The sequence below is a fragment of the Panthera uncia genome, chromosome D2 (assembly GCF_023721935.1).
Source record: "Panthera uncia isolate 11264 chromosome D2, Puncia_PCG_1.0, whole genome shotgun sequence".
Classification (NCBI taxonomy): domain Eukaryota; kingdom Metazoa; phylum Chordata; class Mammalia; order Carnivora; family Felidae; genus Panthera; species Panthera uncia.
Genome location: NC_064818.1, coordinates 52,650,476 through 52,722,564, shown reverse-complemented (window position 1 = coordinate 52,722,564; position 72,089 = coordinate 52,650,476). Strand labels below are relative to the sequence as shown.

The following is a 72,089-nucleotide window of genomic DNA, read 5'->3' as shown; positions in this document are numbered from 1 at the left end:
AGGTCAATGTACCTCTGGATCTCATGCAACACTGCATTCATGTAGGGCATGCGGCTCCTGTCCTGCATGCAGGGGCTCCGGTGTCTGCCAATTACATGGCCAATCTCTTCCTGGATTTTAGCTGATAAAACACAAATAAGACTGATGAAAAAAGTGAAAAATGCATAGACATTTGCATGCCAACTCAGGTTATCTGAACACTTTGAAGGTATTCCAACATCATCATAAACATCGGCTATGTGCCCAGAAGTACATCTGAGAGAGTTGCCGTAATATTGACACATATGACTCCAGACAAGCTAGGCTTTGAGATCAATCTGTGCACACCTATGATAAGCATAGGTTAATAGTACATTTTAACTCAAGAAATCACTGTCCTCAAAGAAAGGAAAACAGGGATTAAGTATTTTTTTCATATCAAAATAATGTTTTAAAAATCAAATTCTATAACTGATGTGTATGTATGTATGGTTTGTGTGACTGTATGTATGTTGTATGTGTATAGTTATTTGCACCTTACAATGATATCTTCTCTCATCCTCACATTTCCCAAAGGTTTGAGATTTTGAAAGATTTGAAAGATTCTAGCAGTTTCTTCTGAAATTTATGCTTCACGTTTCTAAATATTGACTATTCCTATTTCTCAACTTACTAATTTTTTATTTTTTTCTTTATTCTATTTTTATTTCTTTATTTTTAAGTAGGTTTCATGCCCAGCACAGAGCCCAACGCAGGGCTTGAACTCATGACCATGAGGATCAAGACCTGAGCTGAGATCAAGAGCAGGACGCTTAACTGACTGAGCCACCCAAGTGCCCCCACAACTTACTCATTTTTAGACAATGTCTAATGATGTTCCGGTAAGAGAGATCAGGACTTATTTTTCAACCCCCACCTCATACAAAATGCACACATCCACAGACAGATACATACACACACATGCTTCCCCTTGTTCCATTTTCCCCAATATATTCATATAATTTCTGATTATCTCAATATTCATTGTTTATATTATGACTATAATAAATATTACATAAGTGTGACAACTATGATTATGTTTCATTTTTTGTACATTCTTGGTTTTATTTGTACATTCTTTGCTTATTTCAATTCCTACTTTTTAGATGCTAATTTAGAATTATGGCAACTGCTCAGGTAGATGTTTCAAACTCCTAGTAATAATTTTTCTAATTACTGGTAAACCTCAAATAACTGATCCTTTCTCTTTTCTTCTTGGGTATGTCCTCTCACATCTGCTTTGTCCACCTAGTCCAATTTGAAATGGATATTTTCTAAGCCTGGTGCCCAGTACATTCTCACTTCCATTCTCCTACATGAGACCTCCTGATTCCTGGAGCCCATGACTTCCTCTGACTTGATTTCAGACGTCTGCATAGAGCATACACTCTAGTATATTTTTTTTAATTAAAAATTTTATTTTATTTTATTTTTTTATGTTTATTTACTTTTCAGAGAGAGACAGAGATAGAGTGTGAGCAAAGGAGGGTCATAGAGAGAGGGAGACACAGAATCTGAAGCAGTCTCTGGGCTCTGAGCTATCTGCACAGAGCCTGACGCAGGGCTCAAACCCACAAACTGCAAGATCATGACCTGAGCTGAAGTCAGAGGCTTAACTGACTGAGCCACCCAGGTGCCCCTAATTAAAACAAATTTTTTAAAGCAATCTCTATACCCAAAGTGGGGCTCAAACTTATAACCCTGATATCAAGAGACACATGTTCTACTGACTGAGCCAGTGTATTTCTAAGAAAATAAAATCAGAGGGTAAGTTTTTTGCCAACTTGTAGATCTGAAAATATCCTTTAATACTCAGGATATAGTTGCTCTTGAGAATTCTAATGCCATACAGTACTTTATTTATCTCTGAAAGTTTTTACGAATTTTTCTTTAATCATGGTGTTCTGTAATTCCATGACCCTCTGTCTTAGGGAGGATATTATTATTTCATTCACTTTGCTGGGAATTTGGTGAGAGTTTTCTGTCTAGATGGCAGAAGAGGGAGGTCTTTTCTCTGGAGTTGTTCATTCTCTGAGGTCTATATCTGGCTGCTGAATTTTAGGAAGAGGATAGAGAAAGGAGCTAAGGGCCTCAGAATTCAAGTAAACTATTACCTAGTCTTTCTTTTTCAGCCCTACACTTCACTCTTTCTCTGTCTCTGCCAAGTGTCCCTGAGGGCAAGGTCTCTTAGGTTCAGTTTCTCTAGAGAGTGAGCTCCCTTTTCTGTGGAGGGAAAACAGTTACCTGCTAAGAGAAGTTGTAGCAGGAACCTAGGCAGGGAGAGCCTCCTGTTTTCTACTCCAATCTCCCTCTACCTTTCTTGAGATTTGGTTCTTTCAATACTGAGCCTTATGTAGTTGTAGGGGCTTGTTTTCCCAGACTAAATCTTCCTTCTTTGACATTTAGCTTACAACTTCAATCTCCCTCCTGAGATGGTTATCAGCCCTCCATTCACTCTCTATGCTTTAGAAATTTGTTGAAGATTTGATAACTGTTTTGCTGTGCTTCTCTTCTCCAACTGAAACAGTAGTGCTCATTTATAATTAATTTATCATCATTTCAATGGGATTCTGATTCAGAAAATCATGTGTATAACTGATCTGCTGTGCACAACCAGAATATTCTTGAAGTTTTAAAAACATTTTTTAAGTTGTTCTTAGTTCGCAAAAGATAAAAACTATTGACCCAAAAAGAAATTGTTGTCGCAAACACCATTTTTCTGGACTCAGACTTCTGAAATAATAAAATTCCTTTAGAAGTGTGACATCAGTATAAGAAAAGGCTAATATTCCTGATGAACACAGATCAAATTCTCAAACAAAAACAAAAACAAAAACAAAACAACAAAAAACCCTAACAAACTGACTTCAACAGCACCCTGGAAGGATCATACACCATGATCAAGCTTGATTTATCACTGGGATGTCTGGGTGGTTCAGAATACTCAAAAAGATAAATATGATACACTGTATTAACAGAATGAAGGACAAAAATGATATAATCATCTCAGTAGATGCAGAAAAAGCATTTGACAAAGTTTAACATCCTTTCATGATTAAAAAAATTCTCAACAAATTACATATAAAAGGAATGTACCTCAATATAATAAAGGCCATACATGACAAGCCAAGGACAACATCATACTCAGTGGTGAAATGCTGAAAGTTTTCTCCTTTAAGATTAGGAACAAGACAAGGATGCCTACACTTGCCACTTTTATTCAACATAGTACTGGATTAGCCTGAGCAATTAAACAAGAAAAATAAATAAGAGGCATCCATACTGAACAGAAAGAAGTTAAATGGTGTCTGTTTGCAGATGACATGATCTTATATATAGAAAATCCTACAGACTTCACCAAAAATTGTTGGAATAAACAAATTCAGTAAAGTAGAAAGACATAACTCAATATATAAAAATCAGTTGTGTTTCTATACACTAACAATGATCTATCTGAAAGAGAAATTAGACAATTCCATTTACAATGGCATCAAAAAGAATAAAATGCTCAGTAACAAATTTAGCCAAAGAGGTGAAAGATATGTACACTGAAAACTATAGAACATTGATTAAAAAATTGAAGAGGACACAATTAAATGGAAAGATATCCTGTGGTCATGGATTAGAAGAATTAATATTGTTAAAGTGCCTATATTAACTAAAGTAATCTACTCCAATGTAATCCTTACCAAAATTCCAATGACATTTTTCACAAAAATAGAAAAAGAAATCCTAAAGTTCATACTAAACCACAGAAGACCCTGAATAGACAAAGCAGTCTTGAGAAAAAAGAACAGAGCTGGAGGTACCGTGCTTTCTGATTTCAAGCCCTATTACAAAGCTACAGTAATCAAAACGGTAGAATACGGGGGCACCTGGCTGGCTCAATCAGTAGAGCATGAGACTCTTGACCTCGGGATTGTGAGTTTGGGCCCCACATAGGGCTTAAAGTTTACTCAAAAACAACAACAACAAGAAAGGAAACAATCAATAAAATGAAAAGGTAACCTATGGAATAGAAGAAAACATCTGCAAAGCATGTATCTGATGAGGGATTAATATTCAAAATACATAAGAAACTCATACTGCTCAATAGCAAAAAATTAACAACCTAAAATAAAATGGGCACAATACCTGAATACACATTTTTCCAAAGAAGACATACAAATGGCCTATGGATATATGAAAAGGTACTGAATATCAGGGACGTGTTGATCAAAACCACAGTGAGATATCACCTTACACCTGTTAGTATGGCTATTATCAAAAAGACAGGAGATAAAAAATATTAGTAAGGATGCAGAAAAAAAGAGAACCCTGTAAACTGATGATAGGAATGTAAATTGGTACAGCAATTATAGAAAACAGTAGAGAGGTTGCTGAAAAAATTAAAACCTGAACTAACATTGATCCAACAATTCTACTTCTGGGCATATATCCACAGAAAAGGAAATCAGTATCTCAAAGAGATCTCTGCACTCTCATGTTCATTGCAGCATTATTCACAATAGCCAAGATATGGAAACACCTAAGTGTTCATTGATAGATGAACAAAGAAAAGGGTAACAACAGAATATTATTTAGCCAATAAAGAAGAAAATCTGGCATTTGCAACAACATGGATGAAACTAAAGGATACTACACTAAGTAAATATGCCAGACACAAAAAGACAAATACTGCATGATCTCACATATATGTGGAATCTAAAAAAGTCAAATTCATAGGAGCAGCAAGTAGAATGGTGGCTGCCAGAGGCTGGGGGTGGGGGAAATGGAGAGATATTGGTCGAAGGGTTCAAACTTTTAAAATGAATAAATTTGGGTGTCTAATGTACAACATGATGACTGTGATTAATACTTTATTGTACACTTGAAATTTGCTAAGAGAGTAGATATTAAGAGTTGTCACCATACCCTCCTCCTCCAAAAGGTAACTATGTGAGATGGTAAATATGTTAATTAGCTTGATTGTGGTAATCATTTCACAATGTACATGTATATGAAATCATCACATTATATACTATAAGTATATACAATTTTTACTTGTTAATTATATCTCAAAAAGGTGGAAAAATATAGTTGTTTAAAAAGGAAAAAAATGGGGTGCCTGGGTGTCTCAGTCGGTTAAAGTGTCTAACTCTTGATCTCAGCTCAGGTCTTGATCTCAGGGTTGTGAGTTCAAGCCCCGCATTGGGCTCTGCTCTGGGCATGGAGCTTACTTAAAAATAAACAAAGTTAAAAAAAAATTAAAAGGGAAAAAAAAATCCTTTAAACCACATTGTGTCTAAATAGCATGTATCTTTTATAAATCTAACCTTCTAAAATACTTCCCAGACTGGAAATTTTCTCAGGCCGTCTCACTAAGTTTCTGCTATACTTCAACAAACATAGTTCCCATCTTCCCTACCTTACCATTAGAAAACTGCATATTCAGAATATTTCCCTTCCCTTCCCTTCTTTCTTTTCTTCTTTTTTTTCTTTCTTTTCTTTCTTTCCTTGTTTTCTTTCTTTCTTTCTTTCTTTCTTTCTTTTATTTCTTACAGCACAAGCAGAGGAGAGAGGCTGAGAGAGGGAGAGAGAGAAAGAGAGAGAACCTTAAGCAGGCTCCACACTCAGCATGGAGCCCGATGCAAAGCCCAATCCCATGACCCTGGAACCATGACCTGAGCTGAAACCAAGAGTCAGATGCTCAACTGACTCAGCAACCCCAGGAAAGATTTCTCCAAGAACACACCTACCATTCAAAGTGGCCTCTTTTAAGAAAACTGATATTCAACTTATGCTGGCCGTGCCTGCTATAAATCCTTTCCCATAAAATCTAGACATTTATCCAAAGTTCTTTTTGTTGATAAAATCCATAGCTTTCTGCTTTTGCTATTATTGCTCACACTGTCTTCACTTCTCAGTCATCCTCTGCTAGTGTGTGAATTTGCCTCACTTATCTCCCTTTTTCATATTTGGACAAATTAGAGCTGGTGGCACAGGAATTTCAGTAATGAAGCTTCTCTAAGAGAAACAAGATGGAAGCCCATACGAGTGTCTTCTCAACATCATTTCTGAAATTCACCCTGCCTACCATGCTGGCGGTACCTGTGACTTTCGGGTGCTTCAGCAGGAGTAGGAGAGCATATCTTAGGGTGGTGCTTGTGGTCTCTGTCCCAGCTCCAAACAAATCACTTGCAGTGGCTATCAAGTTTTCAATAGTGAACTCCAACTGCTGACTGTGGTTTTCCTAGGAATTATTCAACGCCATTATTTGATGGTTTGCCAGCACATGTCATTACAATAAATCCCAAATAGCATATTGTTATCAAGGGAAGCAAACTTAGAAACTGGAGAGGGCAGTGTTAAAATAATAACTGTATGGTATGGAAAACTGTATGCATTAGCTGACCCAATCTTCATTTCCTATTCCTTATCCCTTGCTTGCCTACAAATTCCACTTCCCAGCCTCCTTTGCAGCTACATTGGCCAAGCAATCTATTTCTTACCAATGGCCTATGGATGCTACTTTCTCTTTCCTTCTTCTTACTCAAAACACAGATATGTAGGTGGTGGTGGTGGTGTAGACATCATCTTGAAACACGAGTATTTGAGCATGAACATAAAGCCTACACACTAAGTGTGCTAAAGAAAAATAGAAGGCACCTGAGTCCATGATACTTCAGAGCTACTGTACATGTCCTGGACTGCTCTACATGAAATTCGCTGTACATGAGATAAATAAACCCACTACACTTTCTTAAAATATTTTTAATTGGGTTTTCTCTTGTAGGTAGGCAAACACAATCTGAATAGAGAGAAATGAGTAAATTAGAGCAATATCTCAAAAAATGGTATAAACCAAGATTGAGAATTTGCAATTCTCTTCTTCTGTTACAGAATTTACGTGGATTCTATATTGCCTAAAATCTCATTATAAGGTTGAAAATGTGCAAAAGCTAACATGACAGCACATCCTAGAACAGATTATTCTAGATGTGAGGCAGGAGGCAACTTGGAGTAGGAAACAAGTACAGGAATTAATGGGGATATAGAGATAGAAGAAATACTACAGACATGAAGACAGAAAATTTAAGCATTAACTGCTCATAAGGGATGAAGGAGAGTGTAGGGGAAATGCAGATGTTGAGGATAAGAGACTGACTGAATAGAGGTCTCATAAACTGTACATTGGGAGAGCAAAAGCACTTCACAAGGACAACCGAAGTTGGTTTAAGGTAAGGATGACACAAAGTCGATAATAACCATAGGGCCATTTGAAATACTTACTATGGAGGTCACTAAAATACAAATAATAATAATAATAATAATAATAATAATAATAATTTCTTCCTATCCCTTCCTATAGACCAGCATTAATTTAATAAGGTTTTTATAATCCCCAAGTGACCAGTGGCATGCCTAACATGTAATCAACTCCATTAAGACAGGCTTAACCCACTCAATAGCTGTACTTACTAGACCCACCAGTAACATCAACTTCACACAGTTTTCTAACATTGCCAACCCAAAATCACTCTAAAGCGAGGAAAAAGAATAGGGCACTACCATTTTTAGCATTTCCTACTGTTGAAGCGAATTTAAAGAATCAGTGCTTACATACAAATGGATTATCAATTTTAGCCAATTTTATGCCTAAGTTTTCTTGTAATTACGAGTTTTACATTTTTAGCTCTTACATTCAGGTCTTTGACCCACCACACTTCCTCCCAAGGTTAAATACAAAGTTATCATATGGCCCGGCAATTCTATCACCAGGTATATACCCAAGAGAAATTAAAGCATTTGTATATACAAAAACGTGTACACAAATGTCCATAGAAGTTTATTCATAATAACCAGAAAACCAGAAACAACCAAAATGTCCATCAACCAATGAGTGGCTATATAAAATATGGCATAGCCACTCCAGAACAATATTCAACCAAAGGAATGAAGTACTGATATAAGTTACATCAATGAACCTTGAAAACATGCTAAGTGAAAGAAGCTAGAACAAAAGACCACATACTGTAGAAGTCCATTAATATGAAACATCCAGAATAGCAAATCTATAAAGACAGAAAGTAGAGGAGTGATGCCTGAAGGGAGGATTCAGGGGCAATGGAGATTTCTGATGGCGTGTATGGGGCTTCTTTTCAGGGTGATGAAAATGTTTGGTAATTGATTGCTGTGGTGTTGCAGAACTCTGAAAATACACAACTCCTGAATTGTACTTGAAATGTGTGAAGGGTTTGGTATGTAAATTATACTCTATGAAGATGTTAACAACAACAAAAAGGAATAAGATAGAATTTAAATACTATGATGAAGACCAGAGGAACAATGCAATTTTAAAATATAGTATTAAGGAAATACTGTTAATTGAAAGAGAGATGTCAGAGCCTTAATTAGCCCAGGATCAGTGGAGAGGCTTCCCAGCATTAAGAAAATTCCTCAAAATATGTGCAAAAAAAAAAAAAAAAAAAAAAAAAAAATTCACGTAGGTGCATTCTTCTGGGAAGATGTCCATACTTAAAAAAAAAAAAATTTTTTTTTTAACATTTATTTATTTTTTGAGAGACAGAGAGAGACAGAGCATTAGCAGGGGAGGGGCAGAGAGAGAGAGGGAGTCACAGAATCTGAAGCAGGCTCCAGGCTCTGAGCTGTCAGCACAGAGCCTGATTCAGGGCTTGAAATCATGAGCCGTGATATCATGACCTGAGCTGAAGTCGGATGCTTAACCGACTGAGCCACCCAGGTACCCCAAATGTCCATACTTTTTAATCAGATTCTCAAATCAGATGATCACCAGAGAGATAAAAATAATTGCCCTATCAGTAGAGAAAGAAGAGGGTGGAAGTAATTTGCTTCGTCCCTCTTCCAGTTTCTTCAAACCATTCTGTCTTCTTCACTTCATTCCACCCAGAATACATGATTTGAGCAGTCCAATTGACATGCATGGACAATTCTTTGACAGTCACCCTCATGGGCACCTTTGACTCCTTGCCATTTTAGCTTACTAACTGGTTTCTCATTTCTGCCCAGAGTTACAAGGTGATTAGATAAAATAATGATGGCCTCAGATGAAGGAATTTCCTTCTCTAGAATTAGCTCCTTAGGATACATTCTGGATTTGGTCTCTCCCCAGTTCAAAGAGGACTTTGTACCTCCACAAGTGTCCTTATGTCATCTACATTACTGTTGTCACATGATTTCCAACTTGATCCATCACTCATTCAGATTTATTATCTAAATCTTTCACTCCTTGGTTAAACTTCTCAAATGCTGTATCTGTTCTTATTACTAAAATTTCCCCTACAGTTCCTACTTATCCTCTCCTCCAACTAAAACCAGTCTCTATAGATCCCTGAGATGTGACAAGATGAACAATTTGATTTGATTTCAGGATCCTCTGTATTTCCATGGTCCAGACTCTTATCAAGCCAAAGTCCAAAGAAATGAAAAATCTCACGGTTGGTTCTGGAGTCCCATTCTTATCATACAGATCATTCTCCAGGGCTCCCAGGATAATTTCCCCCAATAATTACTTGCATTCCACTCTTGTGGCTCATACACCTACCTGATAAAATCAAAACTTGTCATGCCAACACTCGGGTTTACAGTTACTTGACAGACACCTATGTGCAACTCTGTATCTGTCCAAATTCATGTTTGGCTACACTCAGCGAAGACTTCTCTCTTCTATCCATCCAATCTCTTTGACAATACACACCCCTGAACCTCTCATCATACCACTCTACCAATCTGAAATTCCCTCCCCTATTCCTTATTGCAAATATTTGAGGATCTACATCAACCCTCAAAACAAGTGTACATTCTCTTTCTTCTCAGGTAGAAACCTAACAAACAGTTTCCATGTATTCCAGGTATTTAGCAATTCAATCTTAGATCTTCTATGATGCTCAATCCAGATCCATGCATACATAAGAACCTAAAGTGTTTGGCCAAGCATTTCTTGCCTATTGAAACATCCCCGATAAGTACAGAACTAATCAGTGAACCCCAAAAATGCAGGCAAATAAATGATCTGTCATCAACATTTTACCTGTTTCATTTTGATCAAGAAGTAATCAATGAAATCCCGAGGATTGTTAATGTCCAAGGATTCTTGGTGTTCTTTGATTTTCTCTAAAATATAATTGTATGTATAAGTAAAATTTTTAAATATTTTGCGATGACTTCCTGGGAGGTAATCAATGAGAGCAGGGAAACTATTGTAGATCTTAAGGATAAAAAAAAAAAAAATTAATTATTAAATTAAAAACATTAAAGAAATGAGATGAAGAAAAAAATGGGTCTCTATCTTCTGGGGAAGCATTTAATGTGCATATAAAAGTAACTGTCTAATGCTCATAGGGATACTTACGGGAACAAACTCTGACCAGATGATGGAAGATAATAATAATTTCCTATACACATACATCAACCTCATAGTATTAAGGCATCTTTATGTCAATTCTCTCTTTTTTTAACTTAAATTTTTTAATTTTTTAAATTGTCATAGACTCTGGGTCTAGTGTTCTTTCTTGCTAGATAAGTGGTGCCTCACGTCTGCTGTAAACAACCTTCCGCCTGCTGTAAAAAACCTTTGTTTTGTATTGACCCAAACCCCTAACTCCGCATATCTTCAAACCCCTCTTTCGCTCATGTCCATGAGTTAATGTTCACAATTTCATTGTCCCTTTGTTCACGTCCATTACCATGTTTGTAAGCCTTCTGATCCTAATAAAATGGAGCAAGGACCCTTAATCGGGGCTCTTGTCTTCTCCAGGACATTAGTCATCTCTCGCATTTTAATCCTGTGTCCTGCTTTCTTGCTGGGCAAGAAAGAACTCTAGACCCAGAGTCTACGACATTAAATGAGTTTATTTTTTCAAGTTTATTTATTTATTTTGGGAGAGTGAAAGTGTGGGGAGGGGCAGAGAGAGGGAGAGAGAGAACACCAAGGAGGCTCTGTGCCATCAGCACAGAGCCCGATGTGGGGCTCAATCTCATGAACCATGAGATCACATCGGCACTGAAATTAAGAGTTTGGATGCTCCACCGACTGAGCCACCCAGGCATGCCTATTTTTTAATTTTTAGAAAGAATGAGAGAGAATACAAGCAGGGCAGAGGGGCAAAGGGAAAGAGAGAGAGAGAAACTTTTTTTTTTAAGTTTATTTATTTTGAGAGAAGGTGCAGGTGCAAGTGGGGGGAGGGGCAGAGACAGAGAGAGAGGAGGGAGAGAAGTCCAAGCAGGCCCTGTGTGCTGTCAGCACAGAGCCCAACGTGGGGCTCAATCCCATGTCCCTGGGATCATGACCTGAGCCAAAATCAAGAGTTGGATGCTCAACTGACTGAAGTGACTGAGCCACCCAGGTGCCCCAATTCTCTCATTTTTTAAATATTAATTCCTCCCTACAACCTTGAAATATAGAATGACACGAATTACTATGATTCACATTTTATAGATGAAGACCAAAGTTAAGGGAGTTTGGGCAACTTGATATATAGCACAAAGCTACTCCCTAGTCAGTGTTCCCTGGTAGCATCTGTGGTCCCAAACGTTTTCTCTTCTTAAAGGAGATATTCTCTTCCTTCCTAAATTAGCATACTTCTGTTAAGTAATGTGATGAAGAGGTCACTAAGTGAGTGGGGGACAAACCTTGTGGGCAATGGGAACCTTCCAGCAGGGGCCTGCATGCCCATGGAGTGATGTGGTCATGTTTCCAGGCAGTCACCAAAGTAGCTTATGGAAACTGAGGTTTGAGGTTTAGTGGAAAAATCACAGACCAGGGAACAAATGGGCTTGAATTGCACCAGCTCCATATTTGGACATTTGTCTTCTTGTCTGTGAAATAAAGGCTTCAACTATCTTTCTCAGATGCACACTCCAGGACGCTTGCCCTGGGCAGGAGTTCGGTATTCAAAAATTCACTTCACTGAGTATAACTGGTGAAAATGTCACAGTAGACAGCTCCAAAGGTAGGTCCCTCTCAAAAAAAGGCTGAAAATTTTAGCAAAAACCATGAGAATCAACTTGTCTGAACTCTAGAAAACAAAGCAATCAAGTGAATGCTGAATTAAGAAAAAGGTAACTTGAAAATGGCGGGAAAGCTTTTTGAAGTTTTTAATTTGTCCTTGTCCCACCTCTTTCCTCAGTTTGGCAGGGGTCTTAACAAGAGCAGCTTCTTGCATGGGACTCTGGTTTCTAGTTCAAGAAAGAGTAGAGCTGACCATCCTCACAAAAAAATGTTTTCTCTGTTGCCACTTCTCTGGGGCAATCTGAAGGGCTCTGGTCTTTGTCTCATCTAACTTAGAACTCAGGGTGGAAAAGCAGTAGGTATGTCTCCAAAACTCTGTAAGGCAAATGAATAACCCATAGCCTCCTCGGGCAAAGATTAGTTAAGGCATAGGATACAACATCAAAATCCTAGGAAGAAAAGCTGAGGAGAGAGTAACTTCTGGAAATTAGGGCATTCAAAAGCACCCATGTATACTGAGGAAGTTAGAAATTTAAAGTTTAGGGGGCGCCTGGGTGGCTCAGTCGGTTAAAGCATCTGACTTTGGCTCAGGTCGTGATCTCACGGTTCGTGGGTTCAAGCCCCGCGTTGGGCTCTGTGCTGACAGCTCAGAGCCTGGAGCCTGCTTCGGATTCTGTGTCTCCCTCTCCCTCTGCTCCTCCCCCACTCACACTCTGTCTCTCTCCCTCAAGAATAAATAAACATTAAACAAAAATTAAAAAAAAAAAAGTTTAGAAAGCAGGACATAGGCTAAGAAAAGACCTCAGAAGACCCTAAGCTTTCACCTCTGGATGATCTTGGCTCAGCACAAGCTGAGAAAGAATTGAAAACAGTCTGATGAAAGCATTGAAGGAGTGTCCCAGCACAGAGCCAATCTGGAAAAATTCATTAGTTCCTTCCTCCCTCCCTCCCTCTCTTTCCCTCCCTTCCTCTGTCCCTCCCTTCTTCCCTCCAGTTCTCTCTCTTTCTCCCCCTTCTCCCCCTCCCTTTCTCTCCCCACCCCCTCTTTCTCCCTTCATTTCAGCTCCTCACATTCAAGGAAACTTCCATCAAAACATTAGCTTAATACAAGCTAAAGGAACAGAGATTTCAGAGACCGCACATGACAAGAGACTTAGCAAAAACAGTTCAGAAAAGTCACTAAATAAACATCTACAACCTATAGAAAGCAAAAAACCCAGCACACACGGGGGTGCCTGGGTGGCTCAGTCCGTTAAGCGTCTGACTTTGGTTCAGGTCATGATTTCATGGTTCATGAGTTCGAGCCTCATGATCTCATGGTTCGTGAGTTCAAGCCCCACATCGGCTCAGTGCTAACAGCTTGGAGTCTGGAGCCTGCTTTGGCTTCTGTGTCTCCCTCTCTCTCTGCCCCTCCCCCATTTGTACTCTGTCTCTCTCTCTCTCTCTCTCTCTCTCTCTCAAAAATAAAATAAAACATTAAAAAAAGTAAAAAAAAAACCCACAAAAAAAACAATAGCACAAACCTATAGCAAGCAAAACAAACAAAACAAATCTCAAGAAGGGAGAAGAATCTGATTTCCACAGTTACCACATTATAACATCCAAAATGTCTAGTTTTCATTCACTTCACAGCATGGTTCATACAGAATTTTGGACTTGGACAAAACAGTATAAGTAGCTTCTCAGGAAGAGAGGATCTTGACCTCACCTGGACCCATGAGGAGCTCAAAATCTTGCTGTTTTCATGAAATCTTTCCAGGAAGCCAAGTAAAGTCTGATGTGTATAATCAAAACGATTTTGGAAAATAATGGAGCAGACCATATTACAGGTAGCACAGCCCAGGACGAAAGTGGGGTCACAGGGTAAGGCTAAAGAATAGGAGAGATTTAAAAAAAAAAAAGAATAGGAAAGATTTATTAAATAGCATTAAAATATACATATAAAAGTCTTTGTTGTTGATAACAGATAAAGGTAATTTTAGAACTTCTAAAGCAATATCTACCTAGCAATCCCTTTATCGGTGAAAATTTTAGTATGCTTAAAATCAACTTGTCACTTTTCCCTTAAAAGTGAAGTCCATTCCTGCCTGGGTGGCTCAGTCAGTTGAGCATCGGACTTCAGCTCAGGTCATGATCGATCTCACAGTTCGGTTCGTGGGTTCACGCCCCGAGTCCGGCTCTGTGCTGACAGCTTGCTTGGAGCCTGGAGCCTGCTTCAGATTCTGTGTCTCCTTCTCTCTCTGCCCCTCCCCTGCTTGCACTCTGTCTGTGTCTCTCAAAAATATTATATCTGGAATATTACTATATATAGCCATTAGCAGAAGCCCGTATCGTTGCTATAAATTTTTTACTTGGACTATCATTTAAGTCAATTCTGTCATTTTACAGATAAATGAAAGCAGAGGAAAAGTTTTATATTTTTAGTGGGAAATATTTAAATGAAATTGCTATAATCAAATGATCAATAAACTTTATATGCAAAAGGCCCCAAATTCACATCATCAATGTAATTAAGGTGACCAGAATCAAAAATGAGGAAGAAATGAGACAGAATTAAAAAATAGGAAACATGTTTAATTAACTGCTCCTATTCCAGACTCCTTTTCAGTTGAAACACTCAAGGACAGTAAGCTTTTGGAAAAACTTATTCTAGAAGGTAGGGGATAAATTTAAGAAGGCCTTGAGATTTCTGTGTGTGTGTGTGTGTGTGTGTGTGTGTGTGTGTGTGTGTGTGAGAGAGAGAGAGAGAGAGAGAGAGAGAGAGAGAGAGAGATTCACAGCTAAAATTTGGTTTTTAATCTTTCGCTTCATTTTAGAGAGAGAATTAAAAAGCAGGGTAATTTGAAATCCAGTGAAAATCAGATTCATTGTGACAAGCACTTCCTAAGTCACTGGAGCTGACAGAGGCGGGTAAAATAATTACCATATAAGTTCTAACCCAAATCCAATGATTTTAAAATGCACCTGGAATTTTTATTTAGATCGTGAGGCCAGTAGATCAGGAGAAGATAGCAATTGAAAAGATAGTTTGTTACTCAGAGTTCCCAAGAGGGAAGCACCAAGGTAGATGAGGAGGCAGAAGGAACAGAGGGAAAGCATGGGCCAGAGCGTTCATTGGGGCTTTCATGGGAAGGAGTGAGCAAGGCAGGGTAGGTATGCTGAGTACATTTAGGATCAGATTGCACAGTTGCAGAGGGCTCTGGGTTACAGGGGCGTTCCCCAGTTCTTCAGTAATTGGGCCTGCGTTGATTTAGAGCAGGGAGAGTATTGGCTTGGTGTGTGAGAACTTGGTAAAGGAGGCAGCTGGGGGTATGGGCTGTGGATAGGCTGATTTACAAATCAAAGACATGCTCTAAGACAAGATGTTTGCTATATCTAGTAATTCATTACCCCTGGGAGGGGAGGTTGTTCCCTGGTTCTGCAAGGCCTCTAAGATGTCAAAACATTACAAAATAGAGAAAATTAGAAACATGATTAATAGACTATAAAGGAGAGTAATATAAGGAAAGTCAACTAATAAGGGAGGCAGGGTAAAGAGTTATTAATAGCTGAAACTTAAATAAATCATTTTATAACTTGGTATTTGTATAATTTTCAGGATTATGCTATAGCATATATTTCTTAACATATATTAAATAATACTACAGATTAGCGAGCAACATTAAATAACTCAAACTGGTAATTTAAAAATAATTGTTTACAGTCACCCTGGAAAACAGTATGGAGGTTCCTCAAAAAATAGAACTACTCTATGATCCAGCAATTGCACTATTAGATATTTACCCAAAGGATACAAAACTACTAATTCAAAGGGATACATGTACCCCGATGTTTATAGCAGCATTATGTGCAATAGCCAAATTATGGAAATAGCTTAAGTGCTCACGACTGATGAATGGATAAAGAAGTGGTATATATATAACCAATGGAATATTACTTAGCCATCAAAAAGAATGGCATCTTGCCATTTGCAATGACATGGATAGAGCTGGAGTGTATTATGCTAAGTGAAATAAGTCAGAGAAAGACAAATACCATATCATTTCACTCATACGTGGAACTTCAGAAACAAATGAGCAAGGGGGAAAAAAAAGAAAGAGAAAGGCAAACCAAGAAACAGACTCTTAACTATACAGAACAAACTGATGGTTACCAGCATGGAGGTGGGGGGGGATGGGTTAAACAGATGATGGGGATTAAGGAGGGCATTTGTGATGAGCACTGGGTAATGTATGAAAGTGTTCAATCACTAACTTGTACATTTGAAACTAATTTAAATTTTAAATTAAAAAAATTTTTAAATAGCTGTTTATAGGGAAATCACAACTGATAAGGGCTGCACTAAAGATGCCTGGGGAATTACAACCATAAAAAAAGTATCATTACTGCCAGAAACGTAGACATGGGCCTGGGAAGAAACCTTCGGACAGACCAATGAAGCTGACCAAACACATATAGACCAATGAAGTAAAAGCACATGTCACTTGTTACATGTGCTCCATCAGGGGGTGATGAGGTCACTTCCACTGTGTCCACCTGACAAGTATTCCCTGGTGACATGTTCTGAAACAGGTAATGCACATATACATTATGAGAAAAACATTGTTCTCTAACTCTTTGAAAAAATGACTCCCCAAACGTTCTACCTTCATGACATAATGATTTGGAAATTAACAAATTTGGGACAGAATAGGATTAAATGACCTTTTGTATACACAGCCTATGCACGGTCATGGAAGGACATACATAACAAGCATAGATACACAAAACCTCCCTTGGTTCTCTGCTGCACACCCTTTCTCCTCCACAAAAGGGCTGAAATGTTTCCAAGGATATCAGTAGACAAGAGAACAAACAGCCTGCCAAGGTCAGAGTTATAGAATAACCCACCATTGGTTTTTCTCAACTCTTCCATGAGGTAGTAGGCTTCCTCTTGAACTCGGCTCTCAAGGTCACTCTTCCCCATCCCCAAATTCCGCAGGGTCATGAGGCAGAAGCGCCGCATCTCCTTCCATCTCTTTCCATTGGTGAAAAGGATTCCTACCAGAGGGAAGACAGAAACTGGGACAGAGGTCCTAGGCAAGGAGGAGGAAGCCTTGTAGATGGGCCAAGTTCTGCTGAGTTACCCTTCAAATTCCTGTTTTCCATCCTTCCTACTCCCATAACCAGTGCTGAACCTGCATACCAGCACACCTACCATGTCCTTTATTAATTCTTTCAGCTAATGGGAAACTTCCTCTTGCAGAAAACTCTTCTCCTAGATCAATCAGGGCTTCCTTCACTGCCTTATATCCATGCAGCACAACAGCAGGCTTCATGCCAAAATACAGAGTGAAAACCGGGCCATAGGTTTTTGAGAGCTGAGAAACACAAAGAAAATGTATATATTATTACCCAAAGAAGTCACAGTTTGGCTATATTTTGTGCATTTGTGTGTGTGTGCATGATTAAACCTGATATCATCATCATATTGTTGATGTTTTTATTCTGCCAAACGTAGCTTCACCTATTTCTGGATGTTATGTATAAATAAGATTGTTACAGCTGACACAGAGAGGGCCACTGATGTGACAGGCAATGGCCCAGACTATTATTACTCAGATTATTACAACTAACCATCACATCAACACCTTGAGCGAGGTTTATTTACCCTGTTGTATAGAGAGACTGAAGTTCAAAGAATTTCCTATATATTTCCAGTGTCTAATAACAGAACACCCCAGTTTCAACCCTGCTTGGCAGACCTCTGATGCCTGAGCAATTTACCAGTCCCCAGTGCCTACCTGGGGACCAATACCCAGCTGATGGTTTCAGGATCATCTGTAAAGCTCATCCCCTGGAGATTCTATCTCTGTAGCCTTACGATGGACATTAGAATTCTGTATTTTTTTTTAAAAATCACCACAGACGATGCTAAGGCCCATTCCACTTTGAGATCTGCTGGTATTACTAACATAAAAAGAGAGCAAGCATCACAGAGGCCAGCATCTCATAGAAGGAGAATTGCTTCTTTCTTGCAGCATTCTTGGGGTACAGACAGCAGTTCTGTACAGAATCCAAAGGGATTCTGTTACCATCCAGCTGGCCCCAAGGATTTTTTTCTTTCATTCACTCATGCAAATGAACTACTATTCAAAACTACTTCCTTGACATCAGGCACAATTTGCTTCTTCAGAGTTCAATTTTCATGACTATTCTGAATAAAACACACAGTTTACGTAGTAGATGACTTCTCGAATGAAATCTCCAATCACAAACTACCTCCCTTACCGTTTACCTCCAGCCAGAAGTCATACCAAATGTCTCTGAAACAAAGAAGGGCAGCAACATTCCTCGCTTTTGCCATTTGATTATTTTGATGATACCAAAGAACGACCTAAATATTTCTCTATTCATAGAAAACATTATTACACTATTTTTTAAAAGTGATCTCTACACCCATTGTGGGGCTCAAACTCATGACCCTGAGATCAAGAGTCGCACGCTCTACTGACTGACCCAGCCAGGCACCCCTTATTCCACTATTCTTGACAATACTCCGCAAGGAGTATTTGCTTTATAGATATATCTTGATGTTTTTATTTTAATACACTATAATTTAATATATTTTCGTAAAGATATTTTATTTAAAAGCAGAGGTTAATGTACATACCCTTTGCAAACTGCTGGAGGAGCATAAAGCATACTTACATTGCATAAGGATTTGCCGATGTTCTTCACATCTACCAGTAGGATATTTCCAATAAAAGGGAGAGGATGAGGGCCAGACGGGAGCTTCCCCTTCCCAATGTTCTGTTTCCAGAGAGAAAGGAGAAGCCAACAGGAGAGACAGAGCACCAGAATCACAAGTGGATCCATGGAAGTGTTCTCTTCTTAGACAACTGTGAGCTTGAAGTCTAAAGCTTCTGTACACTCACTGCTAATTCCACCTGTGATGTTTATAAGGTAACCAATCAGCTAGATTTACTTTCATCTCTCTCTTAAAGGGACTTTGGCCCACTGATAAAGATAAAAGTATGGGGTACTTTACTCTTCTTTTGCTTCTAATGCCATGCCCTGCAGATTCTGTTCTAAAAGGTCTGGGTTGGAGCCCAGGGAATGTTTTTCTTTTTCTTTTTTTTTTTTTTTTTAAACACTCTAGATGGTTCTGATTGAGAGCCAGTGAAGTAAATTATTTGATCACAAAAACTGAAAAATATTCTGGATTTTGAGTAATGACCAGTTTGTGAATTTATGATTTGGGGGGGAAATCCTTGCATATAAAAAAGTTTATCCTTTAATGCTTTATCAAACACTATAGTATATTTTGTCCTAGAAAATGAAAGCCTTTTGAAATATTTTAGTGTACTGTACTAACATTACAACTATTTAAACATAAACTAGGTAATGTAACTCTTAAATGTCCAAACATGTAACAAGTAATTAAGTAAGTTTATACAGTAAAACCTTGGTTTGGGAGCATTATTCGTTCTGGAAGTAATCCAAAGCACTTGTATATCAAACTAAATTTCCCCATAAGAAATAATGGAAACTCAGATAATTTGTTCCACAATCCAAAAATATTCACACAAAAATGATTACAGTAGTGTAATATAATACAAAATAATAAAGAAAATACAAAATATAAAGAAAATAAACAAATTAACCTGCACTTACCTTTGAAAACCTTTGTGGCTGGTAGGAGGGAGACGAGAGAGGAGGGTTATTGTGTAGGACAACTTTCACCATCACTAACAGAATCAGTGATATCTATGGGCTCAATGGAATCTTTCTTTTCATGCAACTTTAACAAGAAACCTATCCAATGACACTTGCTTTTGCCTCCTTTTGAGGATTTCACAGAAATGTGACATTGCATTGGTGATCATCCACAACCCCACAGTGAGAGAAAGAGAGAGAGAGAACCATTGTCTCAGTTGTGATCATGTGACATTCGGTGTCACTTACTACTTGTATTGCAAGACATCATTCATCAAGTTAAAATTTATTAAAAATGTTTGCGCATCTTGCAGAACACTCACAGAACAAGTTACTTGCAATCCAAAGGGTTTTTTTTTTTTTTACATTTACCATATTACCATAAATACCATATTTACCATCAAACTCTTGCTCCCCCAAATACTGGAAAAAGGAATTTTAATTTTAATTTTACAAATGGAGAAAGGGAAATTTGAAGACAACAGGAGACCCATTCAGTGTTGCACAGCTCATAAGTGACAAAAAGGGGATTTGAACTGAGATCTTTTGATGCCCACTGTGCCTATATGTGATACATACGATCCACCGGTTGCCTCAACAATGATAGGAAAACAAAATCAAGCCCCAAAGCACTAGTTCCTCTGTATGTAAACCTCATTGACTGTTCACAAAATAATAGACTTCACTAAATAGAAGCCTTTATTTATTTGATTCCAAGGATAAAAGGGCTGTAAGTTCTCAAGAGAAAAAAATAAAAGATAGGGATTCTCCCTTCTTCATAACCGCAGAGGTAAAACTTGCTCAGGTAACTGAAAAAAGAGCCAATCTCAGAACTTAGGGAGCAAGACTTGAGAAGCTATGGTTTCCCCCACCTCGCAGTCACCTCCAGACATAGCTGCTTCTGTTGCTTTTTGTGGCCTGGCATTGTCAGAAATAACGGAATGAAGTATGCATGGCAAGAAATGGAAGACTTTAAAACAAAAGGCATGGATTCAGTGAATGGGAATGGGAACCAGGGGATTCACTACACAGATGCACAGAATTGGGGCACCTGGCTTGCTCAATTGGTAAAGCATGTGACTCTGATCTTAGGGTTGGAAGTTTCAGCCCCACATTGGGTGTAGAGATTACTTAAAAATCAAATCTTAAAAACAAACAAAACAAACAAACAAACAAAACCCCACAGAACCAACACAACATGCAGACCTGAACAGATGACATTCAGTGGTCATGAGGATCTAGATATCACTGGAATAAGAGATGTACGTTATCAGATCACTAATAGTAATGCTTGTACAAAGGGATGTTCTGCAAATATCATATCTGTTCTAAACTGACTAGTGCAGATATTTCCAAGCTCTTTTACTAAAGTTTTACCAAGACCCCACTCACACGATGTTTTATCCCTCATATTTACAGGAATATTGAAAATTTATGGAATTTTCACATCTGTCATCTTTTTAATTTTTTTAATGTTTGAGAGAGAGAGACAGAGAGAGACAGAGTGCAACGGGCAGAGGGGCAGAGAGAGGAGACACAGAATCTGGAGCAGGCTCCAGGCTCTAAGCAGTCAGCACAGAACCCAATGCAGGGCTCGAACCCACAAACTGTGAGATCATGACCTGGGCCTGAAGTCAGACGCTTAACCGACTGAGCCACCCAGAAGCCCCTATCATCTCTCTTTTGATACATTCAGTTACCTTTGCCTAAGATAAAATTATTTCCATTTTAGGGCTGAGGGAGCTGGGCCTCAGGGTTTTAGCTCCTTTGCCAAGGACACACAGACTGCAGGTGGCAGAGCTCAGGCCCCACACGCCCTGAGAGGTGCGTGCTTCCATATAAGAAAAACACTCAGTTCAAGCAAGTTTCCCATGTTTATTGAATGTATATATACTGAGTATGATTCACTATGCCAGCACTTACCCCACCCAGTGACTTTTAAATAAACATTTGAGTCAATTATGGCAGCACAGGTTGGTTAAAACAGGAGTCAGAAAAGATTTGTAACCTTTAGCATTTGAGTCCAGGTCTTAGTGAACCTTCATAATTTATCAAGGGCAGAGGCAAATTTGCTGACTCACATACCTCTAGATTTAAAAGAGCCACACTACCTAATGAACTCCATAGTTTTTTTTTCTTCTTTTCTTTCTTCCTTTTTTTAAATAGGCTCCAACACCCTAGGTGGGACTTGAACCCATGACCCTGAGATCAAGAGTCACACACTCTACCAAATGAGCCAGCCAGGCACCACCTCCCCCTGGCTCTCTTTAAAGCAATCATTTTATTACTTGGGAGATGGGTGTCCCTTCTTTGCTCCTCCTCCCTCTTGCTGAGGCTCCTGCCTCGCCCTTTCTCTTTTTACAAAATGAGTGACAGATGATTCAAGATAGAAGGGATCAGAAATCCCTAGTGTAATACCTACGTTAGTTTTTGGAGTAAGGGATTGGTGACTTGGTGAGGTGAAGTATCACCAGCCCATCAAGTACAAGACCTTTACTTAGAATCCAGCTTAGGGTGCATGGGTCGCTCAGTTGGTTAAGCATCCCACTCTTGATTTCAGCTCAGGTCAGGATCTCATGGTCATGAGTTCAAGCCCCATGTCGGGCTCTACACTGACAATGCAGAACCTCCTTGGGATTCTCTTTCCCTCTCTCTCTGCCTCTCCCCTGCTCACTCTCTCTCAAAATAAACCTAAAAAAAAAAAAAAAAAAGAAAAAAAAAAAAGTCCCAGTTCAGGGACACCACACACTGAAGTGATTTCCCATCACTGCCCAAATAGATGGTCAGGGAGGCATCAGCATAAAGCCCTCCACAGTCAGAGTACTATAGACCTCAGGATAGAAGTGTTAATTAAAATAGTTTCTTCTTGGGATTCCTGGGTGGCTCAGTTGGTTGAACGTCCAACTTTAGTTCAGGTCATGGTCTCACAATTGGTGGGTTCAAGCCCCATGTTGTGCACTGTGCTGACAGCGCAGAGCCTGGAGCCTGCTTCAAGTTCTGTGTCTCTCTCTCTCTCTGCCCCTCACCTGCTCACACTCTGTCTCTGTCTCTCAAAAATAAAACAAAACATTAAAAACAAAACTTTAAAAAAAAGTTTTTCTTTTTAAGGGTGCCTGGGTGGCTCAGTCAGTTAAGCCTCTGACTTTGGCTCAGGTCATAATCTCACAGTCCCTGAGTTCGAGCCCCACATCACAGTGCAGAACCGGTTTTGGATCCTCTGTTTTCCCTCTCTCTCTCTGCCCGTCCCCTACTCACGCTCATGCACTCTCTCTAAAATAAACATTAAATTAAAAAAAGGAAAAAATTACTTCTTTTTAAACAAACCTTTCATTGAAGCAGAATATAAAGTTCTAAAAGTTCAGCTCAGTGAATTATCATCTGAACATACACAGTGAAACCAACACAGGCCAAGAAAATTAATTTTGCCAGGACCCCAGAAGCCCCTTTATGCCTCCTCCTATTCAGTACCTTCCCCTTCTCTAAATGTGTCCAGTATCACATCAAAGGTTAGTTTTTGCCTTTATATAAGGCAAAATGTTAGTTTGTGAGCTTCATATGAATGAAATCATACATTATTTTTTAGTATCGAGTTTCTTCACTTGATGTTGTAGATAGCACTTGGTAGGCTTTATTACAGTGTCTTATTTTATAACTATTCCAGTTTTTTTTTCCATTGCATTGCTATGGACACATGGGTTGATTCTAGTCTGAGGCTATTATGAATAGTGCTGTTACTAACATTCCTATAGGTGGCTTTTTTGTATCCCAATGTATTGGATTTCTGTTCAGTATAATCTACAAGTATAATTGCTGGCAATGCAGGTGTTCTTTTTTAGTAAATGCTGCCAAAGAATTATTCAAATGGTTGAAAAATGTTACGATAAGATTGCCAGTAGCTCTACTTTCTTGGCAATACTAAATATATTCAGCTTATTTTCATTTTAGCCATTCTGACAGGTATGTTAATAACTCATTGTAGTTTTAATTCACATTTCCATGAAGCTCCATGTTGCTGAGCACTTTCTCAGATGTCCATTGGCAATGCCAATTCTTCTTTTGTGAAGGGTTTGTTTAGCTTAGATATGAGCCCATTGCTGGTTTCATATGTATATTTTTATATACTTACTCTTAATAACCCTAAGGGTATAGAAAAGTTTGAACTATGTACAAAGAATTTTATTTATTTTGAACATTTGAGTAAAATTGTTGACCTAAAATTCCAAAACTGAAATATTTTGGTATGTGTTTCCTAAAAGCAATGCAATTCTCCCATAACCATAATACAAATTTCAAAATCAGGAAACTAAATGATGCATTAGAACCACTCAATCCCTATTTCTACTAATGTTTCATCAAAAAGTCCCCATAATGTTCTTTATGTTCCGTTCAGAAACCATAATTACATGTTGCAAATAGTTGTCAAGTCTCCTTAATCTATTTCAGTCTGGAATAGTTCCTCAGCCTTTTCTTGACTTCCATGACCCTGCCACTCTTGAAGAATATATTTGTAAAATGTCCCTCAGTGTGGGCTTGTCTGGGATTTCCTCATGATTAGATTCAGGTTATGCATCTTTTTTAAAAAATATTTTAAGTAATCTCTACACCCAACATGGGGCTCAAACTTACTACCTCAAGACCGAGAGTTGCACACCCCACCGACAGAGCCAGCCGGGTGTCTGCAGGTTATGCATCTTTGATATGAATACCACAGAATGTTTTTTCTTCTTATTGCATCCTATTAGGTGACAAACAATTTCCATCTGCCCATTATGGGTGTTCACTTTGATTACTTAGGAGTGTTTTGGCAGTCTCTTCCATTAAAATTATTTTAATAGCATTTGTAACTAAGAAATATTTTGAGGGTAGACCCTTTGAAACTATAGAACTAGTCATCAAGTTTTCAATGGTATTTATATATCATTATGGAATCATGCATCCGACTGAGCCACCCAGGCACCCCAAGGAGTGATGTAATTTTAGTGTTAATAGCAGATGACTGTGTAACACTAAAAATTCACCACTTTGGACAACAAAAGATCCTCAACCTTTAAAAGAATTAAATAGTGTAATATAGATTATTTCCTATAATCCCATTTCAGAATAACTAAAAAAAAGGATGAAGTAAACAGAGCAATTGCTTGCAAATTTTGCAATTCCCTTTTTTTTTTTTAATTTATTGGGGTGTCTGGGTTAAGCATCTAACTTCGGCTCAGATCATGGTCTCATGGTTCATGGGTTCGAGCCCCATGTCAGGCTCTGTGCTGACAGCTCAGAGCCTGGAGCCTGCTCCAGATTCATGTCTCCCTCTCTCTCTTGCTGCCAAGCCCCTGCTCATGCTCTGTCTCTCTCAAAAATAAACATTAAAAAAAAAAAAAAAGTTTATTTCACCAAAAACCATAAAATACCTAGGAATAAACCTAACCAAAGAGGTGAAAAATCTATACTGAAAAGTATAGAAAGCTTATGAAAGAAATTGAAGGAGACACAAAAAATGCAAAACATATTCCATGATCATGGATTGAAAGAATAATGTTAAAATGTCGATACTACCCAAAGCAATCTACATAGTCAATGCAACCCCTATCAAAATAAAACCAGCATTCTTCACAGAACTAGAACAAACAATTCTAAAATTTGTATAGAACCAGAAAAGACCCTGAAAAGCCAAAGCAATCCTGAAAAAGAAAACCAAAGCTGGAGACATCACAATCTGGACTTCAAGCTGTATCACAAAGCTGTAATCATTAAGACAGTATGGTACTGGCACAAAAACAGACACTCAAACCAATGAAATAGAATAGAGAACCCAGAAATGGACCCACAAACGTATGACCAACTAATCTTTGACAAAACAGGGAAGAATATCCAATGGAATAAAGACAGTCTCTTCAGCAAATGGTGCTGGGAAAACTGGACTGTGACATGCAGAAAAATGAACCTGGACCACTTTCTTCCCCATACACAAAAATAAACTCAAAATGGATGAAAGACCTAAACATAAGACAGGAAGCCATCAAAAACCTAGAGGAGAAAGCATGCAAAAACCTCTTTGACCTCAGCCGCAGCAACTTCTTACTCAACAAGTCTCTGGATGCAAGGGAAACAAAAGCAAAAATGAACTATTGGGATCTCATCAAGATAAAAAGACTTCTGCACTGCAAAGGAAGCAACCAGCAAAACTTAAAAGACAACATATGGAATAGGAGAAGATATTTCATTTGACATATGAAATAAAGGGTTAGTGTCCAGGGTAGCCTGGGTGGCTCAGTCAGTTAAGCATCCAACATCGGCCCCGGTCATGATTTCACCTTTCCCGAGTTTGAGCCCTGTGTCAGGCTCTGTGCTGACAGCTCAGAGTCTGGAGCCTGTTTCAGATTCTGTGTCTCCTTCTCTCACTGCTCCTACCCCCACTCGCACTCTGTCTCTCTCTCTCAAAGCTAAACATTAAAAAAACAGTGGGTTAGTATCCAAAATCTATAAAGAACTCATCAAACTCAACACCCAAAAAAACCCCAAATAATCCAGTGAAGAAATGGGCAAAAGACACGAATAGACATTTCTCCACAGAAGACATCCAGATGGCTAACAGACACATGAAAAAATGTTCAACATCACTCATCATCAGGGAAATACAAATTAAAACCACAATGATACCACCTCACACCAGTCAGAATGGCTAACATTAACAATTTAGGCAAAAACAATGTTGGCGAGGATGTGGAGAAAGGATTAGGAATGCAAACTGGTGCAGCCACTCTGGAAAACAGTATGGAGTTTCCTCAAAAAACTTAATATAGAACTACCCTACAACCCAGCAATAGCACTACTAGGTATTTATCCAAAGGATACAGGTGTGCTGTTTCCAAGGGGCACATGCACCCCAATGTTTACAGCAGCACTATCAACAATAGTCAAAGTATGGAAAGAGCCCAAATGTCCATTGACTGATGAATGAATAAAGATGTGGTGTGTGTGTGTGTGTGTGTGTGTGTGTGTGTGTGTGTGTGTATTACTCAGCAATCAAAAGGAATAAAATTTTGCCATTTGCGACTATGTAGATGGAACTTGAGGGTACTATGCTAAGCAAAATTAGTCAGAGAAAAACAAATATGCAAAAATAATATAAAAACAAGGAGGGGGACAAAACATAAGAGACTCTTAAATACAGAGAACAAACTGAGGGTTGCTGGAGGGGTTGTTGGGGTGATGGACTAAATGGGTAAGGAGCATTGAGGACACTTGTTGGGTTGTTATACATAGGGGATGAATCACTGGATTCTACTCCTGAAATCGTTATTTCACTATATGCTAATTTGGATGTAAATTAAAAAATAAAAAGATTATTTTGAGAGAGCAAGAGCAGGGGTGGGACAGAGAAAGAGGGAGAATCTCAAGTAGGCTCCACACCATCAACAACAGAGCCCAATGTGGAGCTCAAACCCACAAACTGCAATATGGTGACCTGATCCAAAATCAACAGTCTGAGGCTTAACTGATTGAGCTACCTAGGCGCCCAACAAATTTTGTAATTCCTAAATAAATATTTGGATCAAAAGCACCAAAAACAATATTGCACAATAATTTTAAAACACTAACAATGGATGTATTCACTGTGCTAGAACAGAGATAACATTCAATGAAGACACTTTGTGCCACTTAATACTTGAGAGCATTTATGACGTAAAAAGGAACAATAATGCAGCTTGAAACAAATTAAAAAGGCAAAAAAGTTAAAAGAAATTTTGACAAAATATTTAAGGCTCTAAAAATCAGAATTTTTCATACAAAAATGTATGCACTTTTCCTTTTCTGGATGCCCAGTGAATTATGTGGACTCTGCAGAAAGTTCCCCCAAGTAGAGTTTAAAATCCTGGTGGAGGTGTGCCTGGGCTCAGTCATTAAGCAGCTGACTTCATTTCAGCTTAGGTCATGATCTCAGTGGGTTCGACCCTCATATCAGGCTCTGTGCTGACAGTGCTTGGGATTCTCTCTTTCTCCTTCTGCTTGTGCACGCTCACTCTCTCTCAAAATAAGTTAACTTAAAACACCCTGGTGGAAAAGCACATACTCCTGGGAGGTTTGCCTGTGTAGCGGGAGCCAAACTCATGGTCTGGAACAGCTCTCCAGTCTTGGGAAACTGGGAGCTCTGTGTACAGATGTAGAAACAAGTGCAGAGGAGTGACCCCATGTCCCCTGAACCTCTGAACTTACCTTCCTGTGGTGCCCAGATGCGTCAGGCCTCCTGATAACAGTAGCCTGGGAGGAAGGTGCTGGCATTTCAACTCAGCTGGCAGAGATCACATGAATGTTTGCCTGTCCTTTCCTAAGTGGGTGTAACTTGTGACATTCTCCCCAGCAGAGTATGAGAGTTCTAGTTTTTTTAAAGGTTATTTATTTAGAGAAAAAAGCTCGAGTGGGGGAGGGGCAGGAGGGAGAGAAACCATGAAGCAGATCATAACTGGAGTTGAAGTCAGATGCTTAACTGATTGAGCCACCTAGATGCCCCCAGAGTCCTAATTTCTCTACATCTTCACGGATTGTTTTCAGTCTTTAATGTTTTTTTTGTGGTGACTAGTATCTCATCGTGCTTTTCATTAGTGTTTCTTTGGTATATGATTAAATTACTTTTTCACACACTCCATGTGCTTTACATTGTTAACTGTCCTTTCAAGCCTTATGTCCATTTTAATTTCTTTGCATTATTACGGAGATTTATTTTGTTTATTCATGAAATATGAAAGTTTTGAGTGAGATTATTAATGCAGAAGATATGGCTACCTTGCAATGGGACCAAGATTCGAAGAGAATAAAGAGGGCATCCTTATGGAGGGTTAGCCAAACATGGCAGATTAAGGAGAACATCCTTACCCCAGGGAGGGTTTGGTGGCCCCTCCCTGACTTGCACGGTCTCTCAAAATAAACTCAAATTACATCACTCCTCTCTTCTTTCAGTTTTAACTGCCTATTAGGATTGGCTGGCAAAGGATGGATTTAAAACTTTAGGTTGGAATTTCAACACATTGAAAATTTTATGGTCTTATTTTTGTTAAAACATGTGCCTGTCTACTGATCTTTGTTCCTCTGTGAATGACCTATCTAGTTTTAAATGATTCTCTTTGAGGTTATTTTATCTACAATGCATCCAGGTGTAGTTTTCCTTATCCTTTCTGTCTAGCGCCTGGTAAACTAAACTAATTCAATAGGAGGGCCTTCATATTTCTTTAATTCCAGGAAAGTCAATAATAGTTTTTAATCTGGTGTGTCCATCTGGTTCTTCTTTGTAACTTTATTCCTGCTTCATGTTTCCAACATGCTCTTTTATGCAGTGAACAAGACAAAGTACCCAACGATGAGAGGCTGACAGATGGGAAAGAGCAAGATTCTTTGGCAGGAGGAAGGGATAGATGAGGGACATTCATTCTAAAGTGAACTGTGAGCTGAGACTTGAATGCCAAGGAGCCAACCGTGCAAATATCTGAGTGAGGAACATGACCAAACATCAAATCCAAATAATAATGCATCGATGAATTATGAACTGAATTGTAAATTTCTGGTTATCTCTGCCATTGCTGGTGCCTCTGTTAAGAGTCCACTCAGATCTTAAACTTCCCATTCTCTTTCATGGAAGGATTAAATTTGTGTTGTGCCAAGTTATCTAATATTCTAGTATCACTTCTCTCTTGCACCCTACTACTACTGGTACAAAAAGGGTTCAACGGAAGATGGAGAAACAAATAGGAATAGGAACAACCTTGAAACTGAGAGAAACAGGGTGAAGGAAAGCCGCCTGCACCCAGTGCTCCCACGTGAGTCTGTGCCTGGTTCTGCAGCACAAAGTAGTCAGGTCAAAGAGCTCATTTTGATAAAACAGTAAGATAGGATTCATCTTGTATCTTTCAAGTAACCAGAGAAATAAACTTAAGTGGGGCACCTAGGTGGCTGAGGTGGTTAAGTATCCAACTCTTGATTTTGGCTCAGGCCATGATCTCATGGTTCAAGAGATTGACCCCACATCAGACTCTGTGCTGACAGCACATAGCCTGCTTGGGATTCTGTCCCTCTCTTGCTCTTAAAATAAATAAGTGTTTGGGGTGGCAAAACACACAATCCTTATTCAAAATCCAGTAATAAATGGTACACAGAAGAGGAAGACAGGCAATATAAATGTAACAGATCTGTTCTCACCAGAGGTTCTCTTATTTTTTTCATCTGTCCTGCAGGAAATGCTTTTTATTAACTTAATGTTCCAAAACTTCATTAATGCATGTACCTGGCATAGATAGAACTAGTCCATGATGACAAATATTACAAGAGTGGTTACCCTGGGGTAGGGTTTAATTAGGAGGAAGAGAGAGCCTTCTGAGATGCTAGGAACACTAGATGGTAATACGGATTAACAGTCACACAGTGGGAACCTGTGTATACAACTAAACACTTAAGATTTCCGTACTCTCCTAAAAAAGTAACACCTTCATAAGAAGTAAAAGATATTTGTCATATTTCTCTAATGATTATGCTATTTTCTTATTTCATTAAATAGCTTTTTAAAGCTCAGAGGAATGAAACCTTCATTTGACCACCTTAATTGGGTGGATGCTGTTAGAGTACTAAGCATGAAGGCAGGCATACTTTATTTTATAAATGTTATTTTTTTTAACATTAATTTTTATTTTTAAGAGACAGAGAAAGAGCATGAATGGGGGAGGGGCAGAAAGAGAGGGAGACAGAATCGGAAGCAGGCTCTAGGCTCTGAGCTGTCAGCACAGAGCCCGACATGGGGCTCAAACTCACGGACAGCAAAATCATGATGCAAGCCAAAGGGAGATGCTTAACCGACTGAACCACTCATGTGCCCCTGTGTATTCATTTCAATCAAATCTAAAAATCTACACAAGCTCATTCTAGGTCACATGAATGACCAAACAACTTTACCATCAAGTATAGCCGCCTATATCCTGGAGTTAAATGCTCAAGTTAACACCTTGAGACACCATTTATTGTCTGGTTGCCATTTGCTTGGCATTGTTGTCAAACTCCTGTCCTATTCATGCACAATTGGACTACATTATGTGGTAGTTTAAGCTTAGTTTGCCAAAAGTATAGAAGATTTTGAAAAAATATAAAAATATTTTTATAAATTATTTTAATTTCTAATCAAAACCTATTTAGAACTAGCATTATTAGCTACATTAGGGATGTAAATGTGTATAATGGAAACACAAGCTTCACTAGATTTTGACAAGAAATGACATCTTCTCCGAATGTAACAGTAATGGTAGTTAAATCAAGTCAGGACCATAAATGACTCCAAAGAACTGAACAACAAAAGAGATTTTTAAAAATTTTTACTCCTGGAGTGTCTGGGTGGCTCAGTTGGTTAAGCATCTGACTTTAGCTCAGGTCATGATCTCATGGTTTGTGGGTTTGAGCCCTGCATCAGGCTCTGTGCTGACAGCTCAGAGCTTGGAGCCTACTTTAGATTCTGTGTCTCCCCACCCCTCTCCATCCCTCCCCGCTCGCACCTTGTCTCTCTCTCTCTCAAAAATAAACAAACATTAAAAAAGTCTTTTTAAATTTTTCTCCTAAGTATGATTCCTTGGGCTTAATTTAGTAACCATAATTGATAGTGAAGTAATAAAAAACATGTTATTTGCAGAGATGTACTGGCTAATACAGCAAACAGGATCATAAAAACTTAACTAGCATTAATTTAAAAAGAAGCTCAAAACCAAAATAATTTGAGTACAGACCTTAAAACTAATAGAAGTACCTAATGTTTTGGTTATAAACGTTATTACTTTTCATAAATGTTATTACTTTTCAGTCTTCCCATAAAGTATTACTTCAAACTGCTAAGATTTAAAAAAAATAACATAATTACTAAGATATTAGTGAAAGACACTATCAAACATGTTTGCTTAGATTAGAAATGTTCAAGTATCACTTTCACTACACCTCTGAACACATAAGGAACTGCCTAAGGATATGGAAGACTCAACAACAAAAAAGCTAATATTTTTCATGACAATGATCAACCAAAGGAAGACAAGCCCTGTTTGAGAATATTCTTTGAGACAAAGAGTATGTGAGACAAAGCAGAGAGTATGTTTCAGCATCACAGAGTGAGAACATCTGTTCCCTTCTGCCCCTTCCTTACTAAAAGCTAGAACTAAGATAACATAATAAGATGAAAGAGGTATTAAACTCCCAGAAGAGATGGAAACACAAGATTATGGAAGCTGGAAAATAAATGCATGGTTTCTAACAGTCTCAACAGGTGGAGTACAAGCTCAGAAGCTCAGATTTGGGATAGTTTGAGTTATCAGGCAACCAATTAAACATGTCAAGTAGTCAGTTGGATATGAGTTCAGGGGAAAGAATTCTGGCTAGAGATATAAAAGAAATCTGAGCTATCTACTTAAAGCAGTAAGATAAGACCATCAAGGGAGCCCTAAGCTCTGCTTGGGACGTTCTAATGTCTAGGGGTCAAAGACATAAAAAAGAAATAGCAAAGGGGACAAGGAAGAACTAGAGAAGTAGGAAGGAAAACCAGGCCAATGTGTTCGCTAGAAATTAGCAAACTAAGGACATTGTTTAGGAGGTTGCACTGTAGCTTAAAGACCAAGCACACTGAGGTGACAGACCTCAGTAAGAACTGTTCCAATGGACAGAAGGGGATGAAAATCTGACTGGAACAGATCTAGGAAAAAAAATGCAAGAGGAGAAACAAAAATAGTTGTCTGTGTTGTATGAATTTTGTTTAGATTTGATTAAAATGAATACGCACATAAAAGCTAAAATTCCTGAGCTATGTCCACACATTTCATTATGAGAAACACAGCCCTATATCATCAATTGTAAATACAGACTTTTCAAGGAGCTTTTTATAAAAGAGAAATGAGGCATTTCTGTTGGCCCCAGACAGGAGGATACGTCCATAGTAACAGGAAAGGAGGACTCGTGAGCACAGATGCTGGTAGATTCACAGGTGCAGCGGCAGCAACTTTTGCAAGTTCTTTTCTGATTATTTCTATTTTCTAAGGGCCAACAGGGAAAAGATAAGAGGGAGGGGTTACATCTTACAGATGTAAGAACAGAAGCAAACCCATGAAACAGTCACTGGAAAATGTAAGCCTGTAACCTGTGCCTATATCCAAGTTAAATGCTCAAGTAACACCTTGAGACACCATTTATTGTCTGGTTGCCATTTGCGCGGCACTGTTGTCAAATTCCTGTCCTATTCCTGCACAATTTAGAACAGACTAGGGAAACTTAGTAGGACTACTAAACAACCAAGTTACAGGTATGATTAGCCAGCATGACTGATTCGTAAACATTCCCACTTAAAAAACACACCTGCTCTGTAGTCTGTTCATTTGAATATTCTCTCAGAACAATTTTTCTTCTAAGTCCTAGTTTGATTACCCTAAGGCAGAGATAATCTAATCTATATTGAATACAATAACATTTTCGCGAGAGACAACCTACACAGAAATGTATGGTTCAGGGAGCATTCAGGACCTCTCTTCCTTACAATCTGACATACAAGCCCTAAATTGTTCCCATTTTGGCCTTGATATTCCTCTACTATATACTATGAATTTCATAGGAATTTCATTCCTACATCTTGTTTTCTTCTCTCCGGTACGATTTACTCCTCCTACTATATATACATTTTCAAGGTCTTTGCTCTCGTTATATTCTTGTTTTGCACAATATATTACCACTTCCAACTTCTGGCTTTTTTGGTCAAGACCCTACAGTTTCTCTGAGAGCCATCTCTGCATTAACCAATGTCCAGTTGTAATCTTCATATGACGTATGTGCATAGTACTACTAATGAATAAAAATCAAGCCAACATAATAATACTGAGTCACAATGCCAGTCCAGACTTCTGCTATTACTTCACCTGAACCATTATTTTCCTGGGGGGGGGGGGGGGGATCTGAGATCATCATATAACAAACATTTATTTGGTAATTTATTTTATAGAAATAGACTCTAAAACCAAACAATTTCTTATTTAAACACCAGAAAGCATAATCCCAATCATTCCCCCATCAAAAGCCTACTCCATAAATGAAGTACCCCAAACCCATGAACTGTACTCCTAAAAGGGGGGAAAGACTTTAAACTTCCACAGGAAGACTGTATAAATCTGGCAGTGGTTAAGTACACATCAGCCTGTACCCAAGAATATTACTGAGCCCAAATAATTAACGGAAAAATCTAAACTTACTATGAGTACTTCTTTGTTCTTAATAAGGCTCAGAAAATTACCATCTATTAATTATGCAATGGTACAAGTTTCATTATGTAAACTGATACAACCAAAAAAGTAAAGCGGATAATCTGGATTTTAAAACCAATACAGGTAAATCACTAGATGTAAACAAGAACTTTAAGGGCAGTCTTTAGTTCCAATTTAAAACAAACATTCAGGACTGGAATCCTCAGAATTTTCTAGTATCTTGAAAATCCCCATCTTCTCTTTAATTGGTCCTGAGGCATTCATTTGATCTAAGAGAAAAATACATAAATGTTTTTTATTTTTTTAAACAAGTATTTATTTTTTAAAAGTATGAGAACCTAAAAAAGAATATTAGAAGAAATGTCCAATATGTTATGAAAAGAGTCATCTGTCCAAAACTTAAAAAACCACAAAAATGTGAGCCACTTTATTCCTCAATCATTAATAGTCAATGTAACAAAAGCAAGAAAGTAAAATGTACTCTTAATATAATGAGAACTGGCCTCCAAGGAACAAATATCAGTTTGCTAATCAAAATCACTTCTGTTGAATTTAAGATATATTAAGTATAGGGAAACAGTGTGAATTACATTTTCAGAGATGTCTTAAAAAATACCAAAAGCCCAGGGGCGCCTGGGTGGCTCAGTCGGTTAAGCGTCCGACTTCGCTCAGGTCATGATCTCACGGTCTGTGAGTTCGAGCCCCGCGTCGGGCTCTGTGCTGACAGCTCAGAGCCTGGAGCCTGCTTCAGATTCTGTGTCTCCCTCTCTGTCTGACCCTCCCCCGTTCATGCTCTCTCTCTGTCTCAAAAATAAATAAACATTAAAAAAAATTAAAAAAAAAACCCAAAAAACCAAAAGCCTAATATTTGTTAGTTTAAAGGCTGGAAAGCATGATACCATGAAAATTTATCTTAATACACACCCCAGCTGATAACATGTGGTCTTTTACATTTTTGTCAATGATAGCTATGGAATGAAATCTCTACTGGTGTTGAGTGGCATTACTCTGATTTCTTAGGAAGCTAAAGCATCTTTAATATGTTCCCTGGCCACTTTCCTGCCTACTCACGTTGTCCTTTTCTCTTGTTGACTTTTAGTTATCTATATGTGATAAACACTTCCTTATCTGTTAGGTGTTGCAAATATATTTCTGTGGTTTGTCTCTAATCTGTTTATAGTATCATCTGCTTTAAAAAATTTTCTTACTGTTTATTTTTCAGAGAGACAGAAAGAGAGAGATGGAGACCCAGAATCCAAAGTAGGATCCAGGCTCGGGGTTGTCAGAACAGAGCCCAATGCGGGGCCCAAATCCACTAGCCATGAGATTGTGACCTAAGCTGAAGTCGGAAGCTTAATTGATTGAACCACCCAGGCACCCCAGTATCATCTGTTTTTATACAAGTCTTTAATGTAATTAAATCTATCAATCTATAAATAAACAAACATAAAAAAAATATTTTCCTGTCCTAAAGTCATACATGTATTTTCCCGTATTTTTAAAGTTTTGCTTTTAATATTTAGGTTCTGACCTGTTAATTTATTTACAATTTGTTCTTGAGTGTGGTATGGTGTCCTAGCTGTTGATTAGAAATGTCCCGGGGCATGCTTAACAGACTGAGCCACCCAGATGCCCCAAAACTATAAAACTCTCAAAAGAAAACACCATGACCTTGGCTAGGCAAAGATTACTTACACATGACACCAAAACAGTAAGTGGTAACAAAAAAAGATAAACTGGACTTTATGAAAATTAAAAAGTTTTGCCCTTCAAAACACACTAATTAACAAAGCGCAAGATAAGGGATGCCTGGCCAGCTCAGTTGGTAGAACACGCAACTAACTCTTGATTTCAGGTCATGAGTCCGAGCCCTATTTTGGGTGTAGAGTTTAGTTGGGGGGGGGGGGGGGAAAGAGCATCCAAGATAAGCCATAAACCGGGAGAAAAATATTTGCAAAACAAATATCTGATAAAGGACTTGTATCTAGAATATATAAAGAATTCTTCCAACTCAATAAGACAACACAATTTTAAGAAGAGCTATTTGAAATGAAGCTGAAGATATCACGAGACTATATGCAGTGATGTGCTTGTAAATGTTCAACAATTGGCTTCCCGGATACCCTGCCCCATCAAAAGGCCCTGGATTTGTAGTTTTTCCTTATTTCCACGGTATTAACATATTCCTGCCTTCACCAATACTACACTACCAACATAACAGTGCTGAAGGTAGGGGTGGGAAAAGATGTGCAGTAGTATAGCTTTATACAGTATTTCCCCTACACAGTTACAATACACATAATTGGGCATAGATTACCAGTAGGTTATGAAATAATTAGGGAATGATGAGTTTTAAATATATTTGTTTACAAAATAATTTATGGTCACCAATGTAGACATCAACTCATTATTCTAAAAACTGAAAAACAGAAGAAGCAATTTATCCTGCTTCACCTGTATAAACTATATCTCAGAATAACCAGAGTTGGTAGGGAAAAGTTCTTAATAGACTCATTCTGGCTAATAAAGGAAAAACAAGAAAATCACCATTTTGCAGTCCTTAAGGTAATAATTGTTGAAAACAATCATCAGTGGATACTAAAATCATCAGGCTTAATAAAAGACAGAAAACTTGATAAGATCAGCCTGAATGACCTGACCAATCTTAGCTCACTAAAAATAAGAAACCCAGAAAAGCACTTCCTGGTAGGATTTAAAATATGACAATAGCTATTTGGTCTCAGCTGGTGACATACCATCTAGACTAAGGAAGACCTGGAAACTTCAGGACCATGTGAACTGCGTCAGCAAACACCAGAAGCACCCAGGAGGCCAGGGTGATGCTGGTGGCATGACCACAGGATCCACTTCAACAAGTATCACTGAAGTTACTTTGGGAAAGTTGGAATGAGGCATTACCACTTACAGAGGAACCAGAGCCTCTGCCCACCTATCAACCCTGATAAATGCTCCCCAAAACAAGACTGGAGCTGATTCTACCATTGATGAAATGAAATTGGGCTGCAAACATCCGGGAAAGAGAAAGTTCCCAAAACAATCTGTCATCATGAAGGCTAAACTCTTCAGCGGAAGAGTGGAGAAGGTTAAGGGTGTCTATGTGGGGGAGCCTGGTAGCTTAAAACCAGGTGGAGGGAGCTCATTAAATGCTAACAGGTGCTTTTCTCAAAGAGAGAAAGAACAAAGTATTACAAAGTATTCATAAGAAACAGAACCTAGATCTAATTAAGCCTATAGAGCTATTTACATAGCTATTTATCACTTTTCTGAAAATAAGTAGATTGAGGAACAAATCAACGAACACAAAAGGGGTTAAAAAAATCAGCCAATTTCAAAATATAGGTCATTTTATAGGACAACCCACTTTTCCTCTATGACATGCAACAATGAAAGTGAGAAGGATGTTACAGAAGAGTCATAACAATGAAATTTAGATCCTGATTCAAACTGTAAAAAAGGATTTGAGACAACTGGGGAAATCTGAATATGGCCTGGGTAGTAGAGGATATCAAGGTTTTAGTGCCAATTCTCTTAAATGTAATGACATAGTGGCTACATTTAAAGACCTGCTCTTCCCAGTAAAAGATGCCTGAGTAAAATGCCTGGGTAAAATGTCATGATTTTAAGATTCTGACAAAAGAGAATCAAAATGAAAAAAGACTAGTTAAATGTTGTGGACTATTGTGGCTGAATCAATTACATATAGGGGTACGTTAAGTATTACTATTCTCTCTTCTTACATGTCTGTTTCAGTTTCCAGTAAAAGAAAAATAAAAGGTTACTTGCCAATGAGATCACTTCGATCTAGCAACAACTCCAAATCTTTATCGCTAATGACCTTCTCTCTTGATCCTTTTACTTCTCTATAAGAAAACAAAATATTCAAGTCCATATGATAAATCAAAACTATGAATTACATTTTTTTAAATTAAAATATCTTACCTTTCATAATCTCTAGATTTTAATAATTCCATTAATTCCTTAGGGTCTAAGAAGTTCTTAGATTGATTTAATCCAGACTGACCACCTTTGAAATGATCTAGAAAAAAATTTTTCAAGAAAATCAAAACATTGAAAATTGCCTTTAAAACCAAAATATACTACATTATAAACCAATCAGAATGGTGTATGTTAAAAAGTATAGGCAAAGTCAAGTGGTGATAAGGAGAAAAGTAATCACAGCTCTCATACTTTGCTAGTAGAAATGTAAAATGGTATGTCTGCTTGGAGAAAAAATTCAGCAGGTTCCTGTAAGTAAACATGCACCCATCCAAAGACCAAGAACAAACAAATGCATGTGTCCACAAACACTTGTACAAGAACAGCTTATTCAGAAAAACCAAGATCTGAAAAACAACTTAAATGTCAACCAACAAAAGAATGGACAAACTATTAACTTCTAATATAACATAAGTGAATCTCAAAATGTTCTGCTGAACAAAAGTAGTAGCTACATACATACAAATGAATCCACATAAAGGAAAAACTAATCTGTGTCACAAAAATCAGAACAATGGCTGCTTTCTGGTGAGGAACAAGAGAGCATGGAAAATGACTGGTGTAGGGGAAAATGGTTTTGGATGATGGAACTGTTTACCTTGACCTAGAGGATAGTTACACTGTGTGTATTCATTTATCAAAATTCATCAACCTGTACATTTAAGATCTGGTTATTTTACTGTATCCATATTATACCTCAATAAAACACTGACAGTATTTTAAAAATTCTTTTCAAATTGTTCTTTGAAATTAATTTCTCAAAATACTGAAAACAGACTTGGGAAAATAAAACTAGACAAATTTTACTGAATTTAAACTATATTCAATAAAGAAAATATATTTCATCATTCAAATTCCTAAAGCAGCACAGGTGAAAAAATTTTAATTTGCACAAAATCTTCTTAGAAAAGTTCTTTTTTCCTCCAATTTAATTCCAACTACAATCTGAATGTTCCATGAAGTCAAATTAAAGATTTCTAAAACCTAACCTCAATGTCAGATACACTGGAGGAAGTATTTGCAAGTAGAGAGCAAGAAGAAAAGTAGCATAAAATAAACTAATAGTGATTTTTGACATTATGTTCCCATTACTCTAGGCTTCACAACTTAACAGATGTTTTCAACTTTTGTGATGTAGCCATGAAGACAATTTTTCCAAACAGATTTTCATACTGACTGAATAAAAGCAGAAACTTCTCCAAGGAATCTTAGGGAACAGAATATAAAATGCCAATGCCTCACCTACTTCACTTCCCCTACTTCTCACAATCTAAAACACTGTATTTTAAAGATTATATTTGAAACAATGAAAAGGACATTCTAGAGCCACATATTTTTTGAAATAGCAAGTTCAATCAAGTAAATAGTTTTTATAGCACTACTTCAATGTATCCTTAATATTCTAAAAAAAATTTTCTTTAATGTTTATTTATTTTTGAGAGAGAGAGAGAGAATCAGAGACAGAGACAGAGCATGAGCAGGGGAGGGGCACAGAATCTGAAGCAGGCTCCAGGCTCTGAGCTGTCAGCACAGAGTTGAACACAGGGCTCAAACTCATGAACCATGAGATCATGACCTGAGCTGAAGTCAGATGCTCAACTAACTGAGCCACCCAGGCACCCCGATATTCTAATACTTAATATACTGAACTTCCAAGAGGCTTAAAACTTCCTTAAAGCCTTTCGACAGGCAAATCTCTTATCAAGAATAAGCATTAACATCATGTCAGAGATTAGGATATGGCGTTTTAAAAGTGTCCTGGATAGGGGTTTCCTTGCCCCTCTGCTCCTCATCTAGACACTAATGTTTTTCCTTTGTGTTTATGGTTACACCAATCCAGTTTAGGTCTTTACAGCTACAAATTCCCCACTGCTTACTAAAATCCTAATCAAGCTGTACTTATTTATACATTTTTTTATTTTACAGAAAGAGCATGCGCACAGGTGGGTGGGGGAGAGGGGCAGTAGGAGAGACAGCCTAAACAGGTTCCACTCTCAGCACAGAGCCTGACATGGGGCTTACTCCCATGGCCCTGGGATTATGACCTGAGCCGAAATCAAGAGTTGGAGGCTCCAATGACTGAGCCACGTAATCGCCCCCGTACTAATTTCTTTTATAAAGAAATCAGTGGGGCACCTGGCTGGCTCAGTCAGTGGAGCATGCAACTCTTGATCTTGGGGTTGTGAGTTAAAGTCCCACACTGGGTGTGAGATTACTTAAAAATAAAATCTTTCAGGGGCGCCTGAGACGCTCAGTCAGTTAAGCGTCCAACTCCTGGTTTTGGCTCATGTTATGATCTCACAGTTTATGGGACTGAGCCTCACACTGGGCTTTACGCTGACAGTGCTACTTGGGATTCTCTCTCTCTCTGCCCTTCACCTGCTCATGCTCTTTCTCGCCCTCAAAATAAATAAATACACTTAAAAAAAATCTTCAAAAATATAATAAGGAAAATATCAGTAACAAAATTCCACAACACACAACAGGCAACTGAAACAAAAAAGTACTACAAAGTATTATTTACTTTTGTGGATGATCAACTTTTCCAGTTTTCTTTTAGCAGCTGCTCTTTCCACAATTTTCTGATCAATAGTATTTGCTGTGACAAGACGATATACAACAACGGGCTTTGTCTGACCAATTCTATGACATCTATCCTGGGCCTGAAGATCAGATTGGGGATTCTTAGAGTAAAAAGAAAAATAACATTTAACAGTTGAATATTAAAGTTACTTAAACTCATACTATGTGGGTAAAGTCACATGCATGCATGATCCAATCAGAATCTTTTAAATAGTGTCTTAAACTCATTGTAGATCTCTAGAATGACTTCAATGATAAAACATGTTCAAGTCTTTACACATAGGGTACTTGATAATGATTTTTGTTTTAAAATGGGATACCTTTTCAAAATAAAATTGCAAAGCATACAATGAAAGATAAAAAAAAATTCAGAATGGAAATATAATCAGCATATTGCTATACTTTTGACTTACCCAATCACTATCATAAATGATAACTGTATCTGCTGCAGTCAAATTAATGCCCAGGCCACCAGCTCGTGTACTGACTAAGAAGATAAACACCTCTGGATCTGTGTTGAAGCTGTGCATCTAAAAGCAAAAAAGGGTACAGACCCAAGGAATTAAGAAATTATTACTGCCTGGAACATGGATATGGTGTTGCATGTGGAACAACCATCTTATAACCATGTGTTTATAGCAAAGGCAGGGGGGGAAGGCAATGCCAAGGGATATAATAAGCCAGCATTCTCTAAACTAGGTATGAATTCTTCATTACCTACAGGATTTTTAATGTGGAGTAAAAAAATAACGAAAACCCCAGAAGTCATTACAGTTGAAAAAGACAGGGCACCTGGGTGGCTCAGTTCGTTAAGTGTCTGACTTTGGCTTGGGTCATGATCTCACAGCTTGTGGGTTCGAGCCCCATGTCAGGCTGTGCGCTGACAGCTCAGAGCCTGGATGGAGTCTGCTACGGATTCTGTGTCTCCCTCTCTCTCTGCCCCTCCCCTGCTCATGCTCCGTCTCTCTTGCAAAAATAAACATTAAAAAAAATTTTTTTTAAAAAGCTGAAAAAGACTAATTTGCTCGAAAGAGGTAAAATTATCAAAGACTTCCTTCCCACAAAATAAATAATTGTAAGCATATCCACTGCCCAAATTAAGATAATAAACCAGGGACTTTAAGAAGCACTCTTATCAATTTGATCTTCAGAGGGGCTTGACACTGAGTTCAGTCAGGCCAGTCACACAGGTAGGTCATACCTATGTAACTAACCTTCAGTGGAAACCATGGACACCAAGGCTCAGATGAGCTTCCCTGGCTTACTTCACATGTGAGGTTACAAATTGTTCCTGAGAGAGCACCTGGGTGTCTCCAGTCGGTTAAGAGTCTGACTTCGGTTCAGGTCATAATCTTGCGGTTCGTGAGTTTGAGCCCTGCGTCAGGCTCTGTGCTGACAATTCTGAGCCTGGAGGCTGCTTCAGATTCTGTCTCCCTTTCTCTCTGCCCCACCCTCACTCATGTTCTCTCTCAAAAATAAACATTAAAAAAATTAAAAAACAAAACACCCAGGTGCCCCTGTTATCTCAATATTCTTACAGTGGTGGTGAAGTAGGATATTATGAAGTAAAGGTGGACCAAAAGACACATATAATTTAAGAATCATTAAGACTTAGCGGTGCCTGATTGGCTAAGTCAGTTAAGCATCCGACTTCGGCTCAGGTTGTAATCTCAGGGTTCGTGGGTCAAGCCTGACATCGGACTCTGTGTTGGCAGCCCAGAGCCTGGAGTCTGCTTCAGATTCTGTGTCTCCCTCTCTCTGTGTCCCTCCCACGCTTGTGCTCTGTCTCTCTCAAAAGCAAACATTAAAAAAAAAAAAATCATTAAGACTTATTATAACTAAAAAATGCTTAGGTTTTTGATCCTGTTACAAGGTTTTCAGTCTATCAACTTGTGGGTCTACTCTGAACATTACTTTAGAAATCAAGATATGAATTACAAAAAGGAATTTGATACGTATGACATAGTCTTACATTTTTTTCTCTCTCTGAATAAGACATGGATCCATCAAGCCTGCTGAAGTTGAAATTTCTAAAGTGGCAGTAATCCATCAAAATATCTAACATTCTTGTCATTTGTGAAAATAGCAGCACCTGAAATTTAAATATATCTTAGTATCTATTCTGATTAATAGGAAGTAATTAAATAACCAAAAATCCAATCAAAAGCACAACCTTGTGACCTCTGGATTTTAGTTCTGGCAGCATTCGATCCAAAATTAAGAATTTCCCAGAATTTGTTACCAACTCTTCATCAATCTTAAAAGCAGACAAAGAGGGACAACAGAAAAAATAGAATAATTATCAATAACTTTTGTCAAATAAAATCCAGATGAACAGTTCATTTTAATGACAAATAAGTCCCTATAAAACTAAAATTTTTAAAAATTGACCTTATTTATTTGATCTTTTTAAATAAGAAGATAGTTCTTTCTCAGGGAAAGACACACTCCAGAATTTAAAACCAATGATTTCACAAAAACAAAAATCAGTCTAAGTCCAACCTTGATCTATCCTTCCCACCCCTCTCCCAAAGGCTTTGTAATAAGAGAACTGTTAAGTTTAAACCTACTACACATGTTGAAGTTTTTCCTTTATAAATGTACTTTCAATAAAATATGAATATTACTGCTAGAATTCTCAATATAAATTAAACATAAGAGCTTATAAGCAACCTAAATATTGAAGAAAATTTTCACCTGGTGACTATTAATTTCCTCATCAGAGATTATCTTCTTCCTTACTTGAATGAAAAACTGTAAAGAAGTGGTTTGCAAATGGGGACAATTTTGCCCTCCATCCCAGGGTATATTTGGCAATATCTAGAGACATTTTAGGTTATCACAACTGGGGAAAACATATTTGGTATCCAGTGACCAGAGACTAGGGATAATGTTAAATGGCATATAGTTCACAGGCCAGCACCTTGTAAAAAAGATCTGGCCCCAAATGTCAATATTGTCAGGGATAAGAAACTCTACTGTGTAAGCTAGTGTGCAATAGGGTTATTGAGGATTACTAAAAACAGATTTATTTTAATACTATGCCATTTTTCCATCAAGTGCCCAAGAAAGTAATTTCATTCACCTAATCTGAATGCCCGTAACTTAGTAAACTTTTTGGTTCTGTGACTATCTGTTGAGATGTAGGTAATGAGCAGCCAGAATGATTTTGACAAGCTAAATACTAACTAAAAGGAATACTGAAAAGGTGACAACTATCTCTAATAGATAGCAAGTAAAACACAAAGTGGAAATAAATGGTATTAATAGCAAAACAAAACAAAACAAAACAAAACAAAACTACATCAATAAAACAAAAACTATTTTCACTATCACTCTAAATTTAGGGTGATTCTTAGTGTTCAGATAAAATATGTAAATAGAAATATTTCGCTTACATGTAGAAAGTGACTATCATTCTAACACTCAAAAAGTTCTTTCAATTTTGGGGGAGATGATCTTCACTTAACTGGAAGGATTACAATCTTTATATTTTAAGGATTACAATACTTAAGTAATAATCAAAAAAACCAAATGACACTTTCCTTCAATACAAAAAAGTTACAGAAATCAAAACAGTAAATTAAATGGTACTGACCTTAAACTCTTGTGTGACCGGGTCTATTGGGTATTCAATCAAATACGGATGATTACAGCATTTACGAAGGAGCATCATTATATTCTGCAGCTTCAGATTAACTTCAGACTCTAGAGGGATATTCGTTTCCACAACAGCTCTACCAAAAACACATAATCCACGAATGTGAGAAATACAAAAAGTATCACAGTTTAAAGGATACTTAAATTTATTTTAAACTCACACCTTTCTCGGTCTACTTCTGGCTGTATTTGACTGATCAATTTTTCCAATTCATTAGGGAAATCATCTATTTTGCTGTAATTTATTGACTTTCTGGAACGCCGTCTTGGTCGTCCAGTGGGACTTAGCTCAACTGTTTCTTTCTAAAAGTGAACAATTAAAAAGGAATATGTTTAAAAAGCTATACCCTTGAATTCTAAATATATACAAAGTGTGATAGAATACTTTCATGTACAAATGTTTTAAGACATATAGAAATAATAATTTTGTCTTTCATCATCAACTTTAGTGATTTCCAAAGGCATAAAATCAAGGATCCATAAACTTTCGCCAAGTGCAAATGTGGTCATATGAAGCCTAATTATTTTAACGTTTATGACAATATCTGAGAATTAGAGTAAATGCCTTCATATCTCCATGGAAAAAATTAAGGATGGGTAGAGCTGTTTTGAACTTATATGAAGGAATTTAATAACTTAGGGGCTCCACATATCTGCAATAGAGAGTATTTCTTTGGATTAGTATTAACAACACTGCAATGAAATTCCTCACAATAAGGAACAATATTAAATTCTGAATAGCTAAAAAGCCAGATCTTCCCTTTAATTATATAATAAAAATTGGGGAACAGTCTAATGGTTGTACAAAACAGAAATGTACAGACCCATAAATATTTTGAAAAGAAATGCATAGGTCCATAGCATATAGTAAAAAAATCTGGACATTTAAACAAAATCTAAGGATCTTTAACCTCCTATAAAGGGACTATGTGCTGTGTCTAGTTGGGAAATTCTTTTGGGAAATTCTTTTAGTATATTGTGTGCTTGATCAAATGTATTTCCAAGTCCATCACTCCACAGCATGACTAGGGTTAATCTGGGACAGGAATAAAAAATTTTAACAAACATTCCAGATAACGATAAAGCAACTGATACGTGAATCATCACCTGAACTTCAGTAGGATCACAGAATTACTAGGAGGTAACTTTTGCTACTGACCTTATGCCTTATACTCCAGTTAGAAATTCACCCTCTACAAGTCCTAAAAACAGGTGATAAGCTCCAAGGCTGAAATTAACCATAAAAATTTCAATGCCAACTGTCATTTACAGTTTAGTTCAAATCCACACTCTACCTCACTGCATCCAAACATGTTTGCAATTGTACGGTTCACAATGGCTGTGTAAAAGATCTCTTGTTTCTTTGAAAGCGGTGCATAAACAACTACTTCTCGCTTAGGAGGAACTTCAAGAGCAACATCAGATTTTAGTCTTCTCAGTAAAAAAGGTGTTAGAATCTAAAATTTAAACATGAATAAACACGTGAATATTAAGCATTTCCAAGTTTTCAAGGAATACTCTCTCCACAAACCTCTTTACCCTTCTTTCTCTTTTCTTCCTATATATATACTATCAAATCTTGAAAGGGGAGATAAAATATCTCCTTGAAATTTCCCCAAACCAGAACACATCCCAAACTCATGGTATTTATCCACAACATTCCAAAATTTAACTTTTTCAAAAACTCTTAATATTATCTTGAATATTTTAATAAGTAGAAAGAAGATGACATTTGTGCCTTTCAGAATTAAAGTGATAACCCACAACATTTACAGTGAGATTTTGGACTAGCATAAAACCAACACACCAACCAACCCAGAGATGTAGACGTAAGAGTTTCCTTCTGTAAGTTCTAAAATTTCAGGCTTGAAATTATTCTCATTCATCTTCCTACTGTGTGATGTCATGTGATTTTCACATTTATAAAACAACACAGAAGTAACAGGTAATTATACCATTATTAAATTGTTGAGAAGTCTTCAGAAGAATACATAAACTTGTTTAAATAATTTTGTATCCTTTATAGCCTTATCTTGAAATACACATTGATAACTCATTTACATAAAGTTCATTTTAGGGCTCTGTAGTTGAATATTCCATAGGTACAGAGTCAAATACAAGAAAGGCTTTAAAAGAGAGAATATTACTACCAGTTTAAGAAAAAAGTATCTGTAAATAAGCTGCTCAGAAACACATATACCAATTGCCAAGAAAAAAAAAAATACAAATGATTTGGTAGGGAAAGTATGATTTGGGATTTTATTGTTACTTTCAATTTTTGTACTGTTTCACATTTTTATCATGAATATGTATAAACTTTAAAATAAAAAAATTACCATGGATTTTGAATAAAATTGTCAATGCACAATTGAGAAGCTTTTTTGGGCTCTCATATGGAAATGACCAGGAGGCCTTTGACAGATTAATGTGTCTAAAGGAAACACAGGTAGGATTGGTGGAAACCACAGAAAACAGCAAAAATGGATCATGCAAAGTAAGTGAATTATGCAAATATTATTGGCGAACATTCATAAAAATCACCCACTTTCATTTTTTGGCTGACAAATATATCAGCAACCATAGGGGTAAAAGGAATATACATGAGTAGGGCAAACTTTTCACTTGAGTTCTGCTGTAAAGCCATGTGACATCTGGGGGTGAGGTAAGAGAAAAGGAGTTAAGTTAAATTTGAGGGGTCTTCATTTTTCCAAATCTCCTACAAAGGGTTGAACAAGTAATCTGTGGGGTTCCTTTTTTATTCCTAGTAGTCCATAGTAAGCATAATAAGACTAAGTCACACCTGGTGCAGCATATGCAATACATTCTGTTCTCGTTCTTTAGCAATAATATCTTCAGCAGTTTCTGAAAGACTAGTGATATCAAACCAAGATTCAAAGCTGTAAGAGAAAAAAGTGATTACAAGTTAACCTATTACATAAATCAATTGTATTAACATAATTATCACAAAGAACTTGCCAAAAAGCTATCATTTTATTCCAACTACTTAGAAGAAAGGAATTAATTTTAACTAAGAGCACATATTTGAGAAGACTAGAAAAATAAAGAAAGTAGTTAAATAACTGGCTTACCTACCTTTTCAAGTCATCGAATACATCTGGCAACAAAAAGTTCAGTAATGACCAAAGTTCTGATAAATTGTTTTGCAAGGGAGTACCAGTCAAAAGAAGTTTGTTATCTGCATTAAATCGTTTTAACTCCCTGATCAGACGGCATTTCATGTTTTTAATCCTGTGTCCTTCATCTACTATTAAGTATTTCCAATAGCAGTGCTAGAAAAGGAATTTAGGGAAAAACTTTATAATTATGATCTCACAATTTTTCCTACAAACAATTCTAAAAATAAAACCTCCTTATTAGGGATGGATGTTCAATCTTAACCAATGGCATTTCTGTATCTACTGAGGTGACCATGTTTTCCTTCGAGCTACTGAAAGGGTAAGTAAATTTCCTAAAACGGGTATATACTTGTGTTCCTACAATAGACCTCACTTGGCTATGAACTAATAATTAAAGTCCACCTGCTATTATATATTTAAAATTTCTCTATTCACATTCTTTAGGCAAAGCAATCTGTGGTTTCCCTGTGTAATACTTTGTCAGGTTTTGATTAGTATTAAACTAGATTCCTAAAAAAGAACTAAAAGCTTTTATTAGTTCCATATGCTCTGAAACATTAAATATCATTATAATTTTCATTCTTGAGGCATACATCTGAAACTGACACTTAATGTTATGGTGTTCTCGATTTTTTACATAATTATTGGTTTATTTAGGTTTCTCTTTCTTCTGGAGTCAGTTTTAGTAATTTGTATCTTCACAGAAAGCAATCCATCTACTTTCTTTTTTTTTTTTACATTTATTTATTTTTGAGAGAGAGAGACAGAGCACAAGCAGGGGAGGGGCAGAGAGAGAGGGAGACACAGAATCCACAGCAGGCTCCAGGCTCCGAGCTGTCAACACAGAGCCCGACGCGGGGCTCAAACCCACAGACCGCGAGATCATGACCTGAGCCAAAGTCAGACGCTTAACCGACTGAGCCACCCAGGCGCCCCTCATCTACTTTCATTAAGTTGTCATAAAAATTGTTTTAATTTCTCATTTTAAAAAACCTTGTAGGGGCATCTGGGTGGCTCAGTCAGGTTAAGCATTGGACTCTTTGATTTCAGCTCAGGTCATGATCTCAGGGTAGTGAGATTGGGCCCCTCATCAAGACTCTGCACTGGGCATGGAGCCTGCTTCTTAATATTCTCTCTCTCTCTCTCTCTCCCCCTCCCCTCCCCCCCCCCCCCCCCCCGCCCCTCTCCTTGGCTCCCTCTGTCAAATAACAAAAATTGACCATGAAAAAGAAAAAAAAAAAAAAGCCAAAACAACCCCCCAATTTTTTATTTCAAGCATTATAATCTCAAAGGAGAAAAAAAAAAACCCTTGTAAAAAAAAGCAAAACCAACAAAAACAAAAAATCTTACTCTCATTTTTATTATCTTTCTCTTTTATGTTGATTGGCAAACTTAAAGCTCATCTATTTTATTGCTTAAAAATACAGAAACATGAAATATTTCTGGGAAATATAAATACCAACTTGTCAAGTTTAAGTACCCTTGGATAACAGGATTGGCAGATTGGGGGAAGAGGATGAAATGGGGCATTTTTGCATTTCACTTCAATACATTTAAAGCAGAATAAAAATTTTTTTCAAATAATATTACAACTTTAAGAAAAACAAATTGGGACTTCTTTTGCTGGTAACATGACAAACCAGATAACCCGAATAATCTCTGTCAGACATCTGTCTTAAAAAACCCAAACATAAATAAATGAATATGCACAACAATCAGAAAACCCAATGCAACAAAAATGAGGGTTCTGAAAAATGAATTGCGTGAACAGATACTTCTGTTACCACTCAGCAATAGGAGCCCTGCACCCCCAAAGCGAAGATCCTTAAAATAATTTTAAGTTCAGCGAAAGAAAATTACAAAATTCTAGCCACTAGTGAATGGACTTGACAAGAAAGCTTATCTGTTTCAATATGGGTGGGATAGGGAGATCAAAATAATTAGAAAGGTCTTCACGTTATATTATTTAGTAGGAAACTGAACTTTCAAGAAACAATGTATAGTACAACCCTATATATAAATTATACTTATATGCTAAGAAAAATATTTATATAGCAGTAGCATTCTCAGAATTAAAATTGTTTTTGGGGTGCCCACATGGCTCAATTGGCTAAGCATCCAATTCTTGATTTTGGTTCAGGTAATGATCTCACAATTCGTGGGTTCAAGCCCTACGTCAGGCTCTGTGCAGACAGTGCAAAGTCTGCTTAGGATTCTCTCTCTCTCTGTTCCTCCCTGCTTGTGCTCTCAAAATAAATAAATAAGCTTAAAAAAAATAATAATTAAAATTGCTTTTAAGTCTGCATGCTTTTTTCTACAAGCAGTATTATTTTACTGTGAAGAAGTAACATAACTGCAATTCATATTCCAAATTTCCACTAGCACACAAGTCAATTTTTTTTTTAATGTTTATTTTTGAGAGAGAGGGAGACACAGAATCCGAAGCAGGCTCCAGATTCTAAGCTGTCAGCCCAGAGCCCAATGCGGGGCTTGAACCCACAAATCATGAGATCATGACCTAAGCCGAAGTCAAAAGCTCAACCGGCTGAGCCACCCAGGCGTCCCACTTAAAATCTGATCTATCAAACAGAGAAAGGAAAAACATAGTAAAGAACTATGTGAAATAGGTGAAAGAGTGATAAAGTATTTCATACCAAACATTGAACTGATGATAGAGGCAATGAGCAAAAGTTAATATTCCAACTGTATTAAAACTTGGGCACTAATTGGTAATGTTATGCCATATATCCAGAAGACAGTCTAAAATTAACTTGTCTTCATATATTGTATTCTTATTTAATTAAAATTAAATGGATAAGTAAGTACTATATACTTAAACCACATGTCAGACATGTCTGTAATACATTCACAGATTAGGTATGTCTACTTGATTCTAACGCACTAAGATGATATTATGGCTAAAGGCAAGGTACTATAGGCCTTAGTTTTCTTGTTAGAAGACTACAACCTTCAGCTCAATCTTTCTGTTAATATAAACCTCTAGTTTCTAAAACTAGAAACTGTAAAACACAATCTGACTTCCATTAGGGAAAAAAAAATTAAATGCTACTGGATGATAAGAAAGTGCGATCAACTAAGAAAAATATGGTTTATAAGTTACAAAGAATTCAATGTAAACAAATCATACCTGTAATGCATTTCGGTCTCTCATGGCTATTTCAAATGAAGTAATTACCACAGGATGAATCTGCAGGGTCCCTTTCCGCTTGTGAATATTCTTTACTAATTTTCGACGTTCCTGCTGGGTTCCATGATATAACATAGTAGGAATCTAGAAGATTTTACATTGGAACAAAATATAAGTATCAACAATTTGGAAAACAAAACATTAAAAATTTAGGAGAGAAAAAAAAGACAATTTAATTTAATCTTAGCTCTATTTCTCTATACCAAATGAGTCAATCACTTCTAATAAATTATTTTATTACTATAAGGGAATAAGGAAAAGCCATAAAAACAAATCAAGTTTAAAGCAAGGATATAGCTAAGATGACACATATATGGAAGGTAATCACAGTAAGAGAAATAAATTCTACCTAGGTCAGACTTAGGTGAATCAAATTTCCCAGTACACTCAAAATCATCCAAGCCACCCCCTGTTGGGTTCCACGTTGGTAGCACAGAGCCTGCTTGGGATTCTCTCCCTCCTTCTCTCTCTGCCCTTCCCCTGCTCGCGCTCTCTTGCTTGTTCTCTCTCTAAATAAACATTTAGAATTATTTTTGGCAAATATCCAAAATTATTAATACCTACTCTTTTCCATATACACTAAAAGTAGATTTTGCAGACATTTGAAAAATAACTTAAATAAGGGTGTGTGGCTGGCTCAGCCCGAGGAGTGTGCGACTCTTGATCTCAGGGTCATGAGTTGAAGCCCCAAGTTGGGTGTATAGATTAAATAAACTTAAAAACAAAACAAACAAACAAAAAAACCCACACAAAACCTCAAATAAGATGTAGTGTTTCTGTAGTGCAGAAATCAACATAAATAATTATAGTAACAGTTCTACAATTTAATTCAGGCAACAAAACAATAAAAATATTTGCAATGAAATGTATTCAACAAAAGGAAACATATCTTACGTCTGGTGTAAATCTTTGGAATTCAGCCATCCAGTTAGGAAGTGTAGATAAAGGTCCACAGACAAGAAAAGGTCCAGGTACTCCTCTCTGAATCATCAGTGCAATTGTAGCAATACACTGAACTGTCTTTCCCAATCCCATTTCATCTGCTAAAATGCCATTTATTCCATTTTCCCAAAGCATCTGGACAAAATAACACACACTGTATTTAAGTTGATATAAACACCTATTGAATTAGCAATAGTTTATTCTTTTTTACCCAAAAATAATTCTGATGAGACTGACACGTTCACGGTTAATAACACTTGTGAGAAGTCAGTTATCAAAGCCATAAAAGTGTTGGCAGTCTTGAATAAGACACCAAAAATTTAGTCTTGATGGATGGATAAATAAATTAGAAAATAAGTATTTACACACAAATGTTCATTGCATATTTAATAATGAAACTTGGAAGGAACAACTCAAGTTGTGTTACAGCACATTAACAGGTTATTATATAGAAATGAACCAGTATCTTGTATTAAAACTGAGAATTCATTACCCTAAGCCATTCCATGCCTTCCACTTGGTACCACCGCATCACTCCTCCCGTGAAGTGTTTTGGTTGTTGAAAGGGTACGGGCTGTCCGTTACATTTCCGAACTGGGTCAAAAAAGAATTTAGTATTCTGCCTAACCGTTTCAGACAATCTATTTTTAATCATACTATTTGAATCTTTGTTTTTCTGAAGGTCTTCTACACAGAGATTAGAAGAGGAGCTTTCATTCTGTAAAGAAAAAACTTTAATTAGGAGTTTGGTATATAATGCTACTACCCTCTATCAGAAAACCGAATAAACTTGGAGGGCCTAGGTGGCTCGGTCAGTTGAGTATCTGCCTCTTGATTTTGGCTCAGGTCATGATCTTGTGGTTTGTATTGAGTTTGAGACCCCTGTTGGGTTCCATGTTGGTACCACAGAGCCTGCTCGGGATTCTCTCCCTCCCTCTCTCTCTGCCCTTCCCCCGCTCCCGCTCTCTCGCTTGTTCTCTCTCTCTAAATAAACATTAAAAAAACTAATCAAAATTTACCCAGTCCCATAATCATTAAGTATGGAGAATTAAAACCGTTTGTTAATAAAACCCTAGAGATGCTACTTCCATTCTCCCATAAATGCAAAGCCACTGGAGAAAAAACAACTTCTGAAAATAACTCTTACAGATTATAGGCACACACTACTGAAATGACCTTCACAAATTATACCTCCCAAACCTCTAAAATGAGCTACTCAAAAATTTATTAAACTATTTTCTTCATAATTTCTTTCACTTTCTAAAGCAAAGATAATGGATAATGTCTGTAAAAAATAGGAAAGAAAAAAAAATTTCTTATCAAGGAAACATTTACTTCCATCCAAATACTTACTTTCACTGCAGAAAAAGGGGCAAAGTAAAGTTTAAGAACTCACTACATCACACTTAAGAGTATCAATTCATATGTAATGACACTCATTACCAACTTATGACTAATGACAGACTTTACTGGTTACCAATGTCCACCACAACTCTATTTTAAGAATAGGAAAACAAGGGGCACCTCAGTGGCTCAGCTGGTTAAGTGGCTGGCTCTTGATTTCAGCTCAGGTCATGATCACAGTGTTTACGTGGGATTGAGCCCCACATAGGGCTCTGTGCTGACAATGCAGAGCCTGCTTGGGATTCTCTCTCTCCTCTGATCCTCCCCCTTCTCTCTCTCTCTCAATAAAAATATTTAATAAAAAAGAATGTGAAAAGGATGACTGAGTCAATTCAAATGAAAAAAGTCTTATAAATGAGAACTCATAAATAATGCCACAACTGGATATTCAGCTAGAAAATTACAAACTGAGTTTCACTATTCCATATGTAAAACTGGTTTGCGATAAACATCACAATCAAATATCAAAACATCAAAACCAGAACCATCAAGCTTTTAGAAGAAAACAGAATTATCTTGTGACAGGCAAAAATTTCTTATATAAGACAAATAAATCACTAACCACCAAAAGGGAAAAAGTGATAAACTGAGCTACTCCAAAACTTAAAAGTTCTGTTTACTAAAAGATATCATTAAGAAAATGAGTAAACAAGCCATAGACTGAAAGACACAGTGTATAAATCTGACAAAGAATTTATACCTTATTATATAAACAACTCATGTATCAAGAAAAAAAGCAAATAACCCAACAAATGGGCAAAAGCTATGGGCAGAAACTTTGTAAAACATACAGCCATTAAGAACATGGAAATCCCATCAAGTAATTAAGAAAATGCAAAATAAAACCAGAATATTCATTTCACATTCAAGAAAATAGCTAAAATTAAAAGACTAATATGAATTGCTGGCAATAGCATGAACAGATACTTTTATACATTGCTGGTGAGAGTAAAATGCTGCTCATTCCAGGAAAGGATCTGTATTTCCTTATAAAGTTTAACACACATTTACGATATGACCCAGCAATTCCATTCCAGGTATTTACCCTAGAATATGAAAACATGTCCAAACAAAGACTTGTACATAAATTATCATGGCAGCCTTACTCATAAGTCACAAACTGGAAATAGTTCAAATGCCCACCAAGAGAACGGATAAAGAAATTTTAATATTCATTCAATGGAATGCTACTCAGCAATAAAAAAAAACTTCAACTAGTAATAAACTCAACAATACAAGTGAATATCAACTAGCTGAGTAAAAGCAGGAAATATAAGGCTATGTATTTAGATTTTATTTGTATGGAAACTAACCCATGATAAAGGTTAAAAAAAAAAAATCAGGCAGATTTAAAAAAAATGTTCATTTATTTATTTTGAGAAAGAGAGAACACCAGCGAGGGAGGGACAGAGAGGAGAGACAGAATCCCAAGCAGGCTCTGAGCTATTAGCATGGAGCCCGATGTGGGGCTCAATCCCACGACATGGAGATCATGACCTGAGCTGAAATGTAGAGTTGGAAGCTTACCAACTGAGCCACACAGGCACTCCAAAATTCAGGCAGATTTTTGACAGAAGTCAAAAAGCAGTTGCCTCTAAGTCTGGGGGTGGGGAAATGACTGGCAAGGGATACAAGGATCCTTCTTTCACGTGGAAAGATTCTAGAGCTTGATTTGGATGGTGGTTACCCAGATGTAAGTATTTGTCAAAATTCATCAGATTGAACATGACAGTAATATCCTTATTTATCATATATTATAAAATGAGGCCAAAACTCCATAGTACATCATACAAGATTTGATTGAACCCTTATCTTTAAAAATGCAACTAAGGGGTGTGTGGTTGGCTCAGTTAAGTGTCCGACTTTGGCTGAGTTGATCTCATGGTTCGAAGTTCGGGTCCTGCATAGGGCTGTCTGCTCTCAGCACAGAGCCTGCTTGGCATTCTCAGCAACCCTCGCTCCCCGCCCTGCCACACCCCTCCTCCACTCACATTTTCTTTTTCCCAAAAAAATAATACATTCCTGAAACCATTATTACATTAGGTTAACTAACTTGGATTTAAGTAAAATTAAAACATAAAAAAGTACAACTAGTATAAAAAATATGCTAAATCTTATTTACATTTAACATTAAGTTGTAATTGTATCATTAACTAATCCTTATGCTGAACAAAGCTTAAAAAAATGCACTTAAAAGATGTAAATTTGGGGCGCCTGGGTGGCGCAGTCGGTTAAGCGTCTGACTTCAGCCAGGTCACGATCTCGCGGTCCGTGAGTTCGAGCCCCGCGTCAGGCTCTGGGCTGATGGCTCGGAGCCTGGAGCCTGTTTCCGATTCTGTGTCTCCCTCTCTCTCTGCCCCTCCCCCGTTCATGCTCTGTCTCTCTCTGTCCCAAAAAAAAAAAAATTTAAAAAAAAAAAAAGATGTAAATTTGGTCAAAATTATGGTGGCCAAACAGAATAGCTCTCACTTATAATCATGTCATCAATTTTCCCAAGAACCTATTAATCTTTGATAGGTAAGTTAATTTTTATATCCCTCGGTGAACATTTTTTCATGTTAGAATTGTTTTTGCTTCCCTAAGAAATCTTGTAATGGAAGGTACCTGGATAGTGAATACTCAGGTAACAAGGAACCTCTCTACATAAAACAGGGGGTGGGGTAAGAATCAAACCTTCCCCAAAAGAACCAAAGACAATCTTTAAGGTCAGAAACAAGATTAAGACATCTCTCACAGCTTCTACAAGCGTGAAATATATACACATGGAATGCACATATCCATATGGTTATAGGCACTTGCATCATTATTGAACTCCCAAGGACCCATAAACTATTACTTACATGGCTCCTAAATTTAGTATATCTCATAAATCTCTTACCTCATTCTCCTTTTTATTTTTTTTAGCCACAGACAAAATTTCCTAGAACATTAGAAAACAAAAATAAAGTAACAATGCATGTGGTTCATTCATTTATTTATTCAACATTTATTCTGTTCTGACTTCATGCCAGGAAATGGGGATAAGGCTCTCAAGCTAATTAAAGTACAGAGGACTCAAACTGGTGGACCTCAGGCAAAATTAAGCCTATAGTGTCTCATAAAACTCTTTGCCTTAGTTAGCAACTCTTAAAAATTGGGGTATTTCCTCTTAAATTTTCAAGGTTTTTTGGTTTGTGTTTTAAATACAAGTTTATCTGAAGAGACTTTGGTCCAAATGCATACATGTCAATAATCCTCTAGTATAGGGGTTGGCAAACTCCAGCCTGTGGACAAACTCCAGCTGGCAACCTGATTTTGTAAATAAAGTTTAATTAGAACAAAGTCAAGCTCATTTGTTTAATTTGTGTAGGACTGCCCTCCAGGCTATAATGGCAAAGTTCGGCATTGAGTATTTACCCACTAAACTATTCAAAGCCAAAAACATTATCTATACCCTTACAGAAAAGGTTTTCTAAACTCTGCTCTAGAATCTGTATTGTGGTATTCTTGGTATTTAAAGATTCACTTCCAAATGTTTTATAGTTCCACCTCTTGCCCACTTTAGGCCTCTGTGGATAGACACCTGAGTCTGCAATCCTGAGCAAGAGGTAAGGCAAATAAGTTAAAATTACAGAATAGGGGCACCTGAATGGTTCTATTGGTCAAACATCTAACTCTTCATTTTGGCTGAGGTCACCATCTCATGGTTGTGGGATCAAGCCCTGAGTTGGGCTCTGTGCGGCATGGAGCCTGCTTGAGTTATTTTCACTCTTTTCCCTCTCCCTTTCCCCCTTGCTGCCCCTCCCCACTCTCCTTTTAAAAAAATTTCTAAAATAAAATAAAATATAAAAAAACAATTAAAGTGTTCTGATTTTTAAGTATTTACTAGATGCTAAGGGTATGAAGACAAGCAATACCTGAGTGCCACTTGGTGACTTAGGTGAGTATTACATCAAATTATCTGAAAAAGTTGTCATCAGGGCATAATCACTGAAGATAAAAGTTAGGGTTTCATTTCAAGAAGAGAATACCATGTGCAGAGGACAAAGGGGATGAAATAGCAGATACATTCAAGAAACTCTGAACGTATCTTAAATTTAAGATGCATAGGAGAATGATAGGACATATCAGTTAAGTGGCTGACACATACATACATATATACATGTCGATTTATGTGTGTCATGTGTATATGTAAAGTATTATGCAAGTATAGGAATTCATACCCTAAGGCTGAAGGGATATAGTGAACAGGCAGGAGAGTGGTCTTTTAAAATGACCAGCTAAGCTGAATCTTTTTGAACAATCTGTGAATGAATCAAAACATAAATATAATACCAGCTATGAACTATTGTTAAAAACTAAACCCCATAACTAACCTCCTGACTCTGCTTACCTCTAGCTTCATCTTTTACCACCTTTTCCTTTACAAACAAACTGGAAACAAATATGTATTTTCAAGTTCTTAAAATTTGCCAGGATCTCTCCTGCCTCTGGATGTTGGTCAAAGGTTATTCTCTCTTCCTAGAACACTTCTCTACTATCTTCCCTGTATTTTACTTTTCCCTATTAACTACCCTCAACCTCTGGATGATTTAACTTTTATCCTTCAAGTCTCAACTCAGATGTCACCTTCTAGAAGATTCTAAGAAGCTAACGCCTGAGTTTAGAGTCCTTCTATAGGCTCAACAGCACTCAATTATAATTGATTACTTTCTATATATTTCTCACTGGACATAGGCTAAGGCAAAGACAGTCTACTTTCCTTTACTAAGTGATCTTATCCATGTAGGACAACATCTGCCAACAGCCAATATGCCACCAACATTTGCTACATTAAAGTAACAGTTGTGACTGGCTAAACTATGATACATCTAAATAATAGTGTTTTTCAAACTGCAGGCCATGTTCCATAATCAATAAAATGGGTCCTGACCATTATTTTTAAAATGAAAGAAAAAAAAAAAAAAAGGAAAATACCAGAGTGCATCCCTAAAGTAAAGACAAATACTATGTGAAATTTTATATTTTAGGAAGATCCCAAGAGTTTGAATTTTAGGTTAAAGAAAAATGTAGTAGATAATACTGTTACAATTGTTTTTAATGTTAAGAATGTAACACATTAAAATATGCCTAAGGAATATTAAGGTTTGTCATAAATGAACATGTTTTTTAATTTCTATTTTATGAGGTCACAAGTAGGAAGGTAAAAAAGGATCTAGTTTTAAAAATGAGTATATGATGGGGAAGCTGGCTGGCTCAGTCAATGGAACATGCGACTCTTGATTTCAGGGTTGTGAACTCAAGCCCTACACTGGGTGTAGAGAGAATTTAAAAATAAAATCTTAAAAAAAAAAAAAAAAAAAAAAGTCAGTATATTTTAGTTCCCCTAAATTCCTTAACAAGGAACAAGAACAAAGTTCTGAAGATAAGGTCTTGAAGTTATAAGAAATTATAGTAACTTCTGATTAGGCCAAGCTCATGCTCCTTTAACAAACAGCAAGATGGTACCATCTTCTTGCCTGAAACAGTCCCTCAACAGTCTGAAAAACTTCCCGTAAGAGTCTGAAAAGCCAAATAAGTAACAGCAATCCATATAGCTTTAATGTGGTTCAAAATCCACAATGGGTTTTACTGAACACTGAATCTTATGTGCCCTCCCCACTTTTTTACCTCTTTTGACATGACCTCTGAAATATTGTATGATTCATCTTCTCTTCCTCTCTTCTTTCTCATAACTATTAAAAAAAATCATTTTATTTTTGATAGCAATGAAAGCAAAAATAAAAACACATGCTTCAAAAGCAGAAAAAGGAAGTTCACCTGGATTCTCTTCACTTGCATCAGTGGAATTTTTACCCTATAAAACAAGAATTTAAAATATTATTTTTCTAGGGACTTCTATGGTATTAAATATTAAAAGGCACTGATTAAGTAAATGTTTCTTGCAGTTGAACCACATCCACAACTCTTTACTATTACACTTACCACCATGTAACCTTTTTCTACATTTCCCTATTAAAAGTTGTTTGTAACCATATTCTTTTTCCTGCCAACTCTACTTTCCTTAATTTTTTTTCCATTTGAGAAATTTCTAAATTAAACATAGAAGACATTTTTATTTTGATATTACTACACACATCTTCTGTAACTGTAGGTCTATGCTAAAGATATTCAGTGGGTATGGTATGGAAGAACTACTCATTTTCAGTAAGATTTTTAAGCTAAATACAACTGAAAGCAGAAATAGAAGAGAATACTAGTTGAAAAAATATTAATGAGGGGAAACAGAGGAAAGGAAGAGATACTCAAAAATAAAGTTTCAAAATGAAAGTTGGAAAAGACAACCAAATGTAGGGAGAAAATATGTGTAAGAAATCAAAATTAACAAGGTAAATTTTATTTACTTATTTAATGTTAACTTCACACCACACATGGGGCTCAAACTCACAGCCCAAGATCAAGCTCTATCAACTAAGCCAATCAGGCACCCCAAGAAGGTAAATTTTAAAATAAAGTAAAAAGAAGATTAAAAAAAGAAAGTACCAAAAGGGATCTGTGAGATGGAAGAGGCAGAACTTAATGGTTGACACCTTTAGAAAACCCTGGTATAAAAAGTTAGCTAGGCAAAAGTGAACAATGGATTAAAACAACAGGTTGAAGAGTAGGGAGTAAATGATTAAGCAAATAAAATTATCTTAGGGGCGCCTGGGTGGCTCAACAGGTTAAGCATCTGACTCTTATCAGCTCAGGTCATAATCTCACAGTTTGGGGTTCAAACCCCACAATGGGCTCTGCGCTGACAGTCTGGAGCCTGCTTGGGATTCTGTCTCCCTCTCTCTCCGCCCTTCCGTGCTCACTATCTCTCTAAAAAAAAAATAACAAAATTAAGTAAATAAATAAATAAATACATAAATATTAAAAATTATCTTGTATCAATTTTCAAAAATTGCTTTTGTTGCAAAATTATCTATGATATACTTTAACATCACCAATGGTGATGAATAAAATGGACTTAAAGGTACCCTTATTGGCATTTTGATATTACCTGACCAAGCCAGATTAGTAAAGAAGTGTGGGGTATGAAACAAACTCCAACATTACTATTTATTGAATATGTAACTATCAGCAGGTTAGTGAATTCTCATTCTGTTCTATACAATAACTACAAATACTAGATTAGTGAACAACGAATCACTACTTCTGGAAGAAATACAAGCTCAGGCTCCTGCAAGCCTCTGGTCACAATTTCATCAACTGATCAACACATAACCCTGTTTTATGTGTGTTGCTATTTAAGGACATCTTATTTAACATAGATGTTGATTAACAGTGAACTCAGAGCCAACAGCACTATAATTCATGCCTGAAGGAAGTTTGTCGAATACACTTATTTTCTCCATAAGGCACATCATAGTCTTCTTGCATTAGAAACACTAGACGGCACTTCAGCACAATATGGCTGAGGGCCATTTTAACAGCAAAATCAACAAAACCCATCAAAATGAAAAAATCATGACATTAAATAAACCATGAAAAGGGCATTTGTTTATAGTAAGCTTAAGTAAGGCAGAGCACCACTGTGTTTAACTTCAGTTAGAAATTTGCGTGTTGGGAGACAAATTTTTTGCTATTCTGCACAGGAACAGGTCTACAAATGACCATGACCATGAAATCCCAAGTACTGATTTTGGAGTTAACAAATTTGAGCAAGTAGGCTAACTGGCAAATATGGAATCTGTGCATAATGAGGATGGACTGTACTTTATGCATTCAGCTTCTTTGTATGTAAAATGGGGAGAAGTACAGTACCTCTATCTAACAGAGCCTTTTGAGAATTAAAATAAACTTAGGGGCACCTGGATGGCTCAGTCAACGGAGCATGCAACTCCACAATGAGCATAGAGCTTACTTAAAAAAATAAATGCAAAGTTTAGAAATACATGACACATAGTAAGAACTCAATAAATGTTGCCTTCATTATTTCTCTTTTCACGAGTACAGCTGTTCTTCATACAATTCCCATCAGTACAGCATTAAACAGCCTCATATTAAAACATATTCCCCTCAAAAGACCACATCTAAAATTCAGGCCATCCCTGGGCCACCTGGGTGGCCCTGTCGGTTAGCATCTGACTTTGGCTCAGATCAAGATCTCGCGGTTTGTGAGTTCAGGCCCCACATTGGGTTCTGTGCTGACAGCGTGGAGCCTGGAGCCTGCTTCACATTCTGTGTCTCCTTCTCTCTCTGCCCCTCCCCCACTCACGCTCTGTCTCTCCCTCTCTTTCAAAAATAAACAAACATTAAAAAAAAATAAAAAAGTAAGATAAAATAAAATTCAGGCTATCCCTAAACAAATGCTCTCTTATCTGAAATGTTTATCTCTCCAATTTTGGCTCCATTGCTGTAGTCACACACAAGATACAAATTTAGATTATCATTATGGATGCAAGTTGACATGAGGAGGCTGGAGACATTAAGGAGAAAAGATTAGTAATCATTATAAGCACCAAAAGAGCTGGCCACTTATAAAAGTGAAATTTTGGCGTTATAAAAAACAGAATGAGAAACAAAAGGGTTATATTTAGCTGTCTTTCCATATCTAAATATACTGAGAAACATATTTTACATGTTTCTATGCAGCTCGTAACAAAGATAGGTTTTCAGAAGGTTAAAATAAAGTAGATGATCAATAAAGTCAGACTATAAAAGAGGGGTGCCTGGGTGGTTCAGAAGGTTGAGTGTCTAACTTTTGATTTTGGCTCAGGTCATGATCTCATGGTTCATGGGTTCGAGTCCCCATGCTTCGGATTCTCTCTCTCTGCCCCTACCTGACTTGTGTGCTCTCCCTTACTCAAAATAAATAAGTAAACTGAAAAGAAAAAAAAAAAAAAAAAAAGATTACAAAAGTATTTCTTCAATATTTAAGAATGCATACAGGAGTTTCCATCTTACTATATATTACCTTAGTAACTTTTAAAGATTCCTTTTTTCTTTCCAATTTCTCTTTCTTCTTCTGTTCCTGCAAGATAATGTTTTTAGTGTCACAAGCAGAAAGTGCAAAATCTAGAACACACACCTCAAAAAACATGTTCACAATGAAGAAACTATATAAAGATTTAAAAACAAGGGAGAATTTGCACTTCAAACCTTTACACAGCAATAGGGAACAGATTTCCTCTCCTGCCTGAAGGAACAGAAAGGCCAGGAAAGAGCCACCAGAAAGAAGCTGGTAGAACAATCTCTGTGCTCACAAGGAAACAGGAACAGTTCACACCCCTGTCAGGCAAAGTAAAAGGGCCTGCCAACATAGAAGGCATCAAGCAGAGTGCTCAGAAGAGGGGCCAAGTTATTTCTAGACTAAAAGCTATTCCATATACACCCTAACAAAGCTTTAAAACACAGACAAAAAAGGATTCAAACCATTCCCAAGAAGTGGATAGAAGATATTTTTCCTATAACTCATTAAGCATGAAACAACTCATTAAGTATGATTGTTTTATTCTCCTATACCTGTGTTTCATTTTACCATACAAAGGTTTAAAAAGCAATTCAACAAAGGAAAAAGAAGATTTAGCAAATACAGCAAAATCTTGACTGATAATTATGAGATGGGAATGATGGGAACAGGAAATTACTGTAGTCTTGATATTTGCAAATTTATAAATCTTCATACATTCTAGTGGGCAAAAATAATATATCTTACTAAGTGCAATGGGAAGACAAGAACAAGGTCAAGGGTACCAGGAGTGTGCTGATGGAAAAGGTGTCAGATAGCAATTTCATTTAAGATTGTTAGGGTAGGCTTCATTGGGAAAACATTTAAGCCAAGGCTTGAAGGTGATGATGAACTTAGCTATGCAGGTATCTATGAGAAGATGGTTCCAAGCACAAAACAGCCAGTGCAAAGCCCCCAAGGCAGGAAACACACCTGAAATGAGGTCTGAAAGGTAATGGGGTTGAGTGAGGCAACCAGACTTATGGTCTTGTGGGCCATTATTAAAACTTTGGTTTAAAGAAAAAAATTTTTTGGTTTTGTCATGATCAATGTAAACTAGAAAGCAGTGAAACATCATGAGGGTAGGGACACCAGGACAGGAGTAAGAAAGCACTAAACAAAAATAGTTTGCTCAATAAAATATCTTCAGGCGCAGGGTGGCTCAGTCGATTAAGCATCCAACTTCTGCTCAGGTCATGATCTCACAGTTTGTGGGTTTGAGCCCTACATTGGGCCCTGTGCTGGTAATTCAGACCTTGAAACCTGCTTCAGATTCTGTGTCTCCCTCTCTCTGCCCCTCCCCTGCTCACACTCTGTCTCTCTCAAAAATAAAGATTACAAAAAAAATAATCTTTCAAAAACAAAGACAAATGAAGAAATTTTCAGAAATATAAAAGCTAAAATAATAAATTACCAACAGAAAGTGCAAATGAATTTACAATGATGGGAAGTGGATCAGTGGTTATTTGGTGATGAAGACAGGAAGTGAAGGATGGGAAAAAATTCGAAAAGGGGCAGGAATTCAGCCATAAAAAAATAGAATTTTGCTATTTACAACAACATGGATGAACCTTGTGGGCACTATGCTAAGTGAAAGGATTCAGAGAACGACTAATACCACATAATCTAACATGTGGAATCTTTTTTTTTTTTTAATTTTTTTTTTTTCAACGTTTTTTATTTATTTTTGGGACAGAGAGAGACAGAGTATGAACGGGGGAGGGTCAGAGAGAGAGGGAGACACAGAATCTGAAACAGGCTCCAGGCTCTGAGCTGTCAGCCCAGAGCCTGACGCGGGGCTCGAACTCATGGACCGCGAGATCGTGACCTGGCTGAAGTCGGACGCTTAACCGACTGCGCCACCCAGGCGCCCCTAACGTGTGGAATCTTAAAAACAAAAACAAAAACAAAAACAAAAACCCTCCAAACTCATAGATACAAAGAACAGACTGATAGGTGGTGGTGGGAGGACCTTTTGACAGGTCAAAAGGTACAAGCATACAGTTATAAAATAAGTCAGCGGTATGTACTATATACAGCATGGTGACTATAGTTAGTAATATTCTACTGCATATTTAAAAGTTGCTAAGAGGGGCACTTGGGTGGCTCAGTTGGTTAAGCGTCCAACTTTGGCTCAGGTCATGATCTCATGGTTCAAGAGTTCAAGCCCTGTGTCAGTCTCTGTGCTGACAGCTCAGAGCCTGGAACCTGCTTCAGATTCTGTGTCTCCCTCTCTCTCAAAAATGAATAAACACTAAATATATATATATATATATATATATATATATATATATATTTATTTATTTATTTATTTAATTTTTTTTCCTCATAAGAAAAAAATTTTTTTAACTGTGTATGGTGACAGATGTTAACTAGATGTACTGTGGTGATCATTTCACAACATATACAAATATTGAATCATAACCTGAAACTAATGTTATATGTCAATTATACCTCAATAGAAAAAGGGGAGGGGTTTCTGAGTTGATGGTTATGTCATCACCTTATGGTCACTTTATGGGTGTATTCATGTTAAAACTTATAAAATTATACACTATAAAGGTGCAGTTTTGTGCGTATCAGTTATATCTCAATAAAGCAATTTTTCAAAAAAATGGACTGGGAAACAAAGTTCACAATTTCCATCATCCAAAAAATATGACTAGACAGGATAAAAATCAGTCAATAGGTAACAGAAAAAATAAATGGTGGTATATTCATATAATGGAATGCTCAGGAATAAAGAAACGGCCTGTATGAATAAACAAAATCTCAATATGCTGAGCTAAAGAAGACACAAAAAAAGTGCTTACCACATGGTTCTATTTATATAATATTCTAGAAAAAGCAATACTAACCTATAGTGACAGAAAACAGAAATCACATGGCCAGGCATGGGGATCGCTGAGACAAGAGAACTTCTTGGGGTGATGGAAATGTTCTTTATCTTGACTGTATTGGTGGTTACACAGGTGTATACAGTGGTCAAAACTCATCAAACAGTAAACTTAAAATGTGTGCAGTTTACTATACGTAATTTCTTTCTCAATAAAGCAGGTTTTTTTTTTTAATTTAAGGTACCAGTTATAATCAATCACGTACACATACCTCTAGTTGTTGCTGTTCCATTTTAGTCAATAAAAATTTGGAGTAGATATTGCTTTTTTCAAGCAAATGTTGAAGTCTACGGTACCGAATGTCCACGGACTCTCTATCCCAAGACATGCGAGCCTATCCAAAAAGAAAATTTCCATAATTATTAAGTTTTCTGACATATGTGATGTTTTTCATAAGATGAAAAAAAAAAAAAAAAAAAAAGTATAAATAAATGCTCTTCGGGTTTAATAGTTTTTCTGTTATTAATGGGGGGAAAAGATTTTTATAATTTTTACTTTAGTAAAAATGGTTTATTTTCCAAACCAAAAACTAGAACAAAGCTGAAAAAATTTGATTCCTGGGTTCAACATGCCATTTGGTATGATGCAGCTTGGATACCAAAATATTGAAATTTTAGACACTGGACATGTTTACTGGCATCTGCTGAATTGAGGGCCCATTTTTTAAACATATAAAATTAACACTAGAAAGTAAATATTTAATTCATAACACTAGAAAGTAAATATTTAATTCAAGTAGATTTAAGTTTTTAAACAATCAAATGACTTAAGGAAAGAACATTTTTAGATACCAGGTTTATTTGAAAGAACATTAGAATTAAAAACTCATTTCATTGTCTAGGAACTAGAACATCTATTCTTAGAATTTTAAAATTGTATGGCCGGGGTGGCTCAGTCAGTTAAGCATTGGACTCTTGATTTCAGCTCAGGTCATGATCTCATAGTGGTGAGCTGAGCCCTGCACTTGCAGAACATGCTAAGGATTCTCTCTCTCTCTCTCTCTCTCTCTCTCTCAAAACAAATAAATAAACTTTATATTTAAATAAACTTTAAAAACAAAAAAACAAACAAACAAATATATTACTGGGGTGGGTAGGTGTCTGGCTCAGTCAGTATATAGCATGTGACTCCTGATCTCAGGGTCGTGAGTTTGAGCCCCACACTGGGCCTAGAGATTACCTTAAAAAAAAAAAAAAGAACAACAACAAAAAGAAAAGAAAATCCTAAAATAAAAATTTTTTAAAAACTGCATTGTCAAAATATTTCAACATGCTAAATCTACTTATGATTTATCACAAGTTTCTCCTCCTTCCTCTTCAGTGTTTTGTTCCCCAGAGCTTTGCCATTCTTTTAGACTTTACTCTCCCCTACGCTTAGCTTTATCTTTTACTTCTGTATATCTTCAACTCACAAACCTGCTTTTCATACTACTTTTACACACCATTTATTTATTAAGTGATTTCTAAGTCTACAATAGTCTAGTGGCTGAGAAGGAATCCTCTCACACTGATCACTGATCATCCTTTATCACACTGATAAAGTTAAATATTTGAAAAAGAATACGAGAGGACACAAGATGGAAAACATAAAAGCAACAAATAAATACTACAGTTCGGTGGTCCACAAATTTTTTTCTGTAAACAGCCAAAGGGTAAATATTTAAATATTTAAGCATATGGCTTATAAATACTCAATTCTGCCTTTTGCACAAGAACAGACAATATGTAAACAAATGGGAAGGGTGATGTTCCAATAAAACTTTATTTACCTAAACAGGCACAATCCAGTTCATAATTTGTCAACCCAGTATGATCTCAATTAAAAAAAAAAAAAAAAAAAAAAAAGCACTAAGTGGGCTGAAGTGAGCCAAGAGTTGAAATCATCTACCAAAGCCAAATACATCCAAACCTTACAAACCAGCAGTTCTACTCCTGGCACAAAATGTGTGAGTAGAGTGAGTGAGTGAGAGAGAGCAGATACAGAAGCTGAGTTAGCATAACCTAACTAACTTTAATTTAATGGTTAAGGCCTGACCTTGTAATTTAGACATCATTGTGTATCGGCTTGTTTTTCCTAGATGTTCTATTATCTCTCTAGCTTTTCTTTTTTTTTTTTTCAACGTTTTTTACTTATTTTTGGGACAGAGAGAGACAGACAGAGCATGAACGGGGGAGGGGCAGAGAGAGGGAGACACAGAATCGGAAACAGGCTCCAGGCTCTGAGCCATCAGCCCAGAGCCCGACGCGGGGCTCGAACTCACGGACCGCGAGATCGTGACCTGGCTGAAGTCGGATGCTTAACCGACTGCGCCACCCAGGCGCCCCTCTAGCTTTTCTTTCAAAATACATTTTTCTATTACAAAAGCAATGACAATAAGATACCTAAAAAGAAATCCAATGAAAATAATAAATACACATTATAGAAAAATATTAAAAACAGACCCATAAAACAAACACCTGTTATTCTATCCATGAAGATAATCTGTTGACATCTTACAAAACTCTATTTTCAGTTCTTTCAGGACAGCCTTTCTTTTACTATTACCAATATATTACTGTGATTACAACAGGAAGTCAATGAATGAAACATATAAATTGGGAGATGAAATTACTTAGATTTTGAAAAAAATCTTAATTTTAAAAATTTGTTTTAAATTTTAATTAAACATTCTGGACTTAATTTAGATATATCTGCTACCTCAATCCTGTCCAGAATAAACTAGCACACATTTTTTTTAAGTAATTAAAGATTTAAGATAATATCATGTTATACTAATTTGTATATAATTAAGGAAACGAAATCAATGACTAACCTTTAAAACCTTTAAAATAACTCCATATTTCAAAATAATTTTGTAGTAAACCTTATCTACCATTACTGTTCTTTAGTAATTTTATTATATTAAAGTAAACTGTAGTTCCAGCTGTGGAAAGCAATGAGTGCCTGGCACGGAGAATCTCTCGATGACTAGAGTGAAAGAGTATGCCAATGGACACCAAGGGCATAAATTCCCCAGGGCCTACACTTCATTATCTCTCCCAACACCAACACCAGATTTGGGGGCATGGGGGTTGAGTTACATTTCATTCTCACCATAGAACTGTTTTCCTTTTGCCTAAGACTTACCCCAACTCTTACCTTTCCCCTCCCCCACTACATATACTTTAAGGCTACTCTTAAGTCTTAGACTAACAATGACTTCTTTCAAAAGGAAATGCAGGTGAAAAGCCAATGAAAATAACTGCAGCAAATCAATGTCAAAGCCATTCTCCACTCTTCACAAATCTTAAAATCTCCTAAAGCAAGGTAAATGCTTCTCATTAAGGAATTTAAGCAAGCTCTTCCTCTCTGAGGTACTTCTAAATATATGCCCATAAATATTGTGGGCATATATTCTTCTAAAAGAAAAAGAATCTTTATTTTTGTATAGTGAATTTTTTGTCCTCCAAAGACATGTAGACAGAAACTAATTCTTAGAATTTTCCCCATGGTCAAGTAGGGAATAACTTAGAAATGAAAACTATAAAAATTAATCAAATTCTATATTTATACATAAAGAGAAAATATAATAATAATAATAGATCATAATACTGCTAGCTTTTTGGCTATATTAGTATATTATATTAGCATAAGAACTGAAAAGAGCTATATACTTTATTCATGGAAGGACTAAAAGTGGATTAAAAACTGCTGTTTTAAGTTCTATGATGAAATACTGAAGAAATGCTACATTTACTGTACCTATCCCTCAACAATAACAACTCCAAAAATTTTGATTATAAAATGCTTGCTCAGAAAGTTAAAAATTTTACTGAAAGTATATGTCATTTGATTCTAGTTTAATCAGCAAATACTTATGGTACTATACATTTTGAGAGATCTTTCTATAAAATGTGAAAATGGGGCACCTGCCTGGCTCAGTAGGTGGAGCAGGGGACTCTTGATCTTGGGTTTTAAGTTCAAGTCCCATGTTAGGTGCAGAGATACTTAAATAAAAATCTTTCAAAAGAAAAATGTGAGTTTTCATCTCCTGAATTAATGCATGCTAGAAATGTATTCATTCTTACTGCATCTCATGATCTTTCTTCAAATAGTACTTCTTTACCCAAAAACCTTCATGAGTCACAAAACTGAAGATATACTACTCAAAATGAAGGCTTCATCGGGTGCCTGGGTGGCTCAGTCAGTTAGGCATCTGCCTCTTGGTTTCAGCTCAGGTCGTGATCTCAGGGTTCATGGATTCAAGCCCCGTGTAGGGCTCTGCACTGGCAGTGCGGAGCCTGCTTGGGGTTCTCTCTCTCTCTATCCCTCTGCCCATCCGCCCCTCATGCTCTATTTGAAAAAAAGAATGAAGGCTTTATCATTCTCATAATCTCTGAAGTTGATTCAATTCTGGACACTTGCCCCAGGATTCACCCTTTATAATTATCATCCTATTACATGGCTAGTAAGTACATATGTTTTATTTTATTTATATAATCTTATATATGCTGTGTAATAGAAAATATTCTTTACCACAGTTTGAAATTCAAGAACATTCACTGATTGCCTATTTGCTAGGTGCACAGCCTATGAAAACAAAACAGTAAGTGACATGCTTTCAATAAACAAAATGAGAATCAAGTGAGTAATGATAATACTGTGAAACAAAGTACTATGGAAATTCATACCATGAGGAAAGGTGGTTCACAGTCAACTTCCCAATTCTATTAAAGTTTCTTAACATTACCGTAACTGATTATGGTCAACTATGGGTGAGTAATAACAAAACTAGTATTACTGGAGTGAAAGTATAGCATGGTGGTTAAAAAGTGTGAATTCTGGAATCACATGGCCTACAAACAATCTTGGCTCTACCACTTACAAACTGTGGGACTTCCCCCTTTCCCCCACCCCCTCCACGCCTCAGTTTTCTCATCTGTAAAATGAGATGAAAACAGATCTACTTCATAGAATGCTTTAATAAAAATAGTTTATACTAGTAATTAAGCCATTAGGTTTAATAATATAATAACGTATTTAATAACCGTATCTAGTTTACAGTCACGTTGAAGATTCAATGGGGAAATACGTGTACAACATTCACAAGTGTTCACAGTGTCAGCAAAAGAAATCATTACTGTTGATATAAAATGGCAGAGAACCAATTGATTCATTAGTTGTCTTTGGGGTGCATTTCCCAATTTAAGTACTTTTGCAATTACATAGAGTTAATTAAACATTAGCGTATATTTCCTTAGGTATAGGGTCAAAAACAACAACTCTGAAGACAGCCAGAGTTCAAATTTGAGTTCACTGTTGTGTGACCCCCAACTGCCCCAGTTTCCTCATATGTAAATGGAGAGATACCAAAAGTACCTACAGCATCACAATATTCGGAGTGCGAAATAAATTATTACAAGAAAATCACTTCACTTGGTAGGCAGTACCTACCAGCTAGTGGCTATCAGTCCTTTTCTTGCACAGACAAGAATTAATAAGCAAGATGGCACTTTCTTACTGAAATATACTCGAGGATTGAATTTTCAGGAGGTTGAAAACTGCTTTCAGTAATCTACAAAACACACACCCCGTACAAGGAAACCACTGGCATAATAATCACTGAAAAAGTACACCCCATTTTTACCTAAAGAATCTTCCTTCGCATAGGTCCAAGAAAGCAAAAGGAAAACGGAAAGCAAGTTTATCCCTCGCGTGGAAAACGGCACTGAAATACCCCACTCAGAAACTCACTACCGGTTTTGGAAGAACGGCTACGGCTAAAGGAGCACCTTGAAACGCTCCACGGCCAAGACTACGTCTCACAGAAGCCTCTTTCAGAGCGCGAGCAAAGGTGTCTCACAGATAGCGTGCGTAAACATAGAGATAAACAACAAAGCCCGTTTGAAAGGGTCTGGAAGAAGCCGACCGAAGAACCAGACAAACCTCCGAGGAAGCGGACTACCGGCTTTAACGACGATGAACTTGAGTCCTAAAGTACCTTTTCTATCATCTTCCGCTCCCTCTCGAGTCCAGCAGCCTCGAGCTGTTCTTCCTCCTCCAGCATGGCTTGGGTAATCACGGCGGTCTCGGGCTCTTCAACCGGATCTGGAGCCAGGGACTCTATGAGGGGAGAAAGCTTTTCAACTGCAGTCTTTAAACATTGCCAGTTCACTGGGTCATTACCAGTTCACTCCCACGTTGAACAACCTTCCTGGATGCATTCGAGGCAAAAGCTGAAGACCCACGGGGACGCCAGCATCAGCTCTCTCAAGACATCCCAGGGTCTCCACAATGTCAACAAGTGGCCAGGACCCAGTTTACCAATCGGGATGCTCGGGGAAATGCAGCTCCCCTGTGTAAAATCTCCTATATCGTGCACATATGTGCAATTCCGGGCGCCCTCCACAGGCTCTGCACCTCCTTTCCTTTCCAGTCTCTGCCCGGAGTCCGCTCTACTCCCCAATCTCGGCTGCCGCCTCCATGCTGTCTCCCTCCCCGCGACCCGGACGCCGCCACCCGCGCCGGGAGAAAGGGTCTGCTTACCATCGCTGCTCGCGGGCCGCTGCGCCGGCATGGCTGACACACACTCCAAAACCGGGTCCTCTCCTCTCAGCGTCCGCAACGGAGCGCGCTAAAGTCTCTCGGCTGCCGCCTGCCCAGCCTCCTCGCCAAATCCCCGGCCAGGGAAAAACGCGCGCTTCTCCTTCGCGGGAAAACGCCATCATCTCGCGATACTTCGTGCTCCTCGCCCCGCCCCAGAACCGCGGCGGCACGAGATTTGGCGCAATTTAGTTTTCACCAGAACCCACCTGGGCGACGGTGAGTGTTTACGTAGAAGTCTTATCTCGGGAAAATAAGTTAGCTTTCTTTGTGACACTGGACGCGTCTGCCCACAGCGGAGGGCCCAGTTTCCTCACGTATTGGATGATGGCTTTGAATTACACAATACTTTAGTAGCGCTCTTATTTGCAAGGCACCTTCACATACTGGCTGATGTGATTAAATCGCGCCAACTCATGATCCTTTTGGTAGGAAATCTGTAGGAGTATTCAGGTAAGGATGTCAGAAACAAATATTGCCAATCTCGCCCTCCATCCTTCGTGCACAATGTACATTGTGGGTGAAAACTGCCCAGAGTGACCCAGAAGAGCGCTCCTTTGTGGGTGAGATGGGAGAGACAGGAAAGTAAGATTATGGCAGAGTTCAAGAAGGGTGTTTCTGAATAAGGAAGAACTGAATGTAGTGATAAGGTGAGTGGAGTGGCCAGTAGAAAAGACAGAAGATTCAAGAATTCAATAAGCCAGTCATTAGAATGGGTGCTTGAAAGGAGATACTGGACTTTTGTT

The 72,089-nt window shown here is 37.3% G+C and overlaps 2 protein-coding genes and 1 non-coding gene across 3 annotated transcripts in view; 1 reads left to right on the top strand and 2 right to left on the bottom strand.

Annotated features, from left to right (window-relative positions):
- Positions 1-18,932, bottom strand: part of LOC125933400 (cytochrome P450 2C41-like) — a 32,377-nt gene extending 13,445 nt beyond the window's left edge. Inside the window, exons 1-7 of the mRNA XM_049646427.1 lie at positions 18,680-18,932; positions 17,187-17,349; positions 16,880-17,029; positions 13,698-13,858; positions 10,070-10,246; positions 6,109-6,250; positions 1-121 (exon numbers count right to left, since the gene is read on the bottom strand). The exon at positions 1-121 is cut by the window's left edge and continues 67 nt beyond it. Coding sequence (XP_049502384.1) covers positions 1-121; positions 6,109-6,250; positions 10,070-10,246; positions 13,698-13,858; positions 16,880-17,029; positions 17,187-17,349; positions 18,680-18,847 — 1,082 coding nt within the window. The 5' untranslated portion in view covers positions 18,848-18,932. The remainder of the gene's footprint in view (positions 122-6,108; positions 6,251-10,069; positions 10,247-13,697; positions 13,859-16,879; positions 17,030-17,186; positions 17,350-18,679) is intronic.
- TRNAQ-UUG (transfer RNA glutamine (anticodon UUG)) lies at positions 12,538-12,623 on the top strand. The gene has a single exon. It is a non-coding gene; the product is annotated as a tRNA-Gln (tRNA).
- Positions 18,933-33,639: 14,707 nt separating the features above from the next.
- Positions 33,640-71,646, bottom strand: HELLS (helicase, lymphoid specific). Its single transcript, XM_049646419.1, has 22 exons — positions 71,287-71,646; positions 70,742-70,863; positions 64,973-65,095; positions 61,832-61,888; positions 58,690-58,726; positions 58,540-58,604; positions 55,769-55,810; positions 51,980-52,204; positions 51,439-51,621; positions 50,485-50,628; positions 47,293-47,489; positions 47,000-47,096; positions 45,495-45,656; positions 44,363-44,502; positions 44,138-44,276; positions 42,713-42,796; positions 42,512-42,631; positions 40,953-41,069; positions 40,481-40,640; positions 37,900-37,996; positions 37,744-37,820; positions 33,640-34,208 (listed from the first exon to the last, which is right to left on the bottom strand). Exons 1-22 carry the CDS (start codon positions 71,315-71,317, stop codon positions 34,114-34,116), a joined length of 2,514 nt encoding a protein of 837 aa, XP_049502376.1. The 5' UTR covers positions 71,318-71,646; the 3' UTR covers positions 33,640-34,113.
- Positions 71,647-72,089: the final 443 nt, after the last annotated feature.

What these genes read in the sequence shown, in the direction of transcription:
- HELLS (XM_049646419.1), bottom strand. Translation starts at nt 71,317, where the DNA reads ATGCCGGCGCAGCGGCCCGCGAGCAGCGATG. An exon ending in GCGGCCCGCGAGCAGCGATG is followed by an intron (nt 70,864 to 71,286) that starts GTAAGCAGACCC and finishes CTCCCCTCATAG; the next exon opens with AGTCCCTGGCTCCAGATCCG. An exon ending in TGGAACAGCAACAACTAGAG is followed by an intron (nt 61,889 to 64,972) that starts GTATGTGTACGT and finishes ATTATCTTGCAG; the next exon opens with GAACAGAAGAAGAAAGAGAA.